Source organism: Mesocricetus auratus, unplaced genomic scaffold (assembly GCF_017639785.1).
Source record: "Mesocricetus auratus isolate SY011 unplaced genomic scaffold, BCM_Maur_2.0 Super-Scaffold_100013, whole genome shotgun sequence".
Classification (NCBI taxonomy): domain Eukaryota; kingdom Metazoa; phylum Chordata; class Mammalia; order Rodentia; family Cricetidae; genus Mesocricetus; species Mesocricetus auratus.
Genome location: NW_024429196.1, coordinates 69,990,370 through 70,051,317, shown reverse-complemented (window position 1 = coordinate 70,051,317; position 60,948 = coordinate 69,990,370). Strand labels below are relative to the sequence as shown.

Here is a 60,948-nt window from a genome sequence, read left to right as displayed (position 1 = left end):
GTACATGGTGTGAAATTCCCAAAGAGTCAATATGTTAAAAAAAAAAACTAAGAGGACACGTAGAAATATAGAACAGAGGTCATTAGACAACAGAAGCAAAGAATCATTTCTAAAGTTTTCAAAGCATGGAGGGCAGAGCAGAAGCCTCAGTGTTAGACTTGTAGCCTCTAAGGAGGAAGAAAGCTTTCCTGATCCTAAGCTGCCATGTTTGGTAATCAGGCACAGCAGCACTACAAACTGCAGCTGATTGTGTTACAAGCCTGGGGGGCGGGGCAGGGGTGACTCGCTGTTGTCACAAGTGCTTGAGAGTGTGAAGGTAGCTTTCTAGGTTGGAGGCCCCGAGAGTTTCAAGGGATGCTATAATGTGGAAATTGGTAATTCCCTCAAAATCTCACTTATTAAAGGCCTAGTCCTCAGCACGGTGACAAGGGTGGGACATTTAAGAGGCAGATCCTGGTGGGAAGTCTTTACCTCACTGGGGCATCTCCTTGTAAAAAACTGTGGGAGCCTACTCTCTCTGTTTTGAGAAGTGACCTCTCCCCAGTGGTTCTCATCCTGTGGGTCACAATCCCTTTGTTGTTCAAATGACCCTTACACAGTGGCCGTATATCAGGTATCTTACATATCAGATATAACAGAAGGAAAATTACACTTGTGAAGTAGCAACAAAATCATTTTATGTCTGGGGGTCCCCATAATATGAGGAACTGTATTAAAGGTCACAGCATTGGGAAGTTTGAGGACCACTATCTCCTCCCATGAGCACACTTGTCATCAGTCCGCACAGAGCTGGTAGACACTGACGTCATTTCCTTGAACCTCCAGAATAGTGAGTTGAATGAACCTCTCTACCTCTTAAAATTCACCTACTTCAGATTTCAGGATTTGTTTTTAATAACAAAGCAATATTCACTAATACAAAGAGCTTCGTAAATCCTAGAGCTATGACATGAAGGTTGTGGCATGGATGAGCTGTCCCCTATAAGTCTCTGGTACTTGAATATTTGGTCTCCACTTAGTGGCTGTTCATGGAGGATTAAGGGGTTAAGGCCTTGCTGGAGGAAGTATGTCACTTTGAGATTTCAAAAGATACATTGCATTCCCAGTGTGGCTTCTGTCTCCTACCTGTGGATGGATCAAGATGTGAGCTCTCAGCTGTTCCGCTGCCACCCATGCCTTGGCTCTGCCAGCATGGAATCTAACCCTCTGAAACCATAGGTCCAATTAAACACTTTCTTTAGTAAGTTGCCTTGGTCATGGTGTTTTGCCAGCAACAGAAAAGCAACCAAGACAATTGTGTTCCCCAATAGCATGAGAGAGATTTTATGACAGTTTCAGCAGTGTTGAAGTGAGACCTTAAATCCAGGACTCTAGCGGCAGATATAAGGTAAGGCCCTCCCCTTCTGACCTGTGATTTGTTAACCACTTTGCAATGCAGGTGGAAGGTCCTTGTCAGATGTCAACACCTGAGTTCTAACTTTCAAACCTCCAGAACCATGATAACTATAACACTGTTTATAAATTACCCAGCTTGTGTTATTCTGTTAAAGTAACATAAAATAGACTAAGAAATATACCAATTGCCGGGCGTTGGTGGTGCACGCCTTTAATCCCAGCACTCGGGAGGCAGAGGCAGGCGGATCTCTGTGAGGTTGAGACCAGCCTGGACTACCAAGTGAGTTCCAGGACAGCCTCCAAAGCCACAGAGAAACCCTGTCCCGAAAAACCAAAAAAAAAAAAAAAAAAAAAAAAAAGAAATATACCAATTGCCTTCAAGTGACTCTTATACTTTTAAAAGTGTTCAATATCCTTAGCCACCAGGAAAATTCAAATTAAAACTACTTTGAGATACCTCCTCACTCTAATTAGAATAGCCATCATCAATAAATCTGAGAACAAATGTCAGAGAGCATTTAGAGAGAAAGAGAAAGGAACATTTATTTACCTTTGGTAAGATGACAATTAATACATCCATTGTGGAAATCAGAACTACCATATGACCCAGCTATTCCAACACTGGGTGTATACCCAAAGAACTCCATACCATATCATAGAGATATTTGCAGAACTACCATAACCCAGCTATTCCAACACTGGGTGTATACCCAAAGAACTCCATACCATATCATAGAGATATTTGCACCTGTGTTTATTGCTGTCCTATTCATTACAGCTGAGAGTTGGAACCAACCTGGGCATCTATTAACAGATTAATGGACAACGAGAATGGAATACATATAAAGTGGAAAATACTATTCAGCTCTTACTAAAAAATGAAGTCACAAAATTTTCAGAAAAATGGATGGATAATATTAAGCAAAGTTACACAATCTCAGAAAGAAAAGTGTGCATTCTCTTTCATATGCAAAACCCAGGATATATATATATATATATATATATATATATATATATATACACACACAAACTTATGTGTGGGTACAGTATAACATGAAGAAAAGAGAACAAGAAAGACTAGATATTAAGGTTGAGGAGAACTAAATGTAGGTAAGGAACACAGGCTAAAAAGCTAATGACACCTGGAGGTGGTAGTGGATGCCTTTAATCCCAGCACTTAGGAGGCAGAGGCAGACAGATCTCTGTGAATTCAAGGCCAGCCTGGTCTACAAGAGCTAATTCCAGGACAGCCTCCAAAGCCAAAAAACTAAACCAAACCAAACAAACAAAAAAGCTAATGACTTTTTCTAGTTCTAACTTTGTCATTGAGTTTTGTTTGTTTTCATGGTGGATGAGTGTTTAAAAACATACTCAATAAAGAAAGTATAAATGCTCCACAGCTTCAGAACGGCTGTTCTAACTGTATAGAGGTTTGTTAAGTCTTTGGATCAGGTTAATTTTGATTTGTGATTCTTTCTTGCTACTTTTTAATAATTAAGGTCCAGTTTTGTTTTAGGTTTAGGGGTGATTGTTGTAGAATGTGGACTTTTAAAAAGGTGTTTCTAGTGAGGACTCAGAGAGAAAAGAGAAGCAGAGAAAGCTCTTGGGACACATCTGCCATGAACAGAATGTGAGCAGAACCGCTGAGCTGTGTCGAGCCTGCAAGGGGGGGGGGCTGGAAGGAATGTAACAGACACTGGTTGTTCTATAGTGCTGGGCAGAAAGAAAGAAAGCATTGGCAGTGAGGTTGGAGAGCTAACCAAGGAATGCTTGGGTGATATGGCCTAGGTTCTCCTGGGTGCTTGTAGTAATCACTGAAGAGTAATCACACGGATGTGTTTTGAAACTTCATGGAAGATGCAACACACACATCTACTCCCCACAGAAAGGATCCCGTGACACACCACCAAAGTCCAACTTAGTGAACCAATGAGTTTTATTGGGGTTACTTACAGGAGCAGAAATGACTCAAAGACAGCTGCATCACCAAGGCCCACATGGGGGACAGCTCACAAAAGCTGGGAACCTGGAGCACACTGCACAGCCTGCAGGGACTTCAATAGGTTGGAGAATGTCCTTTCCAAGTGACTCTGGTCTAAATCTCTCCCAGGAAGCGGGTTCAGTCTCAGAGTAACTTATCTCTTCTGAGAGTCTTCTTTGCAGCTCGGCTTCCATTGAGCTGAAGGGACCCTTGGCTTTTACTGTTTACTCTGGCAGGGAGGGGCCTAGAGAATTTGATCAGTTTCATGAACTTCCAGAAGCTATTTTGAGTTGTTTATCTACCTGCTGGAGGAATTTCCCTGCAGGATACAGTGAGAGAGAGACAGAGAGAGAGAGAGAGAGAGAGAGAGAGAGAGAGAGAGAGAGAGAGAGAGAGAGAGAGAGAGAGAGAGAGAGAGAGATGATTGGCCAGGTCCATAGCCTGTCCAGATTGCTAAAATTAGGAAATGAGTGTTGAGAAAGGGTGGCGCATTCTTTTAATCCCAGAACTGGGGAGTCAGAGGCAGGAGGATCTCTGTGAGTTCAAGGTCAGCCTGATCTACAGAGCAAGTTCCAGGACAGCTAAGGCTACACAGAGAAGCCATGCCTTGGGGAGGGAAGAAAGAAAGAAAGAAAGAAAGAAAGAAAGAAAGAAAGAAAGAAAGAAAGAAAGAAAGAAAGAAAGAAGAGGAGGAGGAGGAGGGAGGGAGGGAGGGAGGGAGGGAGGGAGGGAGGGAGGGAGGGAGGGAGGGAGGGAGGGAGGGAGGGAGGGAGGGAAGAAAAAGAAAGATCAGAAGACAATGCTCAAAGTGTTGTGTCAGGGCCCATAAAGATGGCTCTGCTTCATCTTGGCTCAAGCTCAGAGAGTTTAAAACTGTCCTTAGTAAGTCATAAGACAGCCGGGCGTTGGTGGCGCACACCTTTAATCCCAGCACTCGGGAGGTAGAGGCAGGAGGATCTCTGTGAGTTCGAGACCAGCCTGGTCTACAAGAGATAGTTCCAGGACAGGCTCCAAAGCCACAGAGAAACCCTGTCTCGAAAAAACAGAACAAAAAAAAAAAAAAACCCAAAAAAACAAAACAAAAAAAAAAAACAAAAGTAAGTCATAAGACCTAAAGGACATTTGATCTTGGTCTTGGATGTCTTATCTAAATAACAACAGACTTGTTCTGAGGTGTGGTTACTCTTGACCCTCAAGGCCTTGTACATGATAAAGAAGTCTTTTGCCATGTTCCCCTTGTCGGTTGGGGTATTTAAGAACGGTGAAGAATAAACTTGGAGCATCCAGTATTCAATGGATTGCCCTCCTGACTCTATCCCGTGTCTCAGTCTTTTTCTAGGTGTCTTTACCTGCCGTTTCTCAATCCACACTCCCCCTCTCAGGTACGAAACGGGCAAGTTGTCCGGATTCCAACTGAAGCCCCACAACAGTGTTGCTGAACATTACTTGTCAGAGAAATTAGGGTGTGGCTCATGGGTAATGGTTTCATCTCAGAGTCCAAGAACAGAGAGGAGATTCAGAAATATCTGGGGGCAAAGACTCTTGCTGGCAGGCATGCATGAGTTGCTCGGGACAGACAGGTTTTCCGAGGCTGTCACAACAGGAGACACATGGCTAGCTTGGACTAGGAGGCATAGATGGGAGAAGTGAAAGAGCCGGAACTTGGAGGGCTGCCGGGGCAAGCTGGAGAAAGCAGGCTGCTGGCGGCTCCCAAGGCCCCACGGCAGGGCCCCTACTGTGGGCTCTGGGGACAGAGCATCAAGCTATGGAGGACTGGTCTAAGACCATAACTCCTAATGCAATTTGTTGCTGGGGCTCAGATTTGTCTTGGACCAAATCACTCTCCAATCATTATCCTTTCTACGACTGTAACAAAATACCCAAGGTAACTACTTAGGAGGAATAAAAGTTTATTTTGGCTCATCATTTTGGAGGATCTGGGATGAACTGTGTTGTTCAGGGCAGACCTTCCCCAATGCTTCGGGCCTCAGTAGAGTGGGAGATCTTGGGAGATCTTCAAGTAACTTCCAGGGTTAGAGTCATTCTTTTTTTTTTAAGTTTATTTATCTTTATGTGCATTGGTGTTTTGCCTGCATGAATGTCCCTATGAAGATGTCAGGTCCTCTAGAACTGGAATTACAGACAGTTGTGAGCTGCCATGTGGGTGCTGAGAATTGAACCCAGGTCCTCTGGAAGAACAACCAGTGCTCTTAACCTCTGAGCCATTTCTCCAGCCCAAGTCTGAGTCATTCTTATGTCCCCATATGGATGAGCCCTGGCCAGTCTTAGAGAATATTGAGACATTCTCCCAAATCCCTGTCCTGGAGGAGTCAAGAATCACTGGCCCCTAGAAGCTGAGGAACTTATAGGGCTCTCCCCTCACTAAGAAACTTCGTCCTCTATGGTATGGCCATTATTTATATGCCTATGCTCCTGTAAGCAAACCCTAATGAGACTCACTGGATCACAAAAAAGAATACCTTCACTAGGATGCTTGGCATGTCACAAACTGTCACTCCTTTTCACTGAGATATGGAGAAAAAGATAGGAGCCCTCAAAGAGGCCGAGACTTACCCAGGGCCCCCAGAGGCCAGGCCCAGCAGAGACAAGAAGAGTCAGAATTGAGGCACAGGAACCCCACAATTGCTAAGACTAGGCAGCTACTGGTCTAGCATGTGTGAGGGCATCATGGGAGAGGGGAGGAGAGGGGCAGGGCTGTCACACTTGGAGGCCAGCCCCAGAGGCCTGCCCTTCTCCACTGTGTGGGGCTAGGTTATCAAAGCAGCTTAACTGGCCCTGAGTATTAAGCCTCTGGTCACCGTTGGGCTACCAGGTCACCTTCTTACCTCCCAGCTTATCTGGGAGCAGCCTCCCTCCCACTAATGAAAACACAAGGCTGCCTCTGGAAAGCTATGCTTAGAAGAGAACTCTTCAGATCATCATAATGAGGCTAATCCCAATAGCTAAGTGACCTTGGGCTAGATGGATCCTTCTCTGAAACTTGGTTTCCCCATCTGTAGAATGAGGGTCATCTCATACCTTTCCTGCCTTCGTCTGCCTCTCCCTCCCTCCCTCCCTCCCTCCCTCCCTCCTTCCCTCCCTTCCTTCCTTCCCTGTTTCTTTTGCTTCTGGCTTTAGTTTTCATTCTGGTTTTTGAAACAAGGTCTCACGTATAGGCTGGCTTAGAACTCCTTATCCTTTGTCTCTGCCTCCCAAGTTCTGGGTAACAAGTATGGGCCACCATGATCATCAACTAGCCCATGTCTTTTCTGACAACCACAAAGCACAATGGCCTTGGGTATGTTTGAGATTGTTTACGTGTATGAAACTATAATCTGGAACTATAATCTGGAACTGGAGTGTTGGTTCAGCAATTAAGAGTACTTGTCGCTCTGTTCCAGAGGACCCAAGTCTAGTCTGTAAGTTCCTCAGCTTCTAGGGGCCAGTGATTCTTGACTCCTCCAGGACAGGGATTTGGGAGAATGTCTCAATATTCTCTAAGACTGGCCAGGGCTCATCAGGCAGCTCGCAACTGCCTGTAACTCCAGCTTCCAGGGCTCTGGTGCTGTCTCCTGGCATCTCTTCCACATTTTTATTCCCTCCTCAAATATCTGTTTCCTGTTTTGTTATTTTATTTAGCATGTGTATACGTGCATGCATGAGTGTGTGTGAAAGCAGAGGGTAACTCTGTGGAGTTGGTATTCTCCTTCCACCTTTAGTAGTTTCTGGGGGCCAAACTCAGATTACCAGGCCCGCACACAAAGTACTTTTACCCGCTGAGCCATCTTGCTGGTCCTATTTCCTGTTTTCTGATAAGAGAATATGCTCATTCATTGCACCAAATTCAGGAAATACAGGGAAGAGTAAAAAGGCCAGAAGAAAGAATGCCTGAAACCTCACTGCCCTAAAGTAGCCAGGTATGATGGAGGAGGAGCCAGCTCCCAATAGGCAGTGTTCCCCTTCTACCCTTTGTGTTCTCAGCTCCTGAACTGGCCTGCTGGCCTGGTAGGTAGCAGGGGTTCAGCAGTCACACACACACTCACACATCTTCAAGGTGTCTCCGAGCCATCATTTCTGAACCTGGGGGTGGTGCTAGTTGTTGACAAGCTGACTCAACTGCCAGGTAGGACTGCGAAGTGGTCATAAACCAGACATCAGCAGCACCCCACTCATATCCTTCCCCTAACCTGACATCAGGAAGCTAACCCCAGTGGTTCCCATGGAGGGCTCCAAAGGAACTGGCAGAAACATTTAAAAAGGAAAGTCTGGTTTTCCTTAACAGCTAGCTAGTTGGAGGTACAAATTCGGGTTACTTAAAAATCCCTTTTATTCTTAAAAGGCAAAACATCTTTAAAAAGAGCAGAAGCCCCCAAGTCCTTCACATATATTTGAATCTTATTAGCCTTGACAATGGAACTTTACAGGCTTGGTCCATTATGAAAGGTTTTGAGGATGAAATTCCCACTTTTTTTTTTTTCGAGACCAGGCTGGCCTGGAACTCACAGAGATCCACCTGCCTCTGCCTCCCGAGGGCTGGGATTAAGGGCTGGGATGCAGGCCAGCTGCTCATATACATAAAGTAAAATAAATCTGGCCCTGCCCAGACCCCATCCATCTCCACCTTCCCCCCTCCTGTGGGATGAGATAAAAGATTCTGTTGTTCTGTGTGGAGCTCTATCTGTAGCGATTTGTTTTGCAAGCCTAGGAAACATCCCCTAGTCTGTGGGCCAGCACTGCTGAACACCTCAAGGCCTGAGCGACACAGGGTGGTAGGTGCCATTTCACAGCTTCCACCCGCAAACGAGGGGCACTTTAGATCTCCCTGAGTCCCATCCATGATCCTACAGGCCCTCCACTGGCAGAGAGGGGCCACACAGGGCAGTGGGATCTCTGGCTATGTGGCAGGGAACTGTGTCTCAGAGTGTGCTCCACCAGAAGGGGAAGGGGGGTGGGTATCACAGTGGGGTCTGTGCATGGACCCGCCTTTTCGCGATGTGGCAGAATGGACATAAGCTTGATTTCGACTTACGGAATTTGAAGAAAGTCATCACGGGTGACCCACAAGTGAAAAGGGGATATTAGTGGGTATAATCAACCCTGATTCTGGAGGAGAATGAGGAGGCATCTCTCACCGCTCAGAAAGCAGAGGCTGGAGAGCCAGCCTGGCTGGAACTCGGTTCTGTTATCTATCGGGGCATACACAGAGAAACCCTGTCTGGGGGGGAGTCACCTGCCTGCCTTCCAGAGAAGGGTCGGGAGAGGAAAGGTACGCAGACAGACTACGAGAGGGACGTTAGCTCAAGGGATCCCTTCTGAACGATCAACCTGGGGCTCCTCAAAAATCCGCTTCACCAGGTGTCCAGTCCCCCCTTCAGTCAACCCCGCCCTACCCCAAGGCGTAGGCGGGATCTGACTAAAGTTCAACCCTGGCGTCTTGGAGGCGTGCCCTGGGTGTGGCTAGAGACAATCCCGCCTCCTAAGGACCCGCCCCTCCGTTAGGCCCCGCCTCCGCCCGGACAGGTTTCTCTGACCGCTGCAGAAGGCTAAGGATGCGCCGGGTGTCTGCGACCCTCCGCGGCAGGGCGAGGCCCCTGGGGCGGGCCGGGACCACGACCACAACGCCGGTACCAGGGAACCAGACAGGTGAGGGCTGGGGCTGCGGGTCTCAGCGCCCTTTTCATAGACCGAGAAGCGGAGGGGCGAGGGGCTGCCGTGCTGGGGACGGTGTCCAGGAAGGGGGCGTTCGTCGCTCCGCCGAGGCCTCCTCGAGAAAGAACTTTCCCGACTTCCCACGGATCCAATGGGCGACCCCAACTGAGCCGAAACCGGGCTGCGAGCTACTTGAAACCAGGTGGCGGGCATCTCTTAGCGTTTGCACGAGTTTGGCGATAGTCGCCCCGCCGCCGTCCCGGCCGCCTACGGAAGTCGAAACCCACTTCACCTGTCGGGGTGCGCGGCCCGGGGGCGGAGGGAGCTGCCGGGGTGACCGCTGGGTGGGAGAGAGGTGTTATCTTTGGAGTTCTTTGGTGGCTACTCCAGCCTCACTTTATAAAACGGGAAAGTGAGTCTGGGAGAGCAGAGAGGCTGAGGTCACCCAGTAGCAGGGACCCGGCTTGTGCCTAGACTGTCAAAGATCAGAAGTTTCTGGAAGGAGGGAGAGTGACTTTAAGTTTGTCATTTCTAAAATTGCTGAAGAGGGATCTATGGTCAGCTTTGGTAATTCTTAGAAACAACCAAAACGGAACCCCCGCATTTCTCCCAAGAGCTCAGTCCTGTGCAGCCTGGAAGTATCTGAGGAGGACTTGACCCCATTGCACTGAAGGTAGCATTGCCCTCACCACCGTAGTTCAGTGGTTCTCAACCTTTTTAATGCCGCGACCCTTTAATAGTTAGTTCCTCATGTTGAGGCAACTTCACAACCATGAAATTGTTGCTACCTCATAACTGTAATTTTGCTACTGTTAAGAATCATAATGTAAGCCCGGCGGTGGTGGCCCACGCCTTTAATCCCAGCACTCTGGATGCAGAGGTAGGCGGATCTCTTGTGAGTTCGAGACCAGCCTGAGAAACTCTGTCTCAAAAAACAAAAAAAGAAAAACTATCTGTGTTTTCTGATAGTCTTAGGCCAACCCTGTGAAAAGGTCGTTGGTTGAGAATTTTACCTAGTGGGTTTGATTTGTTTGAAACCATCCCACCTGTGCCCGGGGCCATTGTTGGTCCCACAGGTGCGCTTAGTTTTAGCTTCCTAATTGTTGCTCCACAGGAGTGCCTTTGTGTTTGGGGAGTCCAACCTTGGGCCTGGTAATGCTGGAGAAAGGGGGTAGTCTGTGAGCACCTTCTGCACAACAGCCTGGAGGAATAGGTGTCACCAGCTAGAAGGGGTGGCTGGCCTTGCCCAGGGTTAGCTCAAGGCCCTGGGTGGCTTGGGACCCCGCTGAGTTTGCATACAAAAGGCTATTTGGTTGAGAGTCCAGTGTCTTAGTTGTCTCTTGCCCTGCCTGGCTTCAGGAAAGATTAGTGTCCTTGCAGTGGGTCCTTTGGGCCCAGCTTCCAAGCCAGTCCCTTGTTGAAGTTTTGGTTGTAGTTGTCTCAAACCTGAGATGAGTCCTTTTCCTGTGCCTCTGTTCCCTTATGAGATATAAGGTTAGTGGTGTATTCCTGCCTCCAGGCTGTGGGCAGAACTAGCAGAGTACAAAGAGAGGCCTTGTCCTTGAATAATGTAGTACGTGGGACTTCCCGCCTGTCCTGTTTGTTTTATACTCTGGGAAGGCAAAAGAAGGGGCCTGAAGCCACAAGGAGACAGTTTGGTGTTAACAAAAAGAAAAGAAACAATAATTGGGATGTAAAGTAATTAGGATGTATGGCTCCTACAGTCTGTAGCATGGGCGCATTGCTGAGTAGGCCAGAGGCATTCTGGAGGTCTGTGGTCTCTGTGGGTAGAAAAGGCTGGCTCAGGGCAGGACTAAGAGTGTTGCCATTGTCCCCACCCCCTTCAGCCAGGGTCTCCTATCTGGATTGGATGGGCAGTTTTGGCTCTGCTCCCAGGGCTACTCCTGAACTCTAGTCCGGGAGGTTTTCCAGGAACACAGGGTTCCAGTGGCTGGAAGCCACCTCCTGGTAACTCCAGGAGGGACCTTGAAAAGTGCAAAAAGCAGCTGGATGGGTAGGTGCAGGTGTGCCATTCGAGTGTGCCCTTGCTTCATCCTTGAAGCCTGCTGTGCCCATGTTATATAGGGTAAACTGAGGCCCAGTGATGACCAGTGTGAATCAGTGTGAGGTTCCCCTCCCCTGGTCACATACTCCCCCAGAAGATCCAGGGTTACACTTTCCTTGGTTAGAATCGTCTCTGCCCTGCCGTGGAAGAGAGCACATAACCAGCGATGTGGAGGCCAGCCTGGTTGGCCCACGGTTTCAGGGGCATGGGAAGATAGGCTCAGAGGGGACAGATGGCTGTCCAGGGGAATCACAGCCCGTGTTACCGCCACATGTTGTCCTGGCTGCTGGTGTCTCAGGGGCCCTGCTGTCAGAGCGCTTGTGGATGCATAAGTCAGTCATCTCTAAGAACTTTGACCCCCCACCACCACCACCATGATTCCCACTTGGCATTTGGAGAGATGCAGACCCAGAGCATAATTACACAAGGATTCACTGGCAGGTAGGGGCACAAACCTAGCTACCAAGTTCTGGTGAGGCCGTGCCCAGAGGCCTGCCACACAGCCTCTGCCAACATAAAGGGGAACTTATTAAGGTCAGGGTGAGGGGGCCATGGGCCTCAGGAAGGACAGAAGATGCTCCCCCCCCCTTCCCCTTGCCTGTGGTCCAAGGTTCCAGATAAAAGATTAACAAACAAGGTCTTCCCAGGCATCCAGCTGGCCTCAAGGACTGGGGGAGGAGGAGAGAGGCCCCTCCCAGATCCAGTCATGCGCACCTCAGGGTAGAAGGACTTGAGATGGCAGCCGCTGCAAGTGGACTGGGTTGAGGTGTCAGTGGGACAGGCTAGAGACCCTCACGGGCTGGGAGGGTCGCCTTGCTGTGCACATCTGTCCTTGGCTCTATCCTGAGCCTAGAGGACCAGGCTCGGTCATGGTGTGTTTTTCCTGTTAACATTAATCCCATTTGCTTCTTTTTTTTTTTTTTCTGTTGCTTTTTACTCTCTTGATGGTTTTCACATGGAACAAAAAAGTGGCCCCCAGGGTTACTGAAGTGAAACTGTACCAGAACTATGGCTGGAGGAGGGAGGGTCTGGACACAGTGAAGCCATGCTGTGTCCATTGTCCAGAGTCAGGGCTCAGAGAGGGCTGAAAGTCACCTGTTGTCACTTAGCTGGCTGCTTTCCTGGGAACACGGGTGCCTTCAAGTTGTATTAGGAAGTCGTGTGCCTGCTGGGCCTGGGTTCAATGAAACGTTTTGAACTGTGGAGGAGCAGAGGGGTGTGATTTTTAGACCCCAAGCATGGGAGTCTGTGGAGTTGTTGATGAGGAGTAACTGGGGGTCTGTAGGTTGAGTTGGGAGTCTCTCTGTAAGTACCCTTTAGTTTTTTCTTCTTCTTCAATAAAAGGTCCCTATGTAGCCTTGTCTGTCCTGGAATTTGCTCTGTAGATCAGGCTGGCCTCTCTGCCTCCACCTCCCAAGTGCTTGATCTAAAGGCTTGCAGCACCATACCTGGCTCTTGACAATACTTGAAGCATCCCTTGAAGAGGTAGGTCTGCTTGTGTCACTCAGGCTGGCCTTAAGTTCGCTGCCCTGCTTGAGTCTCCTGGGTACCTGTGCCACTGCACCCAGAGAGTCCCAGGCCTCATAGACTTCGACAGCATACTCTACCTGCCCAGTGCTGTCTGCGTTCATTTAAAGGCCACCTGAGGCTGAGGAAATCCAGGTGCCCACCCTGGTGTTTGCTTTGAGCAGATCCGTGGGCCTCAGCCTCCTCATCTAGGAGATGAGTTCACCCCAGAGTACAATCTAGTGGTCTTGCAGACCCAGGGATGGGTGAAAGAGACCCCTGTCAGGGGATGGAGGTCCCTTGTGCTGTGGACTTGGGAGAATGGAGACTGCTTGTGTGCGTGCATGCATGTGTTTTAGTTTCCACCGTGGTCTGGAGAGCTTGAGACGTGGCTTAAAATCCTACATGAGGGGTGTAGTTGGTGGAGTACTTGCCTAGCGTGAATGAAGCCCCGGATTCCAACCATGGCATGGTATAGATCCAATATGGTGACACACACCTATAATCCTCTCATTAGGGAGGTGGAGACAGAGGATTAGGAGTTAATTCCATACATGATAAATTCATGACATGAGACACTGACTCACGTTCCACCGAGGCAAATGCTGTTAACCAGCCCTGCCTCAGTGTCTCTACCACATAGCCCCTCCCCCTGTGACCCAGTAGGACAGAATGCCCACTTTGCAGATGGGGAAGTCTGAGGCCAGTGTGGAATGTGGGCTGGAACTCACTGCTGGATCAGATCCAGGAGTCCATGTGTCTTTCCTTGCCCTAGGATGGGGGGAAAGTCTGGGGGCTTATGTTGGGGAGACATTCCCAGTCAGGGCCATTTTCTCTGCTTCCTTCAGCTCTGTTTAAAGGAAGTTGCCCCCTCCCTTGGCCGGAAGTCTGCTTGAATAACACAAGGAGGAAGGGCTTATCCCCACTGTCCACCTCTGACCTTTGCCCAAACTCTTCTATTTAACTTTTAAAATGGAAAAAAACAATAATTAGGAGGCTGGGCTCTACACCCTGTGAGTTCCCTAGAGGGCTGGCTAGAAATGCCTTCTTTGGGACCAGGACTGCCCTCGAAGCCCCTCCATCCCTAAGCCTGCCCCAGGCCGCTCTCTCTCCCCACACCGCCTTCTTCATACCTTCTGCTGTGGGGCTGCCCTCCCTCTTGTTGGGCTCGCACTAGAAGTGTTTCTCTGCTTTTCTTTAGCTCTTTAGTTTGATGGGAGCCCCGTGGGCTTCTGACAGCCGGTGTGGCAGGGCTAACTTGTCCTCTTTTCTTGGTTGGGGTTGGTGACTTCACCCTTCATCTCCCACAGTTATGAGGCTCAGTGACAGGGCAGGAAATCTGCACTTTAAGATTCATGACTGCCTGGCTGTGAGGTATACCAAGGTCTACAGTCACTAGCTGAGGGCAGGCACCCCGTCCCAGCAGAGCCCTCCCCAGAGCACCGGATGTGGCTGTTGACAGACATAGTGCGAACCAAGTGGGGATACTGCCGTGCCCCACCCGCTCTGCAACTAAGACATATTTAGGGGAAGTGGACCACGGGTGGTTTCCTTGCGGGGCCACAGACTTTTCTTCATCCAGTCCTCTCACATCGCTGCCTGGTGTCCATTTGCACAAGCCCAGGGAAAGAGGTTCTCAGATGATAAAGGCAATGCTGAACTCGGTCCCCTGGCTTTACAGCCTCGGGTACATAGAAGGCTGAAGCCCGTCGTGGCCATCCTATATGACGGCTACTTCTGCTTCTCGCCACCCTGGCAGCTAGGACCCTTTGGGATGAAGCTCTAGTTCAGTAAAGCACTGTGCTGGTGGGGCTGCTGTAGGTGCCGCCCCCCCACCCCCATCCCCTCTCTGTCTGGCTGTGACCAGGCTGGTGGCAGGTGGTCAGGGTGGGCCCCCACTCTGTCAGCTCAGCTGCAGAAGAATGCAGAAGTTGTGACTCTAAATTGAGGACTGGGAAGTGTGGCTGCCTGGCATCCTGGTGAAGGGCCCTGGGGCTGGCCAGTGTCTGCCCAGCCTTGTCTACTACAGCTACAAATATCATGTCCACTCCCCTGGCCAGCGGGATAGTGTGTTTCCACATTGCAGGATTCTGAGAAGACACGATAAGTCTGTGAAGTCAGCTTCCTTCAGTCTTATCCAGGACAGCCGGGGATACACAGAGAAGCCCTGTCTTGAAACCCCCACCCCCAAAATCAAATTATGGCTGTACCTGTGACAGCTAGTGGCCTAAAGTCAGTGAGAGGTAGCTCAGGGTACTGGTCTTCATGGTTTCATGACAAGCATTTTACCAAATGAGCCAGCTTCTCACTGGCCTTTCTGTGTCCCTGTTTAAGGACAATGCTGTGCCTGCTTCAGGGCCTTTTGCTGTAATTGGCAGCTGTGCATCAGCATATTTGTTCATACCTGCATGGGTGAACCTATGCTGCTTGCTACAGATGTAGGTGCTCTCCAGAGTCTGCTGTCCTGCCAGGCTGGTAGGCAGACAGTCTGCCCACAGAATGGAGGCAGCCCTCACCCTCACCAGACTCCTCCCTTTTCTACCCCAGGGGATACTGGTTTCCATCATCTTTATTAAGTTGTATGGTGCTGGGAGGGAACCCAGAGCCTTGATGTTAGGCAAGTGTCATACCAGAGTGACACCCTCATCTCCTTTTTTCCTTTTAATCTCAGCCACCCTGGGGCTGGAGGGGTGACGCCATGGTTAACAGCACTTGCAACTGGGCCTGGTGGTTCACATGTTTTTGTTTTGCTTTGTTTTAAAATTTATTATGTATATAGTGTTCTACCTACATGTTTGCCTGCACACCAGAAGAGGGCACCATATCTCATAGTTGGTTGTAAGCCACCATGTGGTTGCTGGGAGTAGAACTCAGGACCTCTGGAAGAGCAGCCAGTGCTCTTCACCTCTGAGCCATTTCTCCAGCCCGCTCACACGGTTTTTTGTTTTTGATTTTTGAGGCAAGGTTTCTCTGTGTAGCTTTAGAGCCTGTCCTGGAACTCACTCTGTAGACCAGTCTGGCCTTGAACTCACAGAGATCCACCTGCCTCTGCCTTACAAGTGCTGGGATCAAAGGTGTGTGCCACCAATGCCTGACGTCAAAACTTTTTAAAACTAAAATCTTAGCCACCTTGCTGAGGGAATGATCAGCTGCCATTCAAGTTCCTTGGCTTGCTGTGCGGTAAGCATGTTTTGTGGCTGCTAGTCATTGTACCTCTTGCATTCCTTGCTTACACGTTAGCCCAATTTTAAAAGAAAATTCTATGTTCGACTCTCATAGGTAAGATCGCTTTAGAGTTTTTACTTTCTAAATATCTTTCCTAATTTTGTTTATCTGAGTTAATGTTTATCTTTCCATGATTTGGAGGTAACAAACATCATTTTTCATGTCTGTCTCTCCTCCCCTCCTGCCTTTGGTTTTGTTTTGTTTTGTTTTTTTGCCTGGGAGCGGTTTGTTTTTCGAGATAGGGTTTCTTTGTGTGACAGCTCTGGCTGTCCTGGAACTCACTCTGTAGACCAGGCTGGCCTGGAATTCACAGAGATCTGCCTGCCTCCCAAGTGCTGGGATTAAAGGCGTGCGCCACCACTGACCGCTCCTGCCTTTGGAACAGCATTTATCTAACCACTGTGCATTGTCATTGTCTTGTCACAGTCCTCAGACCTATAGATTGTGTTTAAGGTCAGTCCAGCTCTGGAGGGCCTCCTGAGGAGCTGTGGCATGTCTCTCGCTTCCTGCTGACCGCACCCCAGCCTCACAGCCACCTCTTTACAGGCACCTGTGCCCAGCTCCACCCGCCCCCTCGAGGCACCTTGCAAGTTGTCCGTGGCAATGGCACTTCACTGGGGACGGTGCTCGTGTTCCACTGCCCCTCTGGACACCAGATGGTGGGGTCTGGCCTCCTCACTTGCACCTGGAATGGGAGTATTGCTGACTGGTCTTCAGAAAGCCCTGTATGCAAAGGTAAGCAGCACCCCGCCCCAGATGCCCCAGACCCCAGCTCAGCCGCTGGTGGGGTGGCGAGATGGGGATCCCAAATGCTGTCATATTCACATTGAAGGTCGTTGGTGTCCCATCATAGGCTACTCCACATTGAAGGTTCTCTTCCCACTCTTGCCTGCTTCCACGACTGAGTACAGATACCAGACTCAGGGCTGGCTTCAATCCTGCTGCTGCCCTGGCCCCTGACTGGTCACTAATGGCGTGCTCACTGTCATCTGCAAAGTGGGGAAACAAACCCTAGCCATTTCCTTACCCACTTTCCCTTCCTTCATGAATGCCTCAGGCAAACCCTGAAGGGTGTTCTAGACGCCAAGAATTCTAGGAATTGGGAGTGCAGAGGGCTGTGATTGTGCCAGCCCTGGATGGCCTGTCTCAGGAAGGAGGATGCAGTTGCCAGTTGCCTAGTTGTATGTGCAGCACAAGCAGAACCTGTCTTGACTATCAAATGTCCCACGTGACCTTTTCCTAAGTGAAGGCTGGTATGTTTTGTTGGTACACAGAGCCTAATTAGTTTGGTGCTTGTTTGTGAATATGCATATTACAGAACTTTTCAGAGCCTTTAAGGCCCTGGTATTGGCTCAGTCTCTTGAGATGAGGGTGCCTGGCAGGACTAGGTTCCGAGAGACTGAAAGCCCAAAATGGCAGGGCTAACCTGTCAGCATCATAACCCAGGTGGTGGCAAGGTGTCCCAGGAGTGAACTCTATGGGGTTAGGCCCCTAGGGCAAAGGATATGCACCCTCGTGTCTTGTGGATGATGCTTAGCTGGTGTCCCACGTCACGGCTCTTTACCCACCATTGTTCAGGCCTGGCCTGTGTGTGAGAGCTGGAGTCTAAACTCTCAATGGTCAGCATCCAGCCAGGGCGCTAAGAATGGGATAGGGACCTGGGCTACGCCTGCCGTGGGTATAATGCATCTACAATTTGTACAATTTTTTGTTTATTCAAATTATGAACTTGGGCCTTTTTCAAAGACTATTCCTGAGAATCTAATGGAACGTGTACTCGGTGACAGCTGAGGTCGCACAGCTGGCCCTGCACAAGGGTAGCCGTGTCCATTGTCTTTGCCCCTTTCGGGAAGATGAGCTGAGAAGGCCCCTGAAGAATCGCATTGGGCGTTGTAAAAACTGCTCTGCTGGTGCCTTCTGTAGTCAAGACTGCAGTGGGTAGGGCCCAGGGGCCTCCATGCTGTACTCCTTGTTAGGACTTACCCAGTTTACTCTTCTGCGAAGTCCTGTGCACCCTGCCAAACCCACCTCAAGCGCCACTTCTTGAGTGTGTCTTCCCCCATAACCCCCTTAAATCTATTCTTTGCGTTGGCCACTGGAGCCTTGAATGCCTTCCCCCCAAATGGAGCTCACTGTGGGCCCCACCCTAGCGGCCCTGAGCTGGCAGTCAGGTCAACTGTGCCAGGAGCTGCTGTTTTCTCCCTCTAGCTGTGCCGCCGCACGAGACCTTCGGCTTCAGGGTGGCAGTGATCGCCTCCATTGTGAGCTGTGCCATCATCCTGCTCATGTCCATGGCCTTCCTCACCTGCTGCCTCCTCAAGTGCGTGAAGAAGAGTGAGCAGCGACGGGCCGACAGGTACAGTGGCAGCTGTCCTTCCAGGAGGTGGGCCTGGCTGTGCGTGTGTGTGTGTGTGTGTGTGTGTGTGTGTGTGTGTGTGTGTGTGTGTGTGTGTGTGTGTGTGTCTACACTCGAGTGTGTGGCCTTCCTGTCTATGTCTGTGTGCGTGTGCAGTTGGCCATGTATGAACATGGGTGCATGCATGTGGAAGTCACAGGACAAACTTGGGTGTCTGTCAGGGAATCTCTTTTTTTTCAGCCTCTTGTCTCCTTGGGAATATTGGGATTACAGACACTTGTATTGTGCTCAGCTTTTTTTTTTTTTTTTTTTTTTTTTTTTTGGTTTTTCGAGACAGGGTTTCTTTCTCTGTATTGTTTTGGAGGCTGTCCTGGAACTTGCTCTGTAGACCAGGCTGGCCTCGAACTCACAGAGATCCACCTGCCTCTGCCTCCAGAGTGCTGGGATTAAAGGCATGCGCCACCAACGCCCAGCTTCGTGCTCAGCTTTTTACATGAGTTTCCATTGAGCCATTTCCCTGTGCACATACAGGGGACACTTAGTGAACCTGCACACACATATGATAATCTGTTGTGTTGGTGGCATTTTGGGTCGCCGCAGTTAGATGCCCCGACAGGTGTGCCCCACCACGCCTGGCAGCAATTGACTCCTTGCTCGTTGTTTCAATGTGTTTAAACATAATGCACATAAATTCACATGTTACTGTTGAGGGTGCTATTGGGGGGAAGTATGAAGGCTCTACTGTCAAATCTGATGATCTGAGTTCTAATCCTGGAGCCCATACAGGGGAAGGAGAGAAATGACCCACAAGTTGTCCTCTGACCCCCACATATGACCTGTGGTACATGTGTCCTTCACCACAAAATAAAAACGTAACTTAAAAAATGAAGATCCTATATGTATGTGCTGTTCACCACTGCAACAATAAATTAATGAATAAACAAACCAATTTTTTGGAAGCAGTGCTGTTTGTTCTGTGACTAACAGCATGGGATGTTCAGCAGTCAACACTGCCTCATGCTAGAAATTTTCACCTCTTGTCTGATAAGTTGCTTTTCATTGGAGCCTGCATGCTTTTCCCGTCCCTGGCTGCTGGATGGATCGGCACAGGTGTCCGGTTCCCATGCCTGAAGTGTTCTGCTGCTGTTCACTGGGCCACTGCCACCCAGAGCCAAGATGAACTGTGTAAAGATGTTTCTGCATGTGCACAGCTTGGGGACGAGGGGCCCCGCCAGGCGCTTCATCCTGAACTTTCTCCTCCAGGACAGCACAGCTTTGGTACCAGCTGAGAGGCGAGGACCTGGAGACGGTACAAGCTGCCTACCTGGGCCTCAAGGGACACAACCACAATAACAGCAGCAGCATCGGTGGTGGCGGTGGTGGCGGCAAGCCGGGGATTCGGCACAGCCAGGCCCATGACAACCACAGCTTTACCACGTGAGTTACCCGGGTCACGGGCTGGGGGTGTGCTAGGGGTGTCCTTTTCCCAGCCCAGCCCTGACAGGTCCTGGATCACTTGCCACCCTACGTCCTGGGGACTCAGGTGCGCCTACCTCTCTGGTGCCTCAGCTCCCAACCCCAAAGCTGTTCCGGCAGTGCTGTGTCCTGACTGGCATCCTAGGCCTCCCACTTGCTCTATCTAATGTGATCACCTTAAGTAAAAGCTCAATGGGCTGAGGTAGCTGGCCAGACCCTCTGCCCTCCCTCTGCTGTCTGCTCTACCAGAGACCAGAGTTACTCGAGTGTCTCCCTCTCGGGTCTTCACATTCCCTCACGCTCTTTCTCCTAGGGCCAGGTAGGCAGCAGCTATGGCTCTTTCTCTCCATATTTTTATATTTATATTTTTTACTGAACTAGTTAAGCACAGTCCCTCCCTCCTCCTTTCCTCCTTCCCTCCTCCTTTCCTCCCTCCCTCCTCCTTCCCTCCTTCCCTCCCTCAGTCCCTCCCTCCCCCCCCATAAGATCTCACGTAGCCTAAGCTTGTTATGTATAGCCAAGGATGACCCTGAACTCCCAGTCTGCCCACCTTCACCTTCCATGTGCTGGAATTACAAACAGGCACCACCATACTTGCTCTGTGCAATGCTAGAGATTGAACTCAGGGCTATGTGAATGCTGAGTAAGCACTCTTACGAACTGAGCCATATCCTCAGCCCCGAGACATGCCTTTTCTGACTCTAGAATCTGGCTTCCTTGATGATAGGTAGAGTAGAAAACACCCCTAGGGTTGCAGTTGGCATTGGTGTGTCTGCCTTTGCACTCACACCTGGGTTCTGCACTCCTGAAGTTCAGGCTGGAGGTCTCATGGATGCCCTGTCCTAATTAGGACTTCTCATTATGTGGTGAAACATGATCAGAAAGCAGTCTGGGGAGGAAAGTGGTTATTTGGCTTATACTTTCACATCATAGTCCATCACTGAAGGAAGTCAGGACAGAAACTCAACCAGGGCAGGAGCTAATGCACAGGCCATGGAGGGGAGCTGCTTACTGGCTTGCTCACTCTGGTTTGCTCAGCCTGCTTTCTTACAGAACCCAGCCCAGGGATGGCACCACCCATGATGGGCTGGACCCTTCCCCACCAATCACTAATTAAGACAATGCCTTATAGCCAGATCTTATGGAAGAATTTTCTCAGGCTCCCTCTATTAAGAGAAGCTTTTTCCTTGAGAGAAGCCTTCCCGCCAGCCTGGTTCTAGAGCCTCATGAGTCCCAAATAAACACACAGGAAGCTATATTAATTATGAAGCTGTTGGCCTTGCTTGTTTCTTACTGGCTAGCTCTGACTTAAGTAATTACCCCATAATTGTTAACTTAAGTATGTCTCTTACCGGAGAAGTTTCTGGGCTTCCTACCCCATGGTGTTACATCTCGACTCTCTGTGTTTCTTCTTCCCAGAGTTCTTCTGGACTCCTAGTCCCACCTATCTAGATTCCTATTGGCCCAACAGTGCTTTATTGACATAAGACTTCCCCAACATCTCCTCTTTTCTGTCTAAACAAAAAGAAAGGTCTTAACTTTAACATAGTCAAATTATATATAACAGAACAGTTATCAAGTAAGAACACAGTTACAATATTTTAGCAAGATTTAAAGAAAATATCATCCATCCATCCTTGTGAGTCCAAAGTTCTATAGTAGCTTATCTTTTATCATAACTAAGGAAAACTATAACTATAACTATCTGTCTTCAACTCCATCAAAGACCACAGAAGGATAATATATAAACACTAGGATTGACAGAGACATCTTACTGCCTGGACAGTTGCCCGAAGTTCCTCTGTAATGTTGGGGCATCCATCTTCAGCCCATAGGCCACAATGTGTCTGGAAGATTTCTCAGGAAAGCAGGAAATTTCAAACTGTCCATCTGCATTGGCAGTCTGTCAGTCATTTCTCTGTGTCCTGTAGAAAGTCTTGTAGACTCTTCCATGAAGCAGGAACCCTGTAAGACTGAGTTCAGCAGTCACTTTCCTGTGGGTCCTGCATGTCCATATTATACAACAACAGTCAAGCAGTACAGGCAAGAGCAGTTTCTTGCCCAAATGGCTAATCTTGCCATGTTGATACATTGTCTCTCCACACTCCACACTGAACTGTGAGTTCTAACCAGGGGTCTTTGTGCAGGGTTCTATCAGTTACTTTTCTGTTATTGTGATAAAAATACCATTATTGAAAGCAGCTCCAGAAGAAAGTTTGACACCAGAGGCAGCCAGAATAAGAAGCTGAGAGATCACCTCCCAATTGCAAATGGAAAGCAGAGAGCGGACTGGAAGTAGGGAGAGGCTGTAAACTGTCAGAGCCTACCCCCAGTGATTCCTTCAGCAAGGCTGCACCTCCACAGGTTCCATAACCTTCAAACAGCGCCACCTACTGGGCACTAAGTGTCAAACACACAAGCCTATGGGGGGGGGGCATTGCTCATCATCCAAACCACCAGAGCAGCAGCAGTTCTCAACCAGGGGATCACAACACCTCTGGAGGTCCAATGACCCTTTCACAGGGGTCATTTAGGACTTAAAACCACAGATGTTTACAATTCCCAACACTGCCAAATTACAGATACAAAGTAACAATGAAAGTAATTTTGTGACTGGGGGTCACCACAACATGAGAAACTGTTAAAGGGTTGCAGCATTAGGAAGGTTAAGAACCACTGTGACAGAAGGTCACAGACTGCCAGGGAGAAGCCTGTGGTCCCTGTGCTGAGGCTGAGTCCTTTGGGTCCCTCTATCATCAGGGTATGAGGGGGTTCTGAGTCCAAGGTGATCCCCCTGGATCTGTGATGATTTGGGACTCACCAGAAGAATGACTTTGCTTATTGACTTGCAAAAGGAGCCACAATGGGCTCTTTAATTCTCCTTTCTGTGTTAATTCCATTGCTATAGTTTCATAGTGAACTCGTGTTCTTTTTGAGAAAAAAAAAGAGTATTTTGAGTCCAGGCCTCATAAAACTCAAGCTACTCTCAAATTCACTGTGACTGATCACAAATTTGAACTCTAGATTCATCTGCTTTTACCTCCCAAGTGCAAGGATTATAGGCATTTAGGACCACGCCCAGGAAGAAAATTCCAGGAATACAGAAACGTCCAGGAGAGCCATCCTCTGCCTGTCCTCTTCCCTTTTTGGCTCCCATGGCTTACTTGGCAGCAGGAGCCCTGCCTCACTGCATTCTGGGCCAGCTTGTACTCCTCACTGTCCCACCAGCTCACCTCTTGACTTCCCTCTGGGGTCGTGGCTTCTCCACACCTCAGCTGCCTTGTTTGTCCTGCAGGAATCAAGGGCTTCTTGTATCCTACACTGTTTTTTGAGACAGGGTTTCTCTGTGGCTTTGGAGGCTGTCCTGGAACTCACTCTGTAGACCAGGCTGGCCTCGAACTCAGGTTCACTTGTCTCTACCGCAAAGGTGTGTGCCACCACCGCCTGGCACATCCTACATGGTTTAGATGACCTGAGTCCAGGTCTGTGACTCTGCCCTGGGCTCATTTGAGAGCTCTTGAATACTGGCTGTGATTATTGTTATTTCGTCTGTCCTGTGTAGGAGAGGAAACTGAAGCATGGAGATGGCCACCTGTATGGTTACATGTCCCATATGTTGTATCAAGCCTGATGTTTGCAAAGAAAGTATCCCTCTTCCTGTCCCGTCACATCCCGTCTGAAACTGGCTGTGCCTTCAGGCTTTCTGCTATAGACCCCACCCTGGTTGCTATCTTTCTGAGGCAGCATCTTTGGGCTAAGCCTAGGAGTGGATTATTTAGTAGCCTGAATGGTTTGATTCTTTGTCCCTCACAAGTTAGCTCAGCCTATTCTTTTTTTTTTTTTTTTTTTTTTTTTTTGGTTTTACAAGACAGGGTTTCTCTGTATTGTTTTGGAGGCTATCGGTGCAGCCCGGCCTCGAACTCACAGAGATCCTCCTGCCTCTGCCTCCTGAGTGCCGGGATTAAAGGCGTGCGCCACCACTGCCCGGCTGCTCAGCCAATTCTTATGAGGAACGTGGCTCTCAGGGACTAATGTGGCTTGGTTGAGACTGGGATAATGCGTTTACTTTCATATAGTCAGGTTGCCAAGTCAGGCTGTCCTTACCTTGTGGCACCCCCTCTGTATTATAGTTGAAAGAGACCCCCTGGGTCCCCAATCAGGCACAAGCCACACCCAAGTGCCTGTTTCCCAGAGAGATCCTTTATTAAGTGGGGAAGAAAAGTTAAAGTGGCTGCTCTCTGACTCAGGAGAAAACAGCAGCAAATGATCTTGCAGGTGTCATTTTTTTTTTTTTTTGGTTTTTATGAGACAGGGTTTCTCTGTATTGTTTTGGAGGCTGTCAGTCCAGCCCGGCCTCGAACTCACAGAGATCCGCCTGCCTCTGCCTCCCAAGTGCTGGGATTAAAGGCGTGCGCCACCACCGCCCGGCTGCAGGTGTCATTTTTAAGTTGAGGAAGAGGGGAGGTCTGCGTTAGAATGGGCTAGGATGCTGTGGTAGAGGAGATAGGGGTCAAAGGGGAAGGGGCATTTGTCCCAGAGGGACAAAAGACTGCCTCTGAATAGAGGAGACAGACATGGCACATAGGCAAATGTGGTTTATAAAGGTAAAGGGGGAAACCCTGTGTTAGAATGAAGTGTTTGATTTTAATTAGGCATGTTAATTAGGTGAACCAAAGGGGACTTTTTGATTGCTAGATTTAGTAGTCAGCTGCAGGAGAAGGAAATGGCCAAATAAAGGAATAGGCCTTGGTGTGGATAGCTTTAGGGATGTAATCTAACTAACGGTTTTCAGCAGGGCGGCGGGAATTGGGAAAGGAAAAAGGCCTGCCAGAGCCGTGGGCACCACACTCAAGCTGACCAGAGTCCCTTCAATAGTGCTATGACCAGATCCTGTGAGATGGGAGAGTGGAGATGCTTTTTCTCGGGGGATCCTGGTACCCTGGACCAGATCCCTGCCATTTCATTGACTGTGAGGCTCAGGGACTCCTGGGGCCACATGTCTATTTGTCCTTCTTTAATGGATAGCAGCTATTAGGCCTTGGAGATTTTACTATTAACACCTAGGATGGTCACAGAGTTGTGTAGGCAATTATGTTCAACTCCCTGTTGTGTGATAAAACTTTTCCAGGAAAACGCAACACACATGTCTACTCAAACCAGATAGGGATCCCACAACAAACCAAAGTACCGACACCACCAAAGTCCAATTGGGTGGACCAATGTGCTTTATTGGGGTTACTTGCAGGAGCAGAAATGACTTAAAGACAGCTGCATCGCCAACGCCCACATGGGTGACAGCTCACAAAAGCTGGGAACCTGGAGCACACTGCACAGCCTGCAGGGTCTTCAATAGGCTGGAGAATGTCCTTTCCAAGAGACTTTGGTCTAAGCCTCTGCCCAGCTGGTGTCTGCTTCTTCAGGCAGCTTTTCTTTCTGAGAGCCTCTGCAGCTCACCTGCCTTCTATCTGAGGGGGACTCTGGACTTTAATTGTTTACTCTGACAGGGAGGGGCCTAGTGGAGCTTGTCAGTTTTAGGAACTTCCTGAAGCTCTTTTGGGTTGTTTATCTTCCTGCTTAAGGATTTCCCTGCAGGATGGAATGCTTCACTCATAGAGGACACTGTTACACAACACTCTCCCTGGGTGTTGCTCTGGGTTACATGAATGCCCTACCTAGAGGCAACTATCATGAGATAGGGAATTCTGGTTTGGGGGGAAGGTCACTCCAAGAGTCAGCTCTAGTGATGCTAAGATGGGTGGGGCCTTCTTGGAGCTCTCAGCCCAGTAGTGGGGTTCAGAAAGGGCTGTTTCTGCCCAGATCTGCTAGCATGGTAGAGGCTCATAGGCCTGGGGCCATCTGCCCCTCAGGCAAAGCCTGTGCTACCTGGGTATTGAGCTTGCCCTGTGATCTTGCTGTGGGGCATGCACTGTAACCAGTATTGCTGATATGTGTAATACTGTCCTAAATTCTTCCAGATACCTGGTGCCTTCTAAGTGAGGGTACTGACATTTCCCCCTTTATAATAAGGTTTAAAAACTTGCCAGGCAGTGGTGGCGCATACCTTTAATCCCAGCACTTGGGAGGCAGAGGCAGAGGCAGGTGGATCTCTGTAAGTTCCAAACTAGCCTGGTCTACAGGATGAGTTCCAGGGCAGCCTCCAAAGCTACACAGAGAAACCCTGTCTCAGGGAAAAAAACAAAAACAAACAAACAAAAAACAACCAATGCTAGCTGGGTATGGTGGTACACACCTTTAATCCTCACACTGCTTAGACAAAAGTATCTCTGTGAGTTTGAAGCCAGCCAGGGCTATGTGGAGAGTCCCTGTCTCTAAATAAAACACCAAGGGGTGGGGGGACACATGTGCTTGGAATTTGGAATATATCATAATAGCTCAGCTGGCAGAGGGCTGGCCTAGCATACATGAAGCCCTGGGTTCAGTTCCCAATACTGTGTAAACTAGGTTTGCTGTCATATGCCTGTAATCCTATTTAATTCACTTATTCACAAAAGGGACTAGGCCATTGCTTAATTTCTGCTACCTGTAGTTTTCATGGTAGGGAGATGTGGGTGGGATCATCTATCTGGAAATGTTTCTAGGAGATTCTGGAAGTAACTGCTCAGGGGGGCAGAGGGAGAGACAGCACCTTAGGAAAGAGTCATATCTGAGAAGAAAGGGCAGCAGGCACCCTGAAGAACAGAGGCCTAAAGTGTAGAATGGGAATGGGGCCACCCAGTGGGCAGGGTCAGCTCTAATTAGCCTAGAGAATAGGCTTGTGTTTGGGGAGTGAGGAGGCTTAGGAGATTGGGAGTATAGAAGTTAGGTTGCCCAGCTCCAGATCCTAAAGGGAACAAGCCAAGACATCCTTTTCCTGCCTGGGTCACCCCCAGGTCCTGGCCAGGCAGCTGGGCTCCTGTGGTTCTCCATACTCAGATGCAGCCCCAGGAAGTTCCTTTTCTTGGGGAGCTGGGCATGAGAGAGCTGAGGCCCAAGAAATTGCTTCTATTGCAGGGTTTGGGTGGGAGGGTCACTTCTAGTAGAAGAAGATGGCCCCTTGGGCAGTGGTCTAGCCTGAATCTGTTAAGGTCCTGGATGGGTCCAGAAAAAAAATTCCTTTCTTCCCACAGAGACCTCAGCGACATCAGAGAGCAGGCTGGTGTAGCCCACAGTGTGGACAAAGGCCCCTGGACTTTCCGGATGGGAACCCCGAGCCCTGGTGCCTCTTCCAGCTCTCCGTGCACTTACGTGATGGTCCACCCAAAGAACTCTGCAGGGCTGGCCCCTGGAATGCCCATGAGGCCCAAAGCATACCTCCCAGGATGACCCCACCAGCCAGAGGCCTGCAACCCAACACTTGCCCAGCTGGAGATGGGCCAGGGCAGTCAGCTCCCATGTATAGGGAGCCCTTGGGGGCCTAGCTGACATTAAAGGCTGGGGCCTCAGCAGGGGACTGTCTGTCCTGGAGGGGAGACCTTTGGTTGTTATAGGACCTGCTCATTGAACTGCTATGGGGATGAGGTCCCAAAGAAGCTGCTTCATGACCAGGGCTCTTTTAAAAAGACTGAGAAATTTTAAGCAGATAATAGTTTTGCATAATAGAACATGAAAATGTTAATAAAGTACTTTAAGCAATACAGGTAGCCACCACATCATGGCCCAGAAGCAGGGACCTCAGGATTTTCATCTGTAAGTTACAGGTGAGAGATATAAATGTGTTTTCTTTGCATAAAAACACAAAAAGGCGCGGAGGGGCTGCTCAGTTGGCAAGATGCTTATCTAGAATGCAGAGCAAGGCTTCAATCCCCAGCCCCACGAAACCAGGCATGGTGGAAGGAGGGGACATGAATTCCAAGGTCATCCTCAACCACATACTAAGTTCAAGGCTAGCCTGTGCTACAGAAGACCCCCTCTAAATAAATTATAGAGCCAGGCAGTGGAGGCACACACCTTTAACCCCAGCACTTAGGAGGATCTCTAAGTTCAGGGCCAGCCTGATCTTGAGTTCCAGGACAGGCCCCAAAGCTACAGAGAAACCCTGTCTCAAAAAAACCTAAGTAAGTGGATTATAAACAAACTCACTTTAAGGTAGAAACCCCTGTCCCACTTGCTCATCCCAACAGACCCTCAAACCAAGTTGTCATAAGCCTGTCCTGTATTTTCACCCCCTGGAACTCTGAGCTTGTTGGAGGCTTTATTACTAATACTGATGAGCTTCTGGGTAGTCATGGAACGCCGGGTACTCACAGGACTGCTGCTGGCAGTCCGGGCTCCTGGAGTCTTAGTGGGAACATTCTCCCTTTCACAGTCCCCCTCTCCCTTTCACAGCCCCCCCTTCCCCATTTCCTTATAGCCTGGACGTTGGTTTTCAAGGTGAGGTGTAGTGTGAGCTCCAGGTGCCTTTCTGCCCTGAAAGTCACTTTTCTGGTTTCTACGGGTACTTATATTCATGTATACATACAACATAATTTTAAAAATGTATATATGCTTGTATCCTCCCACAATTTGGGATATGGCCTGTCTCTAGCCATTGAGAACAGTCAACTTTGTCCTGTGTCCTTCCTGGAGGAGCAAAGACATGTTGGAGCCATGAGTAAGAACCTGAAGAAGCAGGCAAGAGGAAGCTGGAGCACCTGCCCATGGACCTCGTTGTCCCTTACCTGCTACAACCATGGTTCTATTTCCTCATAAACAATAACCATATACCTGATAGGAGTCACACTGTCCCTCTGATGAATGCCCTGTAATTTACATTCTATAAAATATATGAGATGAATACTATATATGTGTGTATATATACATATATATATGTACACACACGCAAAATGTAAATTATACATCCCAGCTAAAAAGACTGGGTAGTTGGGTAGTTTACATTCCCAGGTGTCACTTTTTTTGGATACTTGTCCTGATGCCCTCACACTAGATTTCCAGGGTCAGAATTCAAGTCAGTGGCACATAGGCTGGCAGGCTCAGAAGTGCTCTCCCAGCTTTGTTGGTTGTGGAGAGCGGTGTTCTGAGGGTCTGATGGCCTTAGCTTCAGGTCAGGTCTGCTTTGCTATGGTGGATCTCGATGTTGGTCAGACTTCAGTCCACCAACCCAGGTTTGGATGGACAGCAAAGGCCCTGGGTTTCACTAAGTTCCAGTCCCTGTCTCCTGGTAGTAATCAATGGCAGAGGTTGGACACCCCTGAAATTTGGTGCATAAAATCTTTGTAATGTGTATGAGTGTTTTGTCTATATGTACGTGAATGTACCATATGTGTCCCTGGTGCCCACAGAAAGCAGAAGAGGGCACTGGATCCCCCTGGAGTGGAATTTACAGTTGTAAACCATGTGGGCACCAGGAACCGGACCTAGGTTCTCTGCAAGAGCAGCAAGTGCTCTAACCCTGAGCTGTACCTCTGGTCTCGGCCTCTTTTTACTTTTGAAGACATGGTTTTGTGTTTGTGTTTGTTTTGAAACAGGGTTTCTCTGTGTAACAGCCCTAGCTGTCCTGGAACTAACTTTGTAGACCAGGTTTGCTTCCAACTCACAGAGATCCACCTGCCCCTGCTTCCCAAGTGCTGGGATTAAAGGCATGTATTACCACCACCCAGATGAGTTGAAGACATTGTTACACTATGTGGTTGACTAGTCATGCATTCAAATCCTGCCTCAGTTTCCCAAATAGCTGGGATGATAGTCACAAGTTACTAGGGACCCTACTGTTTGGTTTTTAGTTTGTTTTTGAGATGGCGGTCTTATTGCCTTGCCCAGGCTGGTCTCCAGTTTGTGTGTTCAAGAGACTCCTGCTTCCATCTACAAAGCAGCTGGTACCACCCTCACTATGTGCCTACACAGCTAGGCAAGCTCCCCCCACTTTCTATTTTATTGAGACTGGGTTTCCTGAAGTCCAGGAAACCCTGAATTGAAGATGAGCCTGAACTACTGATCCTCCTGTGTCCACCTTCCAAGTGCTACAATTACAGGCACACACTGTCACATCCAGTTTATGTATTGCTAGGGATCAAAACCAGGGTCTCACTAGGCAGACCGTCTATTGATGAGCCACATCCTCGGCTCTCTGCTTCTCTTTTAAGGCTGAAATATTCTGTCATTTGGATGAGCTGCCTTCATCCACTGGTTCCCTGTGAATGGCCCCAGCCTCTCTTACTGTATGTGCTGCTGTGGCTGCGGTGAACACTAGTGTGCCTATCTTTCTTTCAGACTCAGTTTTCAGTTCTTTTGTTTATTTGGAGAGTTGGTAAACCAGACCAGATCACCATAAGCCTACCCTCACCCCAAGACCATGTCCCTCAAACTTTGAATTCACAATTGCCTGGCCTGCACACCCCTACATGATCTGCCATCACTTTCTGACCTCACACCCGTTGCTGGTTCCCTCACTCCAGATACACTGGCTGGGCCACGAATACAGCAATGCCCCTTGTGGATCCTGCGGGTGCTGCAGAACACTTCCCCCGGTTATCCTGTGGTACCCTCACTTCAGCCTGCTCTGCTCTGATGGTGCCCCGGGGAGAGCACTTGTGAGTCTACTCAAGGCTGTACGTTTGAGTCTCAGCACCCACATGTGCGTGCATGCAGGAGACAACAGTCATTTACCTCTGCTGGTTTGTGGGTGTACAAACTGGCACTATGAGCACCCCCACGGTATGGTTAAAGGGAGGGTTTTTATTGTAGATTTGAGGGAGAACAGCCAAAGGCATCTGGAAGAGTGAAGCAGAGACAGAAGACTGGACATGGCCAGTAGATTGGACCTGGCCAGGGCTACCAGGAGAAAATATGGGAGAATAGATAGAATGTAGTGAGAGGAGCAGAGGAGGGTGAGACAGACAGCGTGCACTTAGGGAGAGTGGCAGGGTTATAAGGACTGCGTATATGCTTTCAGCACCAGGGGAAGGACTTCTAAGTCTAAATTTAGAAAACAACCAGAGGAAATTTAAAAATTTGAACCTGTGATTATGATAATAGCAGCCAGAGCTTTACCAAGGTTGGGTTAATAACTTTTCAGAACTATGTTGAACTCTGAACTTTTGGAGTCTTAATAGCATGTATCATCTTTTTGTTTGTTTTTCGAGACAGGGTTTCCCGGTGTAGCCCTGGAATTAGCTCTTGTAGATCAGGCTGGACTCAAACTCACAGACATCTGCCTGCCTCTGCCTGCCAATTGCTGGGGGCAAGTATCATCTTTAAGTCTCTCTCTTTTTTTTCATATACTTTTAATCACTTCCTGAGGCTCTCAAATAAACTTTATACCTTTTCGTCTGTTCAGTCATTTGCCACAAAGACATAGGTAGTTGGTTATTGAGAGCACTCATTGGAAAGCAAGTTCCTTTAAATAAAGGAATAGCAAAAACATTTTTTTAGTAATAGCATAATAGCTTGAATTTGTCTTTACATGAAACTCATTTTGTGCTTCTCTTTTTCAGTGTGAAGCCTGTCAGCAAGGTAACCCTGTCAGTGAGTCTGCCTTTCTCAGAAGGAGACCTAGTAATAGCTCTAGAAAAAGTAAGGCCTGAATTTTACGTGTGAAATGGACTAGGCAATGCAGCCTCTGGGAGAGAAGCTGTCTGGCTAAGGCCTGCTTGCCTCTGCTAGACTGACAAAGCTACAGCTCACCTCGAGCACCATCATAGAGATGTGAGGAGGATCCAATGGCCTCTGTGTCTTTAAGGTGACAGAGACTTGCCCTCCACCTGGACAGCCAGCCTGGGATCCTCCATTGTGATCTTGATGGCCCTGGGGACACATGTCATCAGTTTTTGCCTGTCACAGTTGTCACAAGGGACAGCATTAAGCCTTCTGCTCACACACAGAGCAGCATGAGCCTTCAGCCGCCAGACCCAGGTCTGAGAGAGTTTTCTCTGGAGGAGGAACGTGGGAACATTGACAGAACAGGGCAGTAAACCAAATGTGTCCACAATTTGGGCAGGACCCTTGCGGCAGATGAGGCATGAGGCAGGTCTTTGCCCAGTGGTCAGCATCACCACGACTGAAGTAAACTCCAGGTGGAGTCCATTACTTCCCACCTTTGATGACAGCCTCAGCTGCTGCTACCAGAAGGTGGTATGTTTGTCTCTCAGGGAAACAGCCTTCAGTGAACACTTTAAATGCCACATTCATCATACCTCTCTGAGGGGTTTGAAAGACAAAATCTAATCTATTAAGCATACCTGGTTTTAAACAAACTTTTCTTTTTAGTTATCTTCTTCAGGCTTAACCCTGACAGCATATATAGAAGTTGAAGTTTGACCCTGTAAATGAATTACATTTGTACTTTTGGCCTACAAGCATAGTTCTGGGCAAAGTTAAAGAACTTGATCATTTATAAGGTGACTGACCATTAACTTGCATGATAACAGTTTACATCAAGTTGGTAGCTTTTTTTTTTCTTTCTTTTTTCTTTTTTCTTTTTCTTTTTCAAGGCAGGGTTTCTCTATGTAGCTTTGGAGCCTGTCCTGGAACTAGCTCTTATAGACCACGTTGGTCTTGAACTCACAGAGATCCGCCTGCCTCTGCCTCCTGAGTGCTGGGACTGAAGGCGTGTGCCACCACTACCCGGCCAGGATTTTACAGTTTTATTCCTGTTAGAGCTTTAAAAATCTGAGTTGAAGATCCTTTAGTATCAAGATGAAGCTTAAACCATAAATACAGTCCATCTAGAGACTGGGAACCTTAACTTTCCTGATTCTTTCCTAATGCACCATTACAGAGTATTAGTTTCTTGTATGACTCAGTTTACCCAAATAGCTTAACCTTAACAAAGTTAGCAAAGACAAAGAGGCTATACATACATCTTCAAGTCAGTTTCTGCTAGCCTGAATAGACCTTAGGAATTTATAGACCTTATTTATCAAACATATCTCTCTCTTTTTTTTTTTTTTTTTGGTTTTTCGAGACAGGGTTTCTCTGTATTGTTTTGGAGGCTGTCGGTCCAGCCTGGCCTCCAACTCACAGAGATCTGCCTGCGTCTGCCTCCCAAGTGCTGGGATTAAAGGTGTGTGCCACCACCGCCTGGCTTATCAAACATATCTTATTTATCAAACATACATTGTTCCTTACCTAAAATTATCTAGAAGCCTGGCATTGAAAACAGTTAGCAAAGGCATATAGGTGGTTAGACATACAATCTAAGTCAGTTTCTGTTAACCTGAGTAGATGTTTATAACCTTAGGAATTTACAAACTTTAATCATATTTGTTTTTCTATTTTCCATAAATAAGAATTGAATCCAAGATACATGGCTATAGAAAATTAAGATTACCTATGTATAGATAAAAAACTATCAACACTTTTTATTACAAGTCTTAAACTGACTTTTTTGTTACAGATTATACAGGGTTTTTTTGTTTTTTGGGTTTGTTTGTTTGTTTGTTTGTTTTTTGAGGCAGGGTTTCTCTGTGTAACAGTCCTGGCTGTCCTGGCACTCTCTCTGTAGACCAGCCTGGCCTCGAATTTAATGAGATCCACCTGTTTCTGCCTCCCAAGTGCTGGGATTAAAGGTGTGCACCACCACCACCCAACTGAGATTTTACAGGTTTTTAAAAAACCTCACCCAGTCAATTTACAAATCCTGATATAAAGAGAATTTACACAATAGTCTTGCAAATCTTGAGATAAAGCTTATTTTAGCAAAAGTTTTAGAATTTTAAGAGAAGAGAAAATTTAGAGAATTAGACAAACCCATGAAAAGGTGTGTGAGGCTGGGCGTTGGTGGCACACGCCTTTAGTTCCAGCACTCGGGAGGCAGAGGCAGGAGGATCTCTATGAGTTTGAGGCCAGCCTGGTCTACAGAGAGAGTGCCAGGATAGGCTCCAAAGGAGAAGCCCTGTCTCAGAGAGAGAGAGAGAGAGAGAGAGAGAGAGAGAGAGAGAGAGAGAGAGAGAGAGAGAGAGACAGACAGACAGACAGACAAGACAGACAGAAAGAAAGAAAGGGCGTGTGAAGCAAGCAGCTGTGGTCCCTGTAGGGAACAATTTACTCTTTAGCTGTTTTAAGTCACATGGTTTTTCCCTGTGATGTTACAGTTTGTTCTCCCTGTCACAGAGTCAGGTGGCCCACCTGACCCAGGACAGAGATTTTGGAGGAAACTTTCAAACAAGGGTCTGGAAAGGGAAGGTCATAACCCAACTTTTTATAGAGTAGGGCAACATGAAACAAAAATTTAATGCTATCTACACCCCCAAAGACATTTGAATCTCTGTAGAGCTGGATGTAACAATCAGCAAGCAAAGAAGGCTTGGAGATGAGATTTTTGAGAGTGGAGAGCAGGTAAGATTTAGGGGTTTTGGGATCATTTGTTTGCACAGAAGTTGTTACAGTCTGTGAGAATTTGGAGATGTAGTGTGCCGTTTTTGGCCTCTGAGATGTACTGAGGCCAAGCCAATTGCAGCAAGACAGCGGCGAGACTAAAGGAGGAAGAGATTAGAGAAGGCGGGTGAGTACTCGATTAGTGGTTAACATTAGAGCCAGGAGCCAGCTGAGAAAGGAGCCAGCAGGAAAGAAGACTTCCTTTAGAGAGAGGGTGAGGGTCACAAACAGGAACTCTGCTAGAAGGAGGAATCCAACACCTTAGAGACCCAGGAGGGCACAGTACCCAGGAGGGGACTTCAACAGCAGGACAGAGACAGCGCAGGCAGCTCCTAGGGGGTGGGGGGAGAGACTAGTGGTTAGAGACAGAGAAAGCCCTGGTTAGAGACAGACCTAGCACAGCTAGCCAAGAGCAGAGTGAGCTCCGGTAGTGAGCTGAGAACATGTCGGGAGGAAGATCAAGGATAGGAGAGTAAGTGCCCTGGTGACAAGAATTCCAATCTGGGATGTCCCTGAGCACACTCCTCACAGAGAAATGTCTCAAATCACAAAGGAGAGGCTTCCCGGTGACACTCAAGTACCAGGGAAGAGAAGGTGGAGGGGAGAAGCAGCCTCTAACATTCGGAGTTGAACATGGAGGGCGGCAGGAGGCAGTGGAAACAGACGATCCGATCCGTACCTTAGGAGAGTTAAATCAGCTGCCTGGCTCAGTTAGGAGAGGCCACGTTCCTCATCCCTACCCCACGCCTGTGCTGTCTGGTCACCCTGGCCTGCCCTCCCCTCCGCAAGAACACCGCAGGTCACTTTCTCTCGCCGTAACTGTGTACCACAGATGGGAGAGCTGAGGAAGAATGAATTTAGTTTACACGCCTGGAGCATGGTGCTAGCGTCTCCTGGGCCCCTGGCAGGGGTCTTTCTGCTGGGCGGTTCCGTGGAGGACTTGGTGAGAGGCAGCAAGCTTTCCTTCATTACAAAGCATTCCTCACAAATCCCTTAATCCGCTAATCCACAGATTAATCCATTTGAGAAGACAGAGCACCTCCTGGCAGTTCAACCTGGCCACACCTCATTGTGTGGATTAATCTGCATGGGTTTGAGTCCTGAAATTCAAACCCTAGCAGCTGGTTTAGCCAGAGTCTCCCTCCTACCTTGTGTGTTCATGTGTGCACATGTTGGCATATGCACATGAGTCTATGGGTGCATGTGGAGACCAGAATTTGCATCCAGAGTACAGGCACATGCTGCTGGTCCAAACTTTTTATATGTGTGCTGTGGATCTGAACTCAGGTCCTCATGCTTTTGGGACAGGCTGGCTAATCCCAACTCCCCACTCCCATCCCTTCTCTGTCTCCAGCTGTTGCCTTTCTTTTTAATTTTTGAGAGAGTCTCATCTATCCCAGGCTAACCTTGAACTATGTAGCCGAGAATGACTTTGAATTTCTGAGCCCTCTGCCTCTGCCCCCTGAGTACCGGGGTTGCCGGTGTGCACTGCCACGCCTACCTTGGTTGGTCCTGGAGATCTAGCCCAGGGCTTCATGCAAGCACACTATCAGCTGCCTCAGCCTCTTGGTGTCTCTCAGCTTTGTGTCTGCCGAGCCCCCACTGCCTGCTCCTTGGCTGTGACCCCCACACTGCTCTTACTGCCCTCAGAGCAGAGCTATCTTCTGCACCTAGCTTTTATTCTTTCCAGCTATTACAGCGGTCTCACGGGCTGTGGCTCTGGCCAGCTCTGGCTTTCCCTTGGCTGTGTCTAACAAAAGGGCTTCTAGTGGCTTTGCAGGGGGTCAGGTGTATCAGCTGGCACCCTGGAAGTCTGCACAGACGTTGAATGTTCAGATATCTGGTTGACAGGTCCTGCCAGCAGGGGAGCAGCAGTCTGCCCACCTCCCCCTCCCTGGCCTAGGGAAGAGGTGGGAGTACCCAGGGCCTTGGAGAGCCTTGCTCCTCTTGTAGATTCTGCTGTGGACATCAGGTGTGGTTGGTAGCCCCTTGTGTATCTTGGCATAGACTAAGATCTTCTGTCCCTGAAGGCTTGGGGTGAGTTAGGGGAGGGGTAGCTCCTGTAGGGTCTAGGTTGTAAAATCCCTGTGAGCTGGGGTGGTGACCTTGAACCAAACGTTGTACAAATTCTGGAGTGCTCTCCATCTGTCTGGTCTGTGTTGGAATCTGAGCAAACCTCACTCTCTGCAGTGTTCAGCAAGGGGCAGGAGTGTTGCGATCGCTACCACTGGGTCCAAGAGTCTGGAATTCCCAGTGACTTTGCAAGTCGACTACCAGATGCCGTTTGAGCCTCCTGTCTACAAGAGGAGAGGCTGCAGCCCTGGGGAGAGCTGAGGCAGAGGTGGAGGGCTCAGGGACCCGGGGATTCCTGGGCTGGGCAGGGGCACGCAGTCCTGGTCTGGTTCCAGTGTCTCAAGTTACAGCTCTAAAATGTGCTGCATTAGCAGCACCAGCAGAGACAGGTAAAATCTGGTGCCTGTCACCATTGCAGGCTGCGAGGGTCTTGCCTCTCCCACCCCCACAGACCTCTGTTTCCTGGCTGGGCTTCCTGTGGTGAGCACCAGAGATCAGGCCTGCCCACAACAAGAGGGAACCAAGTGCAGAGGTGAAAAGATTTGCCCGAGGCCGCGTATTTTATAATTAGGAAAACTGAGGCTCGGTCAAACTAAATGACTTTCCTAACTAGGTTGCAATGCCAGGCACTTGTCCCCTTTTGTAATTAGGGGACCAAGCTCACTGTTATGTCTCAAATCCTAGGTGCCAGTGAACGCCCACCGGCCTTTTTTGTTTGGCTTCACCGGCTACGTGACCTTGGGTAATCCACGTCTCTTTTAAGACTCAGTTTCTTCATCCGGGAGATGTGGGTGAGGAACCAGGGTGCCGCAGCGGAAAACTGAGCCACCGAGAAGCACACACCTACCTCCTAACCTCGGAGAGAAGCAGGCACCAGTCCCGGCGGAGGGGCGGGGCCTAAACAAAGGGGCGTGGACCGCGTGGGGCGGGGCTTGAGTTCTCGGGTCTGGACGGGGACCCGGGCGGTACTGTGCTCCTCCGCTGTGTCACTCAAGCTGGAGGGGGTGGGACTCCGGTCTCCGCTACTGCATAAACTCCTCAGGGGCGGGGCTCACAGAGGCGCGTAGTTCAGAGCTCCCGGGGAAGCCTGAGCCTGGGATGACAGGGGGCGGGTTTCCGTGCGGGGCGTAGTTTATAGTTGTGGACGGTGTTTAGAGCTCCGGCCCCGCCCGCTGCTGACGCAGCCCCAGAGCTCCCTACGGGAGGGGGCGTGGCTAGTTTGAAGGCGGGGCTTGGGGCTGGAGACGTTGTCGCCGTCGCTGGGCGGGGCATAGAGGGAAGAGGCGGGGCATAGGGCGCCGGTCACCGGAGCCGTCGGGCCGGGCGGCGGACAGCCGAGGACCGCGGGGCGGCGCCGTGTCCTCCGCCATGACAGGTGGGCGCAGGGCCAGGCGGGCGACGGGAGCTCAGTGACCTTGGCGTTAGCTGGCACCGACGACGCGGGCATCGCGGCGCGCGCGGTGGCGGGGTGTCCCGCGCTCTGAGTCGCGGGCCGGGGGCGCCGGGGGGTCTCGGGTGCGGAGTGGGGGCCGTCGCGGGCCGAGGAGACAGAGTCGCAGGTGAGCGCCCACAGTGCACCGGCTGCACCTGCGGAGCAGGGCGGTGTCCCGGGGCGGGATGGATCTGAGAGAGGGAAATGGTGCTCACCGCCAGACTGCTGAGACTCTAGAGCAGCGACTGCACTTACCCTCACGGAGGCGGGACCAGCGCTGCGCTCCAGGGCACCTAGTGGTACCAGTGAGACGCCCCCTGCTTCCCGCTTGCTCTGGGGCCTGTGAGACTCCAGCCATGTCCCTTTCTCTAGATGGGTCTACGGAATTCGGAGCTACCAACCGGATCCCTGTTCTCTAGGCTTGGTAGCCCCAGCTCAACCCTTTGCTCTGGGAACTCACCCACTTTATTTCTGATCCCAGCCACACACAGTGACATTGCTGTGCTGAGTTTTCCCTGTAGAAGAATGCCATAAGGATGAGTCAGCGAGGGATCCCCTCTGGCAGAGAGCCCGGGGATCGTGGTGGCTCCCAGATGCCACACTTTGTTTCTGGGAGTCTCACTCTCATGCTTCATGTGACAGAGGTCACCTGGGATGGCCCAGGGAGTCGGGGTAGCCACAGAAGTACCCAAGAGTCTCTAAACTGGAGTTGGCATTGGTGGTGCACAAAAATAAGGCCTTAGAAGTTGGAACCTGGTGACTTCCAAGACACCCCGGAGGAAACCCCAGCTACCAGTCTCCTTCATCATCCCTCCAGGCCCTTCTTGTTTGGGGCTGCAATTTCTGAGCACCTATGTGCAGAACCCTGCTTGAGTCTCTAATATGCACTCGTTCAGAATGTCTGCATGGGAACATAAGGAATATTGTGTCTGTGTAGGGACAGGGAGATAGAATCTCAGGTTGGGTAAGTGCCCCCAGACCCCTCTGCTGCTCAGTGGTAGGAGCAGAATGAAGGGGGGGGGATGATCTCACACACATGCTGGGCCCTGCCCTGCCTCTGGTTTTGCAGACCTCAGCTGTATTGTCTCCAAGGGCCATTGCAAAGACAGGAGACCGGTGGAAAATGAGGCATCCCACCTCCCGAAGAATAGGCAGTGGGGGTTGGGGGGCTTTTAGCCAGCAGGGCACAGCCAGCCCCTAACTGGCAATGACACTCCTTTTTCTCTGCCACATACTTGCTGGCTTTTTGACATCTCACCACCCTCCCCTTCTCTGGTTGGAGATGGAGACTGAAGAACAGAAGCCTGAGAGTTGGATGGGCAGCCCTGGGGCCGTTGTTCTTGACTCCAGTGCCCTACTGCACCAGCGGGGGTCTGCCATACTGATTGATCTTTGCTGTCCCACCCCCTTGTGTATGTGTCTGCATGTGAGTCTGTGTGAGAGTGTGTGTCTGTGTGTGTGTGCATGAGTGAATGTGTGTGTGAGTGTGTATGTGTGTGTGTCTGTGTGTGTGTTGATGGCTATAGAACACTGAGAGTTGTGTTTTCATAGAACAGGTAGTATCCTGTGGAGTGATGACAAGAGCTTCTGGGAGAGACTCAGGGGGCAGTTGATGGCCAAGTTGTAGACCCCGGGAGAGTGATTGGTGAGTTCTTGGAAGGGGCCTAAATAAGCTGGGCATGAATGAACCAGGTTTTCTCAGCCCACTGCCTGGGCCTTGACTCTGTAGATGTGAACTGCAGACAAGAAGGCTTTGGAACCTCTAAGGGGGAGAGTAAGGGCAGGTGGGGCCAGCTGCTTCCGGGTCTGAGGTGCCAGAGTGAGGACTTAGGTCTGAGATGCCGAAGTTCAGGCCATGTTCCTGGTACCAGCTGGCAGGAAGGAGAAAATACAGGCAAATGCCCATGGATTCTGTACAGAGTGATCTATCTTCTTTTATCTAGTAAAGGCATTCCTGGCCTTGTTTACAGGGGCCTGGTATCCAGGCAGAGCCTTGCCTGAGTCTCCGTGGTACCCAGCAGCTGCCTGTATGGGTGCACGCATAGCTCACAGAGCCACAGGAAGCACAGGAAGTGCCTTGCTCTGGAGCTGCTGGCTTCAGCCCCTGGGCTGGGCCACCCGCAGCAGGTGACTCAGGGCTCCTGTGACTCATGCCTTGTGGGCAGCAGAGGCCCATCTTGGCTAGCGGCTTTCAGGGTGGGAGGAGGCCGCTAAGAGGCGTTGGCCACTGTCTGCCCGCAGACCTCGCCTTTGGACCTTGGACTGCAGTCCACTCATTCTAGAACTCTTTAGTGAGTGCCTACTGTGTGTGCAGCCTTGCACACATTGGCACAATGTAGAGACAAGAGAACACAACCCTGAACTCACAGCGATCCGTGTTAGTGACAGAACAGAATGGATTTCGGATGACTACAGGCAGCCCCAGCATGGTCGTGGTACCTCCAGGCTGACTGCAGTCTTGTCACCCTACCGTGCCTTCATTTCCCTGTTTGAAAGGAGGACAGTTGCCGGGTTGGTGGGAGAATGGAGGTTATAGGTAGGTGGGAGCAGAAGCACAGACTGTCTGGTCTGTGGAGTGTTTTGTGAGCTGGCTCAGGGTTCATCTGAATCCTAATGGGATGCTGCAGGCACTGAGCCAGCCTACCTAATACACCCGGGTGCCTATGGGCTGTTGGTAAATCTGTCTTCTACACAGGTTGGCAGGGGCTCGGCCAGTATGCCCAGTCCCCAGCTGCCATGCTGGGGTGGTGCCGATAGCCTCAGGCACCGAGGGGATGGCTGATGAACCAATGTGTGGGCCTCGGGAGAGCAAAGGCTGTCATCCAGGGCAGCCCCATCCCTGGTCTCTGAGAGCAGGTTCCTGGGCCGAGGATGTGTTTTCATGGGGTCCTTGATGAATGCAGCCCCCACTGTTGCACTGTAACTCCTGGAAGTCACCCCCAAGTTCCTGGCATAGTGTGGGCGTACTGATAGACTGTGCCTACCTGGATAAGGAAGGATCCCCTCAAAGCCACCATCTGGGATTGGAGTGTGCCAGAGACAGAAGACAGGCCATGGAGGGAGTAGCAGGGGAGCAGAGGTCTGAGGAAGGTAGCCTGTTGATTCCATACCCAGGGATAAAGCCAGGGACAGGGCTTACTTTGCCCGACATGGTGACCCTATTTTGTAAAAAGCCAACCTACCTTACAGAGGTCTAACCCAATTGCAAGTAGATACACTGCTTTTAGATGTATTTTCTGTTTGCAGATATTTTGCAGACATGCATGTATGTCTACCCATGTGTGCCTGGGCCAAAAAGGTCAGAAGAGCCATTAGGTCTCTTGGATCTGGAGTTATAGACCATTGTGAGCCACCGTGTTTTCTCCAAGAGTAACACATGCTCTTAACCACTGAGCTGCATTTGCTTTTAATGAACAGTTTGATACATTCTGCTAAATGCCTGCACCTGTGTAAGCATAAGCCAGGCAGCATCTAGACATTTCTGTGACTCAGGAAGATCCTTTGAGCTCCTTCTCAAGTAATCTATTCCAACTCAGAGTTGCTCTGCTCTCCATGACTTCCCCTCCTACCCGTTTTTCCATAAACATCAACAATGGAAATTTCCAAATAAGTTTTCTTAGTAGACTTTACTTACTTGTTTATTTTGAGTCAAAATCTCTTTTTTGTGCAGGCTGCTGCAGCCTCTTCAGTAGCTAGGACTGCAGGTATATACTGCCTGGGTGTGTGCTGCCTGGGCGTGTACTGCCTGGGTGTGTCCTGCCTGGCTCTGGGCTTTATTTGGGGGCAGCTGACTGAAGATTGAGCAGATGTACAGAGACTGAGGAATGGATTCCCCTTCCCTCCCTCCTATCATTACCATTTCCTGTCAATAGCCAAAGCCCAGAATCTGCTTTAGCATTCCCTCCTGGTGTTGGACATTCGTGGGCTTTGACAAATGCTTTATGCCATCATGCAGAATAGTTTCACCGCCTAACACTCCCCTTGGCCCTGCTTACTCATCCCCCCCTTCTTCCTCAGGCCTGGCAACCCCTGATTTTATTGTCTCCTTGGTATTGCCTTTTCTGCAGTGTGGTGTAATTAGAGCCATATGGTATGGGACTTTCTCAGACAAGCTCTTCTTCCCTTAGTAATGTGAGCCTAAGGCTCCTCCACATATTTTCTTTTTTTGGTTTTTGGTTTTTTTTTTTGTTTTTCGAGACAGGGTTTCTCTGTGGCTTTGGAGGCTGTCCTGGAACTCACTCTGTAGACCAGGCTGGCCTTGAACTCACAGAGATCCGCCTGCCTCTGCCTCCCGAGTGCTGGGATTAAGGGTGTGCGCCACCAACGCCCGGCTTCCACATATTTTCATATCACTAGTTTATTTATGCTTTGCCATACTGAGGACCAAACCCAGGACCTTGTACATGCTAGGAAAGATACCGCTGAAATGTATCTTTAAATTTTTTCTTTTGGCACAGGGCCTACCTCACTAAGTTGTCCAAGCAGGCCTTGAAGTTGGGGTCCTTCTGTCTCAGCCCAGCCCATCTTTCCACCCCCGTCCTGTGATGTGTGTGCATGTGTGTGTGTGGGGGGGGTGCGTACATGCCACAGCACACACATGGAAGTCAGAGGACAGCCTCAGGTGTTGGTCCTTGCCTTCTGCCTTGCTTGAGAGAGGGTCTCTCTTCTATTGTCCACTGCCATCTGTATGCCAGGCTGGCGACCCTGTCCCCACTGTAGTTTTTGAGGTCCCTGGAGCTCCCCAGTTCAGCTAGACTCTCTTTGTCTAGCGAGCCTAGGGATTTACCCGTCTCACCCTCCTAAGTGCCGGAGTTGCAGGATATGCCCCTACTCCTGGGCTTGTGTGCGTTCACCGGAATTGAACTCAGACCCCCACACCCATAGCTCCAAAGCCCGACTGAGTCATCTTCTTACTGGCCTCTTTTTGTTTATTTGTTTTTGTTTTTTGGTCCCACATTATGTAGGCTAGACTTGCCTTGAATTACGACCCTGTGCCTCAGCATTCCCAGTGCTAAAACTACAGTTGTGCAGGCCATCCTGCTGTCATTTCTGATGTTAGTAATTTGAGTCATTTTTGTCAGTCTATTTATTTATTTATGGTTGGTGTTTTTGGAGACAGGGTTTCTCTGTGTAGCCCTAGCTGTCCTGAAACTTGCTCTGTAGACCAGGCTGGCCTTGAACTCACAGAGATCCCCCTGCCTCTGCATCCTGAGTGCTGGGACTAAAGGCGTGCGCCACCACTGCCCAGCTTTGTTAGTCTGTTTAAATATCTGTTAATTTTGTTGACCTTTTCAATGAATAAACTTTAGTTTTGTTGATTTTTCTCTCTTTTTTTTATTTTTGGTTTTACGAGACAGGGTTTCTCTGTTTTGGAGGCTGTCAGTCCAGCCTGGCCTCGAACTCACAGAGATCCGCCTGCCTCTGCCTCCCGAGTGCTGGGATTAAAGGCGTGCGCCACCAACGCCCGGCTTGATTTTTCTCTTTTATAAATGTTTACTTCTCAAGGTTATCTTTAGTCTGCACTATTTCCTCCTTTCTGTTAGCTTTGTGGTTGACTTGTCTAGTTGTTCTAGTCTCTCCCCCCTTCCCATGTAGTTGCCTTTTTTTAAGTTGGTGGAGTGTAATGTTAGGACATTAACTTTAGATCTACCTGTCTGTCTGTCTGTCTGTCTATCTATCTACTTATCTCTCTATTTTTGAGACAAGGTTTCACTGTGCTCTATGTACTATGTAGCTCCAGGTAGCTCGGACTCTACATAGACCAAGGTGCCCTTAAGCCCATAGAAGTCTACGTGTTTCTGTCTGCAGAGTGGTAAGAATACAGCGTGTGCCACACCTGACCCAAGCTCTCTCTTTTTAAAAGGTGCGAACTTCTGGCTGTTGCTTCTCCCTCTCAGAAGCATGCTTTCTCCATCCCTTAGGTTTTGGTGTGTTTGTTTCTCATTGGACTCAAGGTTGCTTTCCATTTATTTTGTGGTTTCATTTTGACCTATTAGTTCAGTGGTTCTCAACCTGTGGGTAGTGATCGCTTCAGGGGTCCAGTAACCCTTTCACAGGGGTCACCTAAAACCATCAGAAAACACAGATATTTATTTACATTATGATTCATAACTGTAGCAAAATTACAATTATGAAGTAGCAACAAAAATAATTTTATAGTTGGGGTCACTATAACATGAGGAACTGTATAAAGGGTCACAGCATTAGTTGTTTGATTCCTACAGGTGTGTGAACTCTGACTAGCTTCATGTCACATGACCTGAAAAAAGCCTTTGATTTAAATGCTTTTAAATATATTGAGACTTATTTGTGGCTGAGGATCTGCATGTTTTGTGATCTGAAGCATGTTCCATGTGTACTTGGGAAAAGTGTGGCCTTTCTATTACGGGGCAGTGTGGTTTTTTTGTTTTGTTTTGTTTTGTTTTTTCGAGACAGGGTTTCTCTGTGGCTTTGGAGGCTGTCCTGGAACTCGCTCTGTAGACCAGGCTGGCCTTGAACTCACAGAGATCCGCCTGCCTCTGCCTCCCGAGTGCTGGGATTAAAGGTGTGCGCCACCAACGCCCGGCTGGGCAGTGTGTTTTGTGTATGACTTTTAGGTTAAGTTTAGAGCATTGTTCAAGTGTTCCATTTCCTTATTGATCCTTTATCTGCCTTTAAAGTGTATATAGTGTATATTAACATCTTTAAATAATAGAGTTGTCTGTTTTTCCCTTCAGTTCCTCCAGTATCTCCTCATTCGGGGCTTGGACACTTGGTGCCTATGTGTTTGTAGTTTTACCTATTCCTGATGAATTAACCTTGTATTCACATATGCTGGGCTTTTTTTAAATCTCTTGTTCCAGTTTGGACTTAAAGTCCATTTTGTCTAATACTAATCCATCCACGCCAGCTCTGCTTTGGTTTCTGTTTGCAATCAAGTGTCTCTAACCTGTTGCCTGTGGGCCACATGTGACTGGATGTGACTGAGGACAGCTGAGAATGTAGCCCACCACAAAAGTGTAAACTTGCTGAAAACATAGTGGGATTGTTCTTGAACATAACATTTGTATATGACAGCTTCCCGTATTGAAATGTCAAAAGGCTGGACACGCCTGAGGGGAATGGTTTTCCTCATTTCGCTTTAGCTCTTTAGTGAGCATCTTGTCAGCATTTAGTTGGAGCATGTTTTAAGGCCGGCCATGCTGCCACTCTTTGCCTTTTGAGTAGAGCTTATCCTATTTATATTTAAAGTAATTGCTGAGAATGAAAGATTCATCTCTGCAGTTTGTGTTTTGTAGGTCTTTTAGCTTTTCCTGCCGATTTCCCTTGTGTTTAGTTAATGTGACATTTTGATTCTTTTATTTATCTTATGTGTATCCTATAGATGTTTTCTTTGTGGCTAACGTGAAAACTGTAGATGCAGCCTCCAGAGAGACTGCTGCCCTTCCAGCAGGTGTGGACCCCTGCCCTCAGCACCAGGAGTGCCGCCTTTGATCCCTCTTGAGGCTGCGCTGACTCACCCCTCTTTACCCACATGTGTTTCAGATCAGACCTACTGTGACCGGCTGGTACAGGACACACCTTTCCTGACGGGGCAGGGTCGCCTGAGCGAGCAGCAGGTCGACAGGATCATTCTCCAGCTGAACCGATACTACCCACAAATCCTTACCAACAAGGAGGCGGAAAAGGTACGGAGGGGTGAGCGGGGCCAGGGTACGTACCTCTTGGGTGTCTCCCCTCCCTGAGCTGGGAGAAGCTGGCATAGGTCCAGAGTTGTCTTCTCAGGAATGGGAGTGGCACCTGGACTTGGGCAGATCCACATGGCCTCAGACCATCAGATCTTTATGCCTCAGTTTCTTCAAATGTTCTTGTGGCTACTGTCCCCTCCCAGCATTATGAGAAGGTTTGTAGAAGGTGACACACAGTGTCTTAGTTAGAGTTACTATTGCTATGGTAAAGCACCACGATCAAAAGTGATCTGGGGAGGAAAGGCTGTATTTGGCATACGTTTCCACATCTGTAGTCTGCAACTGAAGGGAGTCAGAACAGGAACCCAAACAGGGCAGGGACCTGGAGGCAGGAGCTGATGCAGAGGCCATGGAGGGGGTTTTGTTACTGGCTTGCTCAGCCTGCTTTCGTATAGAATCCAGGAGCACCAGCCCAAGGATGGCCCCATCCACCATGAGCCCCCCCATCAGTGCTCTACAGCCCAATCTTATGGAGGGATTTTCTCAATTGGGGTTCCCTCCTCTCAGATGGCTCTAGCCTGTGTCAAGTTGACATAAAATTAGCCATCACACATGACAACACACAATGACACAAGAATAGAAAGAAGGCTGAGGAAGGAAGGATCAGAAGTCAGGACCCAGAATTGGGCATATAGCTCCGTTGGTAAAGTGCTTTCTGTGTGGACATGAGGACTTGAGTTTGGATCCTGAACCTAAAACCCCAGTGACACAGACGGTAGATCCCAAGGGCTTGCTGGCCAGCCAGTTTAGCCAAAATGGAGAACTCCAGGTTCAGATGTGTATACCCAAAATGGAGAACTCCAGGTTCAGATGTGTATACCCAAAGGCAGTCAGTGCCTTCTCACAGGCCTTCCAGGATCCTGTCGTTGCTGGTCAGTTTTCAGCTGTAGCCACCAGGGGGCAGTACCAGACAGCAACCTCCTGGGTCTGGACTCCGTGCCAAGTGATCTGTCCACCGTTCTTTACAACCGCATCAGAAGAAACTGTTCTTTTCTCAACGGGCTTTTGAAACACTGGACATCGTGTTCCTACAGACTTTAAAGTAATAACAACTGTCACGTATACCGTCATTCATTCTCTGTCACAACCCCACTTTGTGGGATTGTTTCCTTTTTACAAAACCTGAAGTGACTCACTGAGGCCGCACTGGGAGAAGCTGCACTGAGTGTCATTACTTAGGGTGATGTCCCCGACACCCTGCTTCCTTGGTGACCTCTCCCAGCCTGTTACCCTGGAGACACATTAACCAAGATTTAGCCGGCAACTATCCGCTGCAGTGTTGGGTGCCGTGTGGGTGATGTGAGGGTTCTGAGGGTTCTGAGGTCTACGGCACTGAGGCTAGGGTCCTGAGTGCACCACCGCACAGCTGTCCCCTCCAGTCCGTCCTTTCTTCTGCCCACAGTTCCGGAACCCCAAGGCGTCCCTGCGTGTACGGCTCTGTGACCTCCTAAGCCACCTGCAGCGGCGTGGGGAGCGGCACTGCCAGGAGTTTTACCGAGCACTGTACATCCATGCCCAGCCCCTGCACGGCCACCTGCCCAGCCGCTGTGCTGTTCGTAAGTGCTGCCCTGCATCCCTGCCTGCGGCCTCCACACGCACCAGAGAGGGCACTGACTGCGGGCAGCTGGAGGTCCCCAGTGCCTATCTGAGTCTGCAGCGGCCCAGCCTGGGCATCACTTCCCTCCCTGGTTCCTCCTCAGACACCACCCAGGGAGGTAGCACAGGCTGGCACATCCTTCTCCCTCCCTGCCGTTGCCCTCCCCGTGCCAGTTTTCACAAAGAAGCCAGCTCCCCATGTATCCTGCCTGCCTCCCCTTGCTTACCATGGCTGTGTCTTCATTTCTCAGTTCACGGCCCCGCTGCTCCTTGGTCATCCCAGCGGGGACTCACCAAGCCCACAGTAGACCAAAAGGCTGTGTCTGCGTTTTGTGTCCACCAGTCTGCTCGTGTGGGGTTTCTGTAGGCCTCCGTGGGTATAGACGTGGGTGGCTGGTGAGGGACAATGGGATCTCAGAGCCTGGGTGATAGGTAGGATCCAGAGGTCTGGGGTCACTGGAGCTGCTGGGACCCAGAGGTTCACAGTAAGGCAGAGTGGTGGCCCAATTCCACTGGGAAGAGGTTCTGCTGCTCCAGACAGAAGGCTGAGGTGACTCTGCCCACACGCTCAGCTGGGACTCTGGGCTGGTGTCTCTGATCCCAGACCGCACATGACACAGTCTGGACAGTGAGGACAGAGCGAGCAGGCGTTGTCCTTTGTCTCTTCACTGGACCCTTTAGAACCCAGCTGGATCCAAGTCACATCCCGACTAGAAATGAAACACCTTCCATGGTCCTTAGGTGCCCCAGGGTCCATGTGGCGTATCACCTGCCTGCTAACCCCGTGGGGAAGTCTAGGGAAAGTTCTAGGTTTTATGTTAACTTGTAGGTGTTTTGAAGAGCCTGAGTAGCAGGGAAGAGCCCCAGGGACTGGTGGCTAGCAGTTGGCTCTTGATAGTGGATATTTGTCCTGCATTTGATGACCTGTGGCAGACAGGACACACTGGCCACTCCACATCTACGATGTCACAGAAACTGGACCAAAGGAACCCCAAATTTATGCAATGTTGTCTGGAGAGCTGACCTCAGTATGTGACCAGCTGGGTCTGCCCAGGGCACCCAGGGCAGTGACCTTGAAGAACCTCGAGTGAGCCCAGCACCTTCAGGAGGCAGAGGCATTGCCTTGGGTCTCCCTTGGGGGACAGTCCCACCCTCAGCTCAGCCCTCTCCTAACCATGCTCTATAACTTTGTTTCCAGAAAACTCAGATTGCAGAGAGCTGGACTGGGGCAGCGAGAGCCGTGAGCTGAGTGACAGGGGTAACGCCCCCTCCACCTCCTTTCTCTTTCCCTTTTCCCTCAGGGCTCTGTCTGTGTCCCAGGGGCTTCTCCATCCCACACCACCGGGCTCTATTCCTGGCTCTCTGTTGGGGGACAGGACCCCTGTAGTACTCACCAACTGCTGCAGGCCACTCACACTCCTTTCTCCCCAGGCCCCATGAGCTTCCTGGCAGGCCTAGGCCTCGCAGCGGGCCTGGCCCTCCTCCTCTACTGCTGCCCTCCAGGTGAGCACAGGCCACCCCCAACGCCCTAAGCAGACTGTGGGACCTGGAGAGTGACAGCTCCTCACTGTCAGTGCTGTGGGCAGCCAGCAGGGAGCCCTGCCATGTCTGTCATCTTGGAGTCACCTCCTGTGGGACTTGGTCTCCCCTCCTGTAGTATCACAGGCCTTACGAGCCTAAGCCCACTGAGGCCTGCAGCTTGCAGTTAGCCTCGCCTTCTCTGTTTCCCCTGTCCGAGGTGCCTGAGTCTGTCATCAGGGAAGGCCCTGGGGATAAGCCAGGTATGGGCTTGTACAACCTTATCTACTGAAGAAGGCTTGGGGGTCACCCAGGTTGCAGCTAACGGGCTCTGGGTCAGACCCAGTTCTGACCTTTCATTCCCAAAGCGAAGACCACGTATGAGTAGGAGGTAGGGACAGGGCCACTGTCCAGCCTGCTGCAGCTCTGAGAACTGAGTTTCCCTTCATGCTGGTCCTTGGATTGTCATTTCTCCCTTGTCCTCTAGACCCCAAAGTGCTGCCGGGGACTCGTCGCATCCTTGCCTTCTCACCCATCATCATTGATAGGCATGTTAGCCGCTACCTGTTGGCCTTCCTGGCGGAGGACCTCAGAGGGTTCTGACAGACCCAGACTCTGCGCCTTACCTGCTGCTTAACCAAAGAATCCCCTGGATGCCTACTGTGGGGTCCATACCTTTTTTCTAAATACTTATTTTTCATTATTTATAATTTCTATGAGAATACATCACCTTCACTCTACAAGGTGCTTAATATTAAATGTTCCAACTGTCTCTGCCTGTCTCATGTCCTCTCTTGAGTGTGTGTGTGTGTGTGTTCATGTTCTTTTTTTTTTTTTTTTTTTTTTTGGTTTTTCGAGACAGGGTTTCTCTGTGGCCTTGGAGGCTGTCCTGGAACTCACTTGGTAGTCCAGGCTGGTCTCGAACTCACAGAGATCCGCCTGCCTCTGCCTCCCGAGTGCTGCTCCCAGCTTGTGTGTTCATGTTCTAACAGTGACTGTTTACCTAGGACTGGCCCACATGCTCCTAGCTTTGAGTCCAGTCTTGGCCCAGTGCCTCCCCCAGGTTCCCCCCACCATCTCCTGTCCCACCATTGTGTGCACCCCCATCATCCACCCACTGGAGATATCCCACACCAGCCCCGCCCCACACCCACCCTTCCCACTCTCTCCAGACACCATCATCGTTTTAGATCCCACACCAGCCCCGCCCCTTTACTGCATACGCTCCCCTGCACAGGCCCCTCACTTGCTGTATTTTAGCCTTCCTGGTTCTTCCTGCCTGGATGCCATTGGTGGTCTTGCTGTCCAGCCCACAGAGAATGGCAGTCCCTCTCCATGGCTGACTGAATCCCAGGCTTAGCCATTGGTGGTTGGGACAGTGGCTAGTACACGTTTAGGAGTGCCAGCACTCAGAAACACCATTTCCCTTGAAGCCTGGGAACGTGTGGACCTTTACCCTCACTTTTCTCTAGAGGGAGTGAGCCGTTGGCTGCTGCAAGGAAAAGGGAGATGGGCAGCAGGTCAGGTCTGAGCTCAGCCCACCCTGTCCTTTCCTGGGACTAAGGAAGCCTCACGGTCCTACCCTCCTCATGGTCTCTGCCCTCTGCCTGGTGGTCTCTGTCCAGCCACCAAGTCTTATCTCCACACCCTGTTCAGCCACCATGCCCTGGAAAGGGAAGTCCTAATGACTCGAGCTCAGATCTTATCCAATATCCACTCAGACGGCCACACATGGGCTGGAGACCAGGCCTCAACTGTGTGCGACACTATAGGAAACACAGTCCTTGTCACTGACTGAGAACAAGTGTTTCATTGAACCTTCTAGATGCTTTAGGGATGAAAAAAGTCATGGTACATTGAGGTCCTGGGCACTGGTGTCCAGCTACACCCAGCCCATCTGAGGCCGCATGAAATCAGGCAGAACTGCACACATCTGGTTGGGAGGGGTGGCTGCACACTCAGGTGGGTTCCATGACTCTTCCCACCCCTTCTGTGAGAGAAGTCAACAGTTAACAAGCCCAGCTGACCTTTTGTGAGCAGGCTCAGCCGAACTACTGAAGATGGTGGCGGTTTGGCTCAGAAGAGAATCCTGTACAGCAACATACATGCAAACTAACAAACGTGCACTATTCTGAGCGGACATACACACTCATGCTGTGTACATGTACATATTCACTCACGTGTATATTGTATGTACAGATACACAGGTCCATTTGCGTGTATACTCACAAGCAAGACACCGCACGCACCATGTGAGTCAGGGCACCTAACGGGCCTGGGTCAGGGTGCCTGAAGGGCTTGTTCTTGAGTGTTTCCCCAACCAGTTCCTCCCAATTGGGCTTTTTTGAGGAAACAACATTGTCAATTCACAGAGTCATCATGAGTCTGTGTTTTACACTGGTCTGTGTTTTCCACTGAGCTCCCAGAGTCACACGTGCTGTTTTGGAAGTTACCCAGGCAGGCTCAGGCTGAGATGAGGCGGGTATGGCCCCCAGGGAGAGGCTCACAGAGCATGTGAGGGCAGCAAACACAAAAGGACCCTGGCCCCACCCTGCTGACTGACTGACCCAGGCAAAGGTGAAGGAAGCTGTTTCTCCAGTGCCTTCCCATCTCCCGAGACACACAGTGTCCAGTTACCATCTTACCGCCCCACCTCAGAGCTGCAGGAGCAGGAAATGTGCTTACTAGTGTCCAAGCCTCAGTCTGAGCCCTGTAACGCAGGAGTCCTGCTCCGGGCGCCCATTTAGGAGCATGACTCCATGGACAAGTCCCCTGCTAAAGAATCACAGCCAGGCTGGGTGGTGGCGCATGCCTTTAGTCCCAGCACTTGGGAGGCAGAGGCAGGAGGATCTCTATGAGTTCGAGGCCAGTCTGGTCTACAGAGTGAGTACCAGGACAGGTTCCAAAGCTACACAGAGAAACCCTGTCTTGGGGCTAAAAAAAAGAATCGCGGCCGAAGAGTGTTGACCACTTTGTTGGAAGGTTGCCCAATACATGCATGACACAGTAAAGGTGACAGACACTTGGGTCAATTGTGTGGACAGGTCCTAGAAAGTGGAGGAGGGTCTCAAGGGGCACTGGCATCCTAGCTCTGTCAGTCAAAGGCTGGGAGGAATGGTGTCTGGGAAGGTCCTGGGCCTGGTTCCCATTTGACTCCACTGCTGATGTCCTTGTTTAGAGATGACTCACAGACCTATCTATCCTCTGTCTGTACAGGAGGGCAATACCCTAACATAGGCCTGCTAAGCCTCCCAGTATTGCTGGCTGTCTCCTTCTACCCATGACCTTCCAAGGGCCTACCCTAAGGCCCTTAGCCAGACAACCCCTGGACACAGGCTGTCCCTGAATGTCCCTCCAAGAGTGTCCTAGCCAACTGAACCCCATTCCATAGCTGAACTCAAAGCCCGTGGCTGAGGTTTTCTTTTTTTTTTTTTTTTTTTTTTTTTGGTTTTTCAAGACAGGGTTTCTCTGTGGCTTTGGAGGCTGTCCTGGAACTCGCTCTGTAGACCAGGCTGGTCTCGAACTCACAGAGATCCGCCTGCCTCTGCCTCCCGAGTGCTGGGATTAAAGGCGTGCGCCACCAACGCCCAGCTGTGGCTGAGGTTTTCAACATCCTGAATTTTGGCTGCTGCCTTCTGGTTCTCCTCTGGCTCTCCAGAGGACTTCTCCCTCAAGCTGTATCCCATGGAGGAGAGAGAACAGGAACTCCCTGCCTGGACCTCAGTATCCCCATTGGACTCTACCCTTCCTTCCAGCCGTCTTGTTGCCTGGGATGAATTAAGTCCACAAGGAGCAAGGGCTACAATTGGCCACTCACTCACCGATGCCCATTGCAACTCTGGTTGGTGTCCCGTGCCAGCACACCGGCGTTAGAGGTTCCTGTAAGGAATAAGCCGTTCTCTCTGTGGGCACCCTTTGCCATCCATCCTCCGACATATCCTTCGGGTCCTGGGTAGGGTGTCACTGACTTGGACACTCAAGTGAAAACAGGATCTGCGGGGTGGGTGGTCCCGGAAGGGAAGGGGGAGTGGGGGTAGTGGAGAGTGGAGGAGACCTCCCAGCACGAGGAGGGTGAGGTGAAGGAGCCAGTGGGGGGTTCTGGAGTAGAGTGGATACAATAGACAAAGTGCTGAGTACAGGTCAGTGGGGACACGGGGCACATGAGGGCCGAACCCAGAGATGCATCTGCATCTTACACAACCCACGCTGATGATTTGGGGGTACGCTGACTCTGCATTATTTCTAGTTCCTGCTGGGTCAGCATTGTGGGCTAAGCCACCTCCCTTTTGCAGATGGCTTGTGTGGCCCTGCCAAGGTCCCCTAGCCACAAGTCCAATCAGCCACAGACCATGGCTCACTTGGGTGGTCCTGGGCACTTACCCTCTTCTAGAGTGGATGAGGATCTGGGACAGGTATGCCTGTTGTACTTCCCAGTGACTTCAGCACGAAGGGCACTCAGGGAGATGGAAAACTGAGGGACACTGTTCTGTCCCGTCACTGCTCAGTTCTCAGTCTCTCACCTACATGGCGGGTGAGAGAATGGGGGCCATTTACACAACAGGAGGGTATGCATGCTGTGGCCTAGCTCCAGGAGGTGCTGATTAAATCACCATAGGCCCCCTCCCAAGGTTGGTTTTTTTTTTTTTTTTGCATGGTGTTTTTTTGTTTGTTTTTTGTTTTTTTGTTTTTTTTTGTTTTTGTTTTTTGCATTTTGAGACAGGCCTCCCTGTGTAGGCCTGGAATTTGCTATGTACTCCAGGTTGGTCTTGAACTCACAGAGAGCTGTCTGTCTCTGCCTCCCAAGTAGAGGGATCGAAGGTGTGTGCCACCACTGCCTGTCCTTAATCTAACACCACATTAAGATTCGGGTGCTCTCTTGCAGAAGATTCGGGATATCAAAGGGAATCTTCGTGAGGTTGTTTCAGGGATCCTCACATCCCGCTTTGTAGCTGACATGGCAGGTTCCATGGTGTGATGGAGGGTTACTCCGGCCTGAGCGGGGGCAGTGCACCCACTGGCAGAAGGACCCAGCTGGAGTCCTTCCTGGAGCCCCTCCCAGATCAGTGGCACTGGAGCCAGTGTTTCCCGGAAACTAGCAACAGAAAGCCAGGAAAGCAGGGCAGCAGGAAAACAGAATTGCACCCCCAGTGAAATCAGGAGGGAGGAGAAGGTTTCTGGGAAGTAGGACGGGGGTAAGTGAGTGTCACAGGTGCGGAGAGGAGACACCTGTCGTCCAGCTACCCAGGACCACCTCAGCGTGTAGGAACAGATGCCAGTTCCTCTGCCCACAGCGGTTCTTAAAGGACACGCGGTAAGGACAAAAGTGCTACAGCTACAGCTGTGAACCTAGTGATGCCTAGACACAGCCAGCGTCTGCCACTGGCCCTGCAGGGCAGAGGACTGGGCCAGACCAAGGCTCCATCAACAAGAGAAGCAAGGGAGCTGGGGAGACGCTCAGCTGTGCAAGCATAAGGACCCCATCCCAACGCCCCATGCAAAGCTTGGCATGGCCCTGTGTGCCTATGATTCTAGTGCCCAGGAGGTGGAGACAGCAGGATCCCTGGAGCTTGCTGGCCAGGCAGTCTAAAAGAATCAGTGAGTCCCGGGATCACCGAGGAACTCTGTTTCAAAAAATAAGGAGAGTGGTTGAAGAAGACATCCGATGTTGACCTCTGACCTCCATGTGCAGGTGTGTGCTCACAAGGGTGCACACGTTCATGCACACACACAGAGTCACACACACACACACACACACGTAGAGTAAAAAGCTCAGAACTGGGTATCACCATTTTCCCTGCTGCAGCAGAGCTCCCTGGCCCTCAGAGACCCAGAGGCAGGACTCTATGCTAGTGTGCCAGGTTAAGTGCTGGGGGGGCAGTTGGCAGGGTGTGAGGGAGCCATCTGAAGACGGACCTGTGGGGAACAGGAAGCACACACCAAGGGACGGGGCTGGGGGACAGGGACACACCCACCGGGTGATGCGTGTTGGGGGACATCAGGAGATCAGGTTGTGAGGGATCCTCTTCTGGCCACGGGCATCAAGGGGGTCAAAGGTCAGCTCCGAGCACAGCACAGGTCCATGGTGGAGAGGGCTACATGCTCACTGTGAGCTACCCAGGCCAGGGAATCTGGCTTGGGTGACAGCCTAGCCTCAGTGACAGCACTTCAGAGCCCCTTAGCCCCATCTGGGGGTTTCCTCTTTTGATGAAGGAACTAAACCATGTGTTGGTCAGCAACCGACGGCTGAGTCCAGGCACGCAGGTGGCTGCTGGCCAGTCCACATGTTGGAGGGCACGCTAGGGACAGTGCCGGAAAGTATGGCCCTAAGCCAGGTCTGGTCGGACCCAGGCCATCTGTCCGGGGCTCTGCTGTCTACACTTGGCAATCCTTTTCTTTGTGTGCCCCAGTTTTGAGTTTAAGTTCTGGTCTCAATCAACCCTCTTGCCTCAGCTTCTCGAGCAGTTGTGAGTATAGACATGTACCTCTGCACCCAGATTTTCTCCAGGACCTTTTTTTTTTTTTTTTAAGACAGGGTTTCCTGTAGCCCAAGCTAACCTCAAACTTACTAAGTAACTGAGGATATAACCTTGGACTTCTGATTTTCCTGCTTCCATTATAGGCGTGCGTCATAACACTGTTTTTCCTGGAGTATTTAAAAGGAATTTGACCATTTCCCCCGTAAGTGCTTTCTCTCATCCATCACTTAGGGTACCTGACTGATCAGCTGCACCTAAGTTTGTGGGGGCTTCTGGGATGTCTTGGAGGTTTACTGCTCATATAGGTGAGGGTGGACAGGAAGTGGGGGTTTTGAGGGAAGCCCTGGGCCCTCACTCTGAACTGGGAAGGATGCTTAGAGAGGGCAGAGGCTGGCTGGAGGGGCCAGGTATGGGTGGGGTCTTACGCCTCGGAGCACAGGGCCAATGTGAGGGATGTGGGATGGATGGAGAGCTGGGGCTGGGAGGTACAGTGAGTAGAGCAGAGGAGAGGAGGGGAGAGGAGGGAAGGGGAGGGGAGGGGAGAGGAGAGGAGAGGAGGGGAGGGGAGAGGAGAGGAGAGGGAAGGGAAGGGGAGAGGAGGGGAGGAGAGAGAGGAGGGGAGAGGAGGGTCTGGGAGCCAGCTTCCCCCGGTCTGCTGGGTGAGGGAGACCTCTAGGTAAGACAGACTCACAGGCCATCTCCTCCCAAGGAGAGGATCCCTGCCGACTATGGGCAGTGTTGGATGCCACTTTGGAGGTGTCCAGCAGTCTGTACAGAGCTGTGTCTAAGTGCCAGCTTGAGGTGGGGCAGCATCAAACTGAGTGCTAAAGTGAGTAGGGAGCACATGTGACCCCGTGGAGGCCACCGTTGGCAACTACAGACAGGAACAGGGCTGTTTACAGGCTCGCACACACTGCCTTTCCCCAGCATAGCACAGCACAGCCAGAGACAGCCTCAAAGATGCCAGTTAAACACGTGGGCAGCCATGGTGCATCCCCAGGTACCTAGGTGACCCATCCTCGAGCTCCTTCACTTGAGCAGGCCTGAGGGACAACCCCTGAACTTGGAGAGGTAATAGGGGGCATGTGGAGTCCTAAGTAGGGTTTGTCTTAATTTGCTATAAAGGAGGCAGACCCTGGGCATGGGTCTGAGGTCTGCAGTGCACAGTCATTGGGTGCATCAGGCTGATGTGCAGTTCTGGGAAGGCCAGTAATTCCTGGTACTTGGCATCCCAACACTGGGCAGTCTGAGTGCATAGAGTTGCAGTATCCTTCCAGCCTTGTACCCAGGGGGCTAACACACTCCAATCTCTAATCATGCAGCAGCTGGGGCCCATGCACCTGTATTTCTCCCAAATCCTGAGGAGGCCAGCGGTGCAGGCTGTAGAACAGCACAGCATATCCCTGGTAAGATGTTCAGTGTGTGTGGGAGTTCTATGACTATTCTTGCATTTTGCCTGTGAACCTGTAACAGTGGTCATGCCCTTTGGGCGTGGTTGCAGATGAGGATGTGACCCATTTAAGGCAGAGGAGCAAGGGAAGGAAGCCCCTTGAGTCATAGAGAGCATTGGAGAGGCAGAGTCTACATCCTTCGAGCAAGAACACTGCAACAATTTCTTACTGTTACCTGTGTAAGTTTATCCCAATAAACACCTATTTTTCATTCACCTTGAGTTTAGCGAACTGATTAATTCCTTGACTTAGTGTGTGTGTGTGTGTGTGTCTATGTGTGTATGCGCATACGTATGCACATGCAATATATACGCATGGCATTGTGTGACATGCATGTATAGAAGCCAGAGGTCAAAGCCAGGTGTTACTTCTAGCTGGCTAGCCAGGGAACAACAGGGCTCCTCCTGTCACCTCACCTTCCACCCCAGCACACACCACTGCACCATAGGTGCTGGGGATTTGAACTTGGGTCCTCATGCTTATGCAGTAAGACTTTACCACTGAGCCATCTTGCCAGTCTCTCTCAAAACTTCTCTGGGCATAAAAGCTGTTGAGCCTTAGATCCCAACTTTTGCCTCAAAACCTACCCTTAGATAAAGGGAAGACTGAGAGTTCAATCAGGTATTCCAAAGAGGACAGATTCCCTGGCTAGCATGTGCCGATGCCCCTGCAGGGAGGGGCGGGGGCTGTCTGGGAGTGGAGGGTGGCACATGGAACCCAGCAGAGAAGCACATAAGCTTTATTGTCATTCCTGATTAGAAAAGTGGGCCCTAAACCCCTGAGTAGGGGGCTAGGGCTTGTCCCAGGTCACTGCTTGTAGAAGGTCCAGCGTGACCTGTAGCCTCCATGGGCATGGCTGCCTCTTCATGGCTGCCAAGCCCAGGCACTGAGGCTGGAGCCAGTGGCCACTACTGGAGCTGACAGGTACTGATGGTTGTCCAAGGCCCCTGGGTTAAGAAACAGCAGAGGCAGCAATCTCCAGGGTGACCTGTGCAGGCTCCATGGGAAACAGGGACACTGATGCATTAGCATAGGGAGCAGCATATTCTGGTCCTTCTGGAATGTCCTGAGACAGAGGCCAGTGCTGGCCCCCGTAGAGCCCAATCATGGACTTGCTGCATGTCCTTGGGCGGGCAGTGACCATCCTCTGGGCATGGGTTTCTGTGGGGCTGTCCAGTTCTAATCTTCATGACCTTGCATCCAGTTCCCACATGCCTTGGTCACAGCTGGATGGAAGTCCATCCCTGACCATGGTCCATCAGTGGCCAGCTTGGGCTTTGGTGGTTTAGGGGAGTGCTGCACACAAGGAGAGAGATGCCTGGAGGGCATGGCAGTTGCAGGGTCTGGACAGCTGAGCTGTGAGTCAGATAACTTTAAGGACTCTGGAAAGACAAAAAGAGAGGCATGAGTACCACTAGGCCAACTAGCCAGCCTCAGGCTGGAGGGGCGCTGAGTCCATGCCAGTGACCAGCTCGTGAGCATCAGGGCTTCCCAGTCTTCGGTGTAAGGATTTGTCTGTCATGGACAAGGTGCTGCAGTCCCTTTCACACTGAATAAAATATTCCTGGCTCTCTGTCCGGTCCATCATGGTGGCAAGAGCCAGTCGGTAGTGGCCATGGCCACTCACCTAGCAAAAGCCACCATTTCAGCTGTCGGCAGCCGCAGATGGTGCCATCACCAAATAGTTGAAGCCTCTGGAGTCAACGCTGGAGACACCCATGGAAAGTAGAGGTCAGAGGGACTGGGGTTATGTTCACACAAGCCCTGGTACCCTCTTCCTGCCAGATGACCTGCATACTCAGGAAGCATCAAGGGCCACATCCAGGTGACCAATAAGTGGCCTGGTTACGCCACATGAGGAGATTAGCCAGTCCAGAACCCACCACACCTTACAAGCCTCCCATAGTGGTGACAGCGACAGGTCTCTGCCTCCCTTACCAACTCACCTGGGTGTCCTACTGCCGGGGTGCCACGTCCATTATAGGTTTCTGGACCCCAAAGGCCGTGATGAAGATGTTGACCACCACGATGATGAATACCAGTCCTGTGGCCAGGTTGTTAAGGAAGTCCAGCTTGGCATGCTTGGCTGGGTTGTTAAGGTCGTACTTGACTGTGGGAGAGAGGGGGTAGATGCTGCCCAGGGACGCCTGGACTGGATGAAGTGTCTAGGGAGTGTGCTGAGCAGACCGTATAGGGTTCTTGGCCGTGTTTAGTGTTTTGTTCCCATTGAAAAGTTGCCTGTTTTGCTAAAATTAGGCATGGGTGTCTCTACCTTCTATATTCTTACTTTCTCCATGAGGAAAACAAGCCCAGGTAGGTTATGTGCTAACGTCACATCTGGATGCCACCAGGCCAGGTTTCATTTCAAAGGCAAAAGCACTGACCTCCTCAAGAGCCTCAGTGTATGGACCCTCTGACCTACCTTAGACTCTGATACTATACTCATTTCACTGGTGCAGTCCATGAAGCACCGAGGTCACATTGCCAGAAAGCAAATCTGTGCCCTCCCTGTTCCTGATGACATTTTGTGCTCTGGACAGGCACCAAGGTTGCCCTGTCAATCCTAGCTCCCTTTCCTATCTGCTGTCCATCTGTGCCTACCAAAGGAAGTGGGTCATCTGCTGAGGGGACATTCAGTGATTAAGCTTGGGAACTAGTAGTTATATGCTACATTTTAGATTTTCACTCAGAACAAGAAGGAAGAGTTGGACGTCCTGTCATAGAGACAGTGGTCCAGGTCCAAGGTCACCTTCTGGGCCCAGCACCATCTTATCTCTGGAACTATGGGAGACTCCTCTTTACCTCCTGCCCCAGCGTCCCCCTTCACCTCCCAAATCAGAGTCCCCGCATCATATCTTGGCCCAAGGCCTCCTCCTTGCTCCCCAGGTAAGGGTCTCGGTCTCCTGTGGCACTTGGCTGCTCTTCGTTACTGGACACAGGCAGCGAGCCAGGTCTGAGCTGGTCTGAGCTGGTCTGAGCTGGTCTGAGCTGGTCTGAGCAGGGAGGACTGGCTGGCAGAAGCTATATCTTGTGGCAGGGAGTCACAGGGACCCAAGGAAGCAGGTACCCCACCCCTGCTTCCCCTACACTACTCCACCTTCAAGAACCTGAGAAACATAAGCTTACTCTGCTTTCAAAGGCAGGGTCAGAGGGGAGGAGTCACAGCCTGGACCACAAGCCTGGCAAGCTGAAGGCCAAGTATTGAGGTGGAACCACTACCCCATCCACCCCTGGGCATCTCCCTACCCATCCTTGGGGCTGTGTGAGCAGCCACAGGCCTTACCCAAGAAGATGAGCAGCACACCCACTCCAATCTGCAGCACGAGAGAGATGGAGATGAGGACCACAAGAGGCACGAAGAAGGCAAAGTCGTGGCCCTGTTCCACCACGGCCTTCAGCTGTGACGCGTTGGCCATGAGCAGTGCGATGTCTAGCATACTCTCCGCTGCACTCTTCTTGTTGGCGTAATGGTTTACATTGATGGGCCGGTTCCTCCAACCCCAGCGGGCTGGCTGTGGGGAGCAAGGTGGTCAGTTCGCTGGGGTGAACTTGGGACTTTGGGGAGAGCTACAGAGAGAGGTCAGGAAGGGGTTCTGGGTCTCCCTGGGGTTGCAGGGAGTTGCCAAGGCCCCTGCAGGCAGGGCTTCTGACACCCCAACCTGGCAAGTGCTTGTTATCTGAGGACATTTCCTGGAGTAAAGTTCTGGAGTGAAGGAAGCCAGAACACCATCCTCAGCTCACACCCTGGCCTCCAGCGGAGAAAGGACCATGGCCCTCACCGTCCTGTGCAGCAGGTAGTCCTCCTCGCCTGCAAACCCTCCCCTCCCCCAGAGTCGAGGTTCCTGCCTGGTATCAAGAGTGGGAGTATACAGGCTCCTGCATGCTGCCTGGGCTTGAACTACCCTTGCCCGGGCCGAGCCCAGAAGTTTGGGGAACCCCTGCCTTGGCTCACCTCCCAGGCCCAGCCCCACCCCGCTCAGTCCGACCTCACACACAGACAGCACCCCAGCTTCAGCATCACCCTACAGGATGGTCTGGTCACACTGTTTAGCGACAGCTTCTCATGGACATGGGGCACCAAGGGCACACAGCAGGTGCTCACTAGATGCCCCACCATCCCTCATGCCGTAGAGCAGGACGTCTGTCTCCTGAATTTTCATAGTAATGACAGAGATACAGTTCCGAGCTCCTTTCAGGTAGGCAGCCCTTGGTGGCATCCTCTCTTTTCTTAGGACTAGTCCCAGCCCCTGCCCCTCCCTGGAGGCCACTTCCCAGGTCACCTGCCACCTCTCTTACATTGCCAGTCACAAGGGACCCTGTAGGTTTCTCTCCACCCTCAGGGGCTTCCCTTTCCAGACATCCCCATGCTCTGAGATTCTCTCTGGAGGCCCCTGCTCCCAGGACACCTCCCCTGATCTCCGTGGTAGGACCTGGCCCCCTCCTGTCACTAGAGGTCACCTCTCTGGCTGGCTTGCTTCATTCTAAGGTAACTTTAAGTGGCTGGTTTTCTCTCTCCACTGAGCCAGTCGGCTCTCTCAAGAGGCCCTGGTCGGGCCCCTTCTCAGCTACCTAGGACAATCTCACCAGACCTAGGCACTGTCCTTTGTCCACTGCTGCCTCTGAGCCATCAAGCCCTGCATCGCAGCCTCCAGGGAGTGGGCACAGAGCTGAAAGGAGGCCAGGGCCGCTGTTGGCAGCCAGCCATCTGGGGC

At 50.5% G+C, this 60,948-nt stretch overlaps 3 protein-coding genes and 1 long non-coding RNA gene across 5 annotated transcripts in view; 3 read left to right on the top strand and 1 right to left on the bottom strand.

The window, feature by feature from the left end:
• Positions 1-8,872: 8,872 nt before the first annotated feature.
• Susd3 (sushi domain containing 3) lies at positions 8,873-27,285 on the top strand. Its single transcript, XM_040755947.1, has 5 exons — positions 8,873-9,019; positions 16,368-16,556; positions 18,030-18,177; positions 19,441-19,614; positions 26,781-27,285. Exons 1-5 carry the CDS (start codon positions 8,926-8,928, stop codon positions 26,974-26,976), a joined length of 801 nt encoding a protein of 266 aa, XP_040611881.1. The 5' UTR covers positions 8,873-8,925; the 3' UTR covers positions 26,977-27,285.
• Positions 27,286-37,266: 9,981 nt separating this feature from the next.
• On the top strand, positions 37,267-49,081 carry Card19 (caspase recruitment domain family member 19). Of its 2 annotated transcripts, XM_005066322.4 has the most exons (6): positions 37,267-37,411; positions 44,993-45,135; positions 46,598-46,751; positions 47,990-48,049; positions 48,223-48,294; positions 48,797-49,081. In XM_005066322.4, the coding sequence occupies exons 1-6, from the start codon at positions 37,405-37,407 to the stop codon at positions 48,910-48,912; spliced, it is 552 nt and encodes a 183-aa protein (XP_005066379.1). In that variant the 5' UTR covers positions 37,267-37,404; the 3' UTR covers positions 48,913-49,081. The 2 variants fall into 2 exon arrangements, with proteins under 2 accessions (XP_005066379.1, XP_021080595.1); XM_021224936.2 differs by lacking the exon at positions 47,990-48,049 and having other exon boundaries at positions 37,273-37,411.
• LOC121143648 lies at positions 37,559-43,916 on the top strand. Its single transcript, XR_005880927.1, has 3 exons — positions 37,559-37,595; positions 39,025-39,113; positions 43,203-43,916. It is a non-coding gene; the product is annotated as an uncharacterized LOC121143648 (long non-coding RNA).
• Positions 49,082-56,959: 7,878 nt separating the features above from the next.
• Positions 56,960-60,948, bottom strand: part of Ninj1 (ninjurin 1) — a 9,402-nt gene continuing 5,413 nt past the window's right edge. The window contains exons 2-4 of the mRNA XM_005066323.4: positions 59,520-59,748; positions 58,183-58,346; positions 56,960-57,618 (exon numbers count right to left, since the gene is read on the bottom strand). Of these exons, the coding sequence (XP_005066380.1) occupies positions 58,192-58,346; positions 59,520-59,748 (384 nt within the window). The 3' untranslated portion in view covers positions 56,960-57,618; positions 58,183-58,191. The remainder of the gene's footprint in view (positions 57,619-58,182; positions 58,347-59,519; positions 59,749-60,948) is intronic.

Bases quoted from the DNA above. Each gene is read 5' to 3' on its own strand.
- Susd3 (XM_040755947.1), top strand. From the start codon at position 8,926: ATGCGCCGGGTGTCTGCGACCCTCCGCGGCAGGGCGAGGCCCCTGGGG. The intron at 9,020-16,367 runs GTGAGGGCTGGG...ACCTCTTTACAG, and splicing joins GGTACCAGGGAACCAGACAG to GCACCTGTGCCCAGCTCCAC. The intron at 19,615-26,780 runs GTGAGTTACCCG...TTCTTCCCACAG, and splicing joins GACAACCACAGCTTTACCAC to AGACCTCAGCGACATCAGAG.
- Card19 (XM_005066322.4), top strand. The intron at 45,136-46,597 runs GTACGGAGGGGT...TTCTGCCCACAG, and splicing joins CCAACAAGGAGGCGGAAAAG to TTCCGGAACCCCAAGGCGTC. The intron at 48,050-48,222 runs GTAACGCCCCCT...CTTTCTCCCCAG, and splicing joins CCGTGAGCTGAGTGACAGGG to GCCCCATGAGCTTCCTGGCA.